Source organism: Salvelinus alpinus, chromosome 13 (genome assembly GCF_045679555.1).
Source record: "Salvelinus alpinus chromosome 13, SLU_Salpinus.1, whole genome shotgun sequence".
NCBI lineage: Eukaryota > Metazoa > Chordata > Actinopteri > Salmoniformes > Salmonidae > Salvelinus > Salvelinus alpinus.
In genome coordinates, this window is record NC_092098.1 from 19324971 (window position 1) to 19397059 (window position 72089).

Genomic DNA, 72089 nt, shown 5'->3' on the forward strand with positions numbered 1-72089 from the left:
TAAGCACATTTTTACTGCTGAACTTACCATAAGGTGAGGGTAGGTAACAACATCTCCACCCCGCTGATCCTCAACACTGGGGCCCCACAAGGGTGCGTTCTGAGCCCTCTCCTGTACTCCCTGTTCACCCACGACTGCGTGGCCATGCACGCCTCCAACTCAATCATCAAGTTTGCGGACGACACTACAGTGGTAGGCTTGATTACCAACAACGACGAGACGGCCTACAGGGAGGAGGTGAGGGCCCTCGGAGTGTGGTGTCAGGAAAATAACCTCACACTCAACGTCAACAAAACAAAGGAGATGATTGTGGACTTCAGGAAACAGCAGAGGGAGCTCCCCCCTATCCACATCGACGGGTCAGTAGTGGAGAAGGTGGAAAGTTTTAAGTTCCTCGGTGTACACATCACGGACAAACTGAATTGGTCCACCCACACAGACAGCGTTGTGAAGAAGGCGCAGCAGCGCCTCTTCAACCTCAGGAGGCTGAAGAAATTCGGCTTGTCACCAAAAGCACTCACAAACTTCTACAGATGCACAATCGAGAGCATCCTGTCGGGCTGTATCACCGCCTGGTACGGCAACTGCTCCGCACACAACCGTAAGGCTCTCCAGAGGGTAGTGAGGTCGGCAGAACGCATCACCCGGGGCAAACTACCTGCCCTCCAGGACACCTACACCACCCGATGTCACAGGAAGGCCATAAAGATCATCAAGGACAACAACCACCCAAGCCACTACCTGTTCACCCCGCTATCATCCAGAAGGCGAGGTCAGTACAGGTGCATCCAAGCAGGGACCGAGAGACTGAAAAACAGCTTCTATCTCAAGGCCATCAGACTGTTAAACAGCCACCACTAACATTTAGCGGCCGCTGCCAACAAACTGACTCAGCTCCAGCCACCTTAAAAATGGGAATTGATGGAAATTATGTAAAAATGTACCACCAGCCACTTTAAACAATGCCACCTAATATAATGTTTACATACCCTACATTACACATCTCTTATGTATATGTATATACTGTACTCTATATCATCTACTGCATCTTGCCATCTTATGTAATACATGGACCACTAGCCACTTTAAACTATGCCACTTTATGTTTACATACCCTACAGTACTCATCTCATAGGTATATACCGTACTCTATACCATCTACTGCACCTTGCCTATGTCGTCTGTACCATCACTCATTCATATATCTTTATGTACATATTCTTTATCCCTTTACACTTGCGTGTATAAGGTAGTAGTTGCGGAATTGTTAGGTTAGATTACTTGTTGTTATTACTGCATTGTCGGAACTAGAAGCACAAGCATTTCGCTACACTCGCATTAACATCTGCTAACCATGTGTATGTGACTAATAAATTTGATTTGATTTGATTTGATAAGGGGTTGATTACTTATTGACTCAAGACATTTCAGCTTTTCATTTTTTTTTAATAATAAAACATTATTCCACTTTTATATTATGGGATATTGTGTGTATAGGCCAGTGACAAAAAATATAAATGTAATGAATTTTGATACAGATTTAACACAGTAAAATAGGATGGTAAACACTCCCACTAGTACATCACAGTGAACTTTGAGTGATTTTAATTAAGGCATTCATTCATGCAGACATGTGACAATGTTTACCATCCAATTTTACTGTGTTAAAATTAAAATGATAGTCCATCAAATTGCACTGTAATATAAAGTAAACTAGTGTTTTTCCTATATTGTAGCTGGCATGTGGATTAGGGACAATGGATTAGTGATCTACTAGTGGCAAACGTGTGACCAATTGTTTAACATCCATTTTTACTGTTTTAAAATTGAATTATGTTCCCTCAAAGTTCACTGTAATATACTGTAAACTAGTGTTTTTCCAATGTTGAAGCTGTCCTAGTATGGGCATGTTATACTGAATATACTGAAAGGCAGGAGGAGGTGTGATATATGGCCAATATACCAAGGCCAAGGGCTGTTCTTATTCACGACGCAATGCGGAGTGCCTGGACGCAGCCCTTAGCCGTGGCATATTGACCACATATCACAAACCCCCAAGGTGCCTTATTGCTATTATAAACTGGTTGCCAACGTAATTAGATCAGTAAAAACAAATGTTTTGTCACACCCATGGTATACGGTCTGAAATACCATGGCTGTCAGCCAATCAGCATTCAGGGCTCGAACCACCCAGTTTATAATTTGCAATGTTAATGACAATGGATTAGTGATGTACGAGTGGCAGACGTGACAAAATGTTTACCATCCATTTTTACTGTTTTCGAATGTAATTTAAATCACTGAAAGTTCACTATAATATACAGTAAACTAGTGTTTTTCCAATGTTGTAGCTGGCATAATATGGGCATGTTATGCTTTGCATTAAAACGTACAATGGATTGGTGATCTACTAGTGGCAGACACAGGGATTGGAACCAAAATTATTTTCCAATCGTTTCGTTCTAAACAGAACCATTATTGTTTTTGTTCCATTCCACTGTTCCTGCAAAATAATGTTCTGAACCGGTTCGAAACCACAAAAAGTATCAGTTTATATTGTTCCTTTTTAAACCTCTGAAATACAGTGGGGAGAACAAGTATTTGATACACTGCCGATTTTGCAGGTTTTCCTACTTACAAAGCATGTAGAGGTCTGTAATTTTTATCATAGGTACACTTCAACTGTGAGAGACGGAATTTAAAACAAAAATCCAGAAAATCACATTGTATGATTTTTAAGTAATTAATTCGCATTTTATTGCATGACATAAGTATTTGATCACCTACCAACCAGTAAGAATTCCGGCTCTCACAGACCTGTTAGTTTTTCTTTAAGAAGCCCTCCTGTTCTCCACTCATTACCTGTATTAACTGCACCTGTTTGAACTCGTTACCTGTATAAAAGACACCTGTCCACCCACTCAATCAAACAGACTCCAACCTCTCCACAATGGCCAAGACCAGAGAGCTGTGTAAGGACATCAGGGATAAAATTGTAGACCTGCACAAGGCTGGGATGGGCTACAGGACAATAGGTAAGCAGCTTGGTAAGAAGGCAACAACTGTTGGCGCAATTATTAGAAAATGGAAGAAGTTCAAGATGACGGTCAATCACCCTCGGTCTGGGGCTCCATGCAAGATCTCACCTCGTGGGGCATCAATGATCATGAGGAAGGTGAGGGATCAGCCCAGAACTACACGGCAGGACCTGGTTAATGACCTGAAGAGAGCTGGGACCACAGTCTCAAAGAAAACCATTAGTAACACACTACGCCGTCATGGATTAAAATCCTGCAGCGCACGCAAGGTCCCCCTGCTCAAGCCAGCGCATGTCCAGGCCCGTCTGAAGTTTGCCAATGACCATCTGGATGATCCAGAGGAGGAATTGGAGAAGGTCATGTGGTCTGATGAGACAAAAATAGAGCTTTTTGGTCTAAACTCCACTCGCCGTGTTTGGAGGAAGAAGAAGGATTAGTACAACCCCAAGAACACCATCCTAACCGTGAAGCTTGGAGGTGGAAACATCATTCTTTGGGGATGCTTTTCTGCAAAGGGGACAGGATGACTGCACCATATTGAGGGGAGGATGGATGGGGCCATGCATCGCGAGATCTTGGCCAACAACCTCCTTCCCTCAGTAAGAGCATTGAAGATAGGTCGTGGCTGGGTCTTCCAGCATGACAACGACCCGAAACACACAGCCAGGGCAACTAAGGAGTGGCTCCGTAAGAAGCATCTCAAGGTCCTGGAGTGGCCTAGCCAGTCTCCAGACCTGAACCCAATAGAAAATCTTTGGAGGGAGCTGAAAGTCCGTATTGCCCAGCGACAGCCCCGAAACCTGAAGGATCTGGAGAAGGTCTGTATGGAGGAGTGGGCCAAAATCCCTGCTGCAGTGTGTGCAAACCTGGTCAAGAACTACAGGAAACGTATGATCTCTGTAATTGCAAACAAAGGTTTCTGTACCAAATATTAAGTTCTGCTTTTCTGATGTATCAAATACTTATGTCATGCAATAAAATGCGAATTAATTACTTAAAAATCATACAATGTGATTTTCTGGATTTTTGTTTTAAATTCTGTCTCTCACAGTTGAAGTGTACCTATGATAAAAATTACAGACCTCTACATGCTTTGTAAGTAGGAAAACCTGCAAAATCGGCAGTGTATCGAATACTTGTTCTCCCCACTGTATATTCTTTGACATTTAGCTCAATATTAAATTACTTCACCAATCAGTGCAGATAGAGCAGCTTGCTGTGGAGCGGGTAACCAATTTAATCTGTATAGGAAAGTCATTAGGAACAAATTCTATTTTGCAGTAACTGCAAAGAGAGAGAGAGTGAGAATGGGGGAAGCTTGAGTTGAAGTACTGGACATCTTGTTATGACATGCATTATTTGAATTAGGCCCCAAAAATTATACCTACGGAGGAGCGGCTTCTATGGAGGAACTTTTAATGTCTATGAACTTCCGAGTTGGTTTAACGTTGGACTAGAGAAAACGTTAGCTAGCTAGCGAGCTAACAGGAGAATTACACCAGATAACAGATTTTAGCTCGTCTGGTAGGCTCCCGTCACTGGTCAGATCGCGGCTGGGTTTCCCTTTGTAATCCGTAATAGTTTGCAAGCCCTGCCACATCCGACGAGCGTCAGAGCCGGTGTAGTAGGATTTGATCTTTGTCCTGTATTGACCAGGTCTAACCTTTAGTTCAGTGTGGATGTTGCCTGTAATCCATGGCTTCTGGTTGGGATACGTACGTATGGTCACTGTAGGGACAATGTCATCGATGCACTTATTAATGAAGCCGATGACTGATGTGGTAAACTCCTCAATGCCATCGGATGAATTCTGGAACATATTCCAGTCTGTGCTAGCAAAATGGTCCAGTAGCTTAGCATCTGATTCTTGAGCGCGTCACTGGTACTTCCTGATAGAGTTTTTGCTTGTAAGCAGGAATCAGGAAGATAGAGTTATGGTCAGATTTGCCAAATGGAGGGCGAGGGCAAGCTTTTTATGCGTCTCTGTGTGGAGTAAAAGTGATCTCGAGTTTTTTTTGCCTCTAGTTCACTGGTGACATGCTGGTAGAAATCAGGTTAAACAGATTTCAGTTTTCCTGCGTTAAAGTCACCGGCCATTAGGATTGCCACCTGTTGGTTATCATTTTCTTGTTTGCTAATGGCCCTATAACAGCTCTTTGAGTGCAGTCTTAGTGCCAGCATCGGTTTGTGGTGGTAAATAGACAGCTACAAATAATATAAACTCTCTTGGTAAATAGTGTGGTTGCAACTTATCATGAGGTATTCTAACTCAGGCGAGCAAAACCTCAAGACTTCCTAATATTAGAGATTGCGCACCAGTTGTTGTTAACAAAGAGACACACACCACCTCTGAGCTTCTCCCCGATGCAACCGTTCTGTCCTGCTGATATATAGGAAAACCATCTAAATTTACATTTACCATGTCCTTGTTCAGCCACGACTCTGAGAAACATAGGATATTACAGTTCTTCACATCACATCTAAAGGATAGTATCGAACCGAGCTCATGCAGTTTATTCTCCAGTGGTTGCACAGGTGACATGCCAATAGATCGAAGGGTAGAGGCGATTTATCCACTCTCCAACATAGTCTTTTCAGGTATCCCGCACACCGGCCTCTATAGGCCCGCCTCATCCATCCTTCTTCGAGTGTCAGGATTTGTGCCTGGTCCACAATAATCAATATGTCTCAGACTCATTGAATTAGAACTCTTTGTCCAAATGGAGGTCAGTGATAGCTGTAATGATGTTCAGAAGCTCTTTTCGGTCATAGGAAACGATGGCAAAAACATTATGTAGAAACAGGAAAAAGTCTTTGCACACTTCCAGTCAGATGCAAATGTTTTTAATTATAGCTGAGCTTTCGGTCAGTCGACCTTCATCAGAGCATATCTCCACAAACAATAGCGGGACAGATAAGGCCACACAGCGAGCCAGAGGTAATTGCAGACACCTGTGGTAATCTAAAGTACCCAAAAGGGCCACAAGGTGTCATAATATCAGATACAGGATAAAATAGAACATGTTATAGATGTATTTCTACTAGAACAAAAACACATGTACACAGGGAATGTGGTTACTATAATTAATCCAAACTCTCAAAGATAGCAATAAAGGTGAAAAACTACCAAAAAAAAGAAAGAAAAGGAAAACATATACAACACTATATACATATGCAGAACCAGGAGAAATCTAGAAAACAACCAGATAAAGGTAAACTGTCGGGGAAGTATCGGGCCACTAGGGCTGTCATGAATACAGGACACCCTAATAGCAGGGAGGGTGTGTGTGTGAAGCTAAGATGATGTAAAGATTATGTACAAAAAAGTTAAGATCAGCCCAATACAAAAACACAGAAACCAGGCCCTGATCGTGTGCAAGTTAGTAAATGTACACCCCTTACCAAGATGAACAGTCTACAGTCTATTATAATCAAATCATGTTGTGGGCCAATATTTCCATCCCACTTGAAATTCCCTTTAAAGGTAGTTTAGTAATTGGTAGCTTGGAAGACTATATTTTCAGAGTAGCTTCCCCAGTGCTAACCACTGCTCCTATAGGGTTAACCCACTTGTGGGAGATTGTAACCCTAGGCACGGGTTGTTACTTGTTCCACTACCTACCCTCTTCATTCAGGAGAGTGTGGCTGTGGCCACAAACGCCTTTCCAATGACACCATCCTACTTATGATACCAGTGCAGTGAACAAAGACTGTGCACTGCCTCTTTCGGGTATTGAACTTGTGTCTCTTAGACCACAGGCAGACTTGCGAACCACTGCTCCAATAGAGGTTAACCTTAGGTTGTTGCTAACGTTCGCTAATGTGACTAGAATGACGTTGTAAGTAACAATAAACTTTCCAGGACATAGACATGTCTTATATGTGTAACAGTATAACTTTACGTCCGTCCCCTCGCCCCGGGCGCGAACCAGGGACCCTCTGCACACATCAACAACTGACACCCACGAAGCATCGTTACCCATCGCTCCACAAAAGCCGCGGCCCTTGCAGAGCAAGGGGAACCAGTACTTCAAGGTCTCAAAGCGAGTGACGTCACCGATTGAAACGCTATTAGCGCACACCACCGCTAACTAGCTAGCCATTTCATATCGGTTACATATGGGCAGAAAGCTTAAATTCTTGTTAATCTAACTGAAGTGTCCAATTTACAGTAGCTATTTCAGTGAAAAAGACCATGCTATTGTTTGAGGAAAGTGCATAACAACAAAAACTTTTATCACGGCAACTGGTTTGATACATTCACCTTCAAATGTAGAAACTGGGTTCTACAGTTTGAACCCCTGCTGTGTCTGGCCCCACACCCACCCCGCCCGGCAATCTAGATGAATGAAGGTTATTATCTTTTCTGTAGGGAAGCTAATTATCCATAATTTATGACATTCCCGGGAGTTTGTAAACTTGTTTTTTTATTACCATATAATTTTTGTATGTTCTCTATAGTTATGTACTTGAAAATGTATCAATTGACCAATTCGGCACATTTGGGCAGAGATGATACAACATTTTGTGCAGTAATGCAAAGCTTCAATGGATCAGTCTGAAACTTTGCACATACACTGCTGCCATCTGGTGGCCAAAATCTAAATGGCCCCTAAACTCCTATGTGATTTAATGGCCTTTCTCTTGCATTTCAAAGATGATGGGGGAAAAAAATATAGAAAACGCATGTTTTTTTGTTTGTATTATCTTTTACCAGATCTAATGTATTATATTCTTCAATCTTAATTTCACATTTCCACAAACTTCAAAGTGTTAACTTTCAAATGGTATCAAGAATATGCATATCCTTGCTTCAGGTCCTGAGCTACAGGCAGTTAGATTTGGGTGTCATTTTAGTCGAAAATTTAAAAAAGGGTCCGATCCTTATTAACCCACTTAGGGGATATGGTAAGGATGACCCAAGGGTCTTTACAATACTAATGTGGCGCCCAGGCGTTGTGATTGTGAGATCATCTGCGCAACTCGAGTAGCCTACTATAAAAAGATGTCCAGGAAGCGGCCAAATTAACATTTGAACTCAAAATGACTGCAGCTCCGACCACACAGGACAGACTAGAACGCGCCCATTTTCAAATTTGCGCAGTCGCAATGATGAAAGCGTTCGTGAAACACCGCCATTATTGCGTAGCTAGTCTGACTATTGCATTGTGTTATCGACCTAAACAAAAATTACCTGCAATAATGAGGGAAATTGTGGAATTTTGTGGGAGTAAGCCCATATAGTGCGCGCCGTTTGCATAAGGTGCCTTTGACCAGCTCAAGATGTCCGCAGAGATGCTCAGGTAACAAACATATCGACCGTTCAGCTGCCTGAGCAAGCCACTGTAGCTAGTAGGGCAAGCCGTAGATCGCTAACCTTAACTAGCTAGCTTATTTGCTGCCTGCTAGCTTCCTAAAGTCCTAAAGTAGTCAGTCCTCACATTCAAGCTACTAGTCCGACTTCAACTTCTGACATTTACATAATTAGTACATACATCAAGAGAGACCTAGCTATGTTTGCCCAACGTTATTGTTTGGTATTTATGTAGCTAGGTAACAAGCTTTACTGCTAGCTAACTAGCTATACATTAGTTGAATGACGTACATTAACGTTAGCTAACGAGCTAGATAGCTAGATAATTGATTTGTCAATGATCTGAGCCCGGTTTCCCAAAAGCATCTTTAGGCTAAGTTCAACGTTAGGAAAATATGGTGTATTTAGTCTTAAGATACCTTTGGGAAAACAGTCCCTGGTATTTTTTAGGGTAGCTCTCGGGAAAAACCTTAGTGTTCAAATGCAATAATTTCAAAGATTTTACTAAGTTACAGTTCATATAAGGAAATCAGTATGCTGAGTTAAATTCATTAGGCCCTGGATTTCACATGACAGGGCAGGGTTGGAAGTCATGGGCTGGCGTGGTTGCATGTGGTCTGAGGTTGTGAGTCTGGGTGGATGTACTGCCAAATTCTCTAAAATTAAGTTGGAGGTGGCATATGGTAGAGAACTTAACATTAAATTCTCTAGCAACAGTTCTGTTGGACATTCCTGCAGTCAGCATGCTCCCTCAAAACTGCACATTTTAGAGTGCCCTTTTAGTCCCCAGCACAAGGTGCACCAGTGTATTGATCATGTTTAATCAGCTATTTGATATGCAACACCTGTCAGGTGGATGGATTATCTTGGCAAAGGAGAAATGCAATCTAGCAGGAATGTAAACTAATTTCTGCACAAAATTTGAACGAAATAAGCTGTGTGTATTGAACATTTCTGGGATCTTTTATTTCAGCAGATATAACATGGGACCAACACTTTACATTGCGTTTTTGTTCAGTATACAATTCCGACACTGTTTTAACGTTTAGAAAAGCCAATCATCGCTTGCAAAACGATTTTTGAAAATACACAGCCAGAAAGAAACTTTCGGGGGCCTCCCGGGTGGCGCAGTGGTCTAGGGCACTGCAGTGCTAGCTGCGCCACCAGAGTCTCTGGGTTCGTGCCCAGGCTCTGTCGCAGCCGGCTGCACAATTGGGCTAGCGTCGTCCGGGTTAGGGAGGGTTTGGCCGGTAGGGATATCCTTGTCTCATCGCGCTCCAGCGACTCCTGTGGCGGGCCGGGCACAGTGCGCGCTAACCAAGGGGGCCAGGTGCACGGTGTTTCCTCCGACACATTGGTGCGGCTGGCTTCCGGGTTGGAGGCGCGCTGTGTTAAGAAGCAGTGCGGCTTGGTTGGGTTCTGCTTCGGAGGACGCATGGCTTTCGACCTTCGTCTCCCGAGCCCGTACGGGAGTTGTAGCGATGAGACAAGATAGTAATTACTAGCGATTGGATACCACGAAAATTGGGGAGAAAAGGGGATAAAAAAATGTTAAAAAGGGGGAAAAAAGAAAAACTTTAAAATAAAACTATACACTTACCGTAGCAGATTTGTACAGATTATATGCTGTGTGCCTCCAGTTGGAAAACTACACTTCCTCCCCAGTTACTTACACACAGGTGTTCGAACAGATAGCTAATTGGCACAGGTGATCGCCTCTGTGTACCTTCTGTAAACAAGTGCTGTAACATGGACATTAGTCTGGTTAATCAGGCTGAATGATTAATAAAATAAAATTCAAACTTAACCGGTTGTGCATGCTCAGACATGTCACCCATTGAGCATGTTTGGGATGCTCTGGATCGAATAGTACGACAATGTGTTCCAGTTCCCGTCAATATCCAGCAACTTTGCACAGCCAGTGAAGAGGAGTGGGACAACATTCCACAATCAACAGCCTGATCAACTCTATGTGAAGGAGATGTCACTCTAATGAGGCAAATGGTGGTCACACCAGATACTGACTGGTTTTCTGATACACTCCCCTACCTTTGATTTTAAGGTATCTATTCCCAGTCATGTGAAAGCTGTAGATTAGGGCCTATTGAATTCATTTAAATTTAATATTTTCCTTATATGAACTGTAACTCAGTAAAATCATTGAAATTGTTGCATGTTGGTGCACCTTGTGCTGGGGACAATAAAAGGCCACTCTAAAATGTGGACTTCTGTCACACAACGCCACAGATGTCTCGTGTTTTGAGGGAGCATGCAATTGGAATGCTGACTGCAGGAATGTCCATCAGAGCTGTTGCCAGAGAATTGAATGTTAATTTCTCTACCATAAGCCTCCGTTGTTTTAGAGAATTTTACAGTACTTCCAACTGGCCTCAAAACTGCAGACTGTGTAACCATGCCAGCTCAGGACCTCCACATCCGGCTTCTTCACCTGCAGGATCGTCTGAGACCAGCCACCCGGACATTTGAATTAACTGAGGAATATTTCTGTCTTTTAATAAAGCCCTTTTGTGGGGAATAACTCATTCTGATTGGCTGGTCCTGGCTACCCAGTGGGTGGGCCCATGTCCTCCCAAGTCCACCCATGGCTGCGCCCCTGCCCAGTCATGTGAAATCCATAGATCAGTGCCTAATTTATTTATTTATTTAAATTGCCTGATTTCCTTATGAACTGTAACTCAGTAAAATCGTTAAGTATAAATGTGATTTCTGTCATTCTGAGCACCGTGGGTGGACACCCTAATGGGTTACACACCCAATGCGTAAATGTATGGTAAATTTCTCAAATGGCCGGTAAATTAAAATCTTCCTGGTCACGTTGTCCACTGCCACATTTTCCTACTGGTAATCCTGCTAAATGGAGATAAACAGTTAAAGTTGGAAGTTTACATACACTTAGGTTGGAGTCATTAAAACTTGTTTTTCAACCAATCCACAAATTTCTTGTTAACAAACCATAGTTCTGGCAAGTCGGTTAAGACATCTACTTTGTGCATGACAAGTAATTTTTCCAATAATTTTTTACAGACATTATTTCACTTATAATTCACTGTATCACAATTCCAGTGGGTCAGAAGTTTACATACACTAAGTTGACGGTGGCTTTAAACAGCTTGGAACATTACAGAAAATGATGTCATGGCTTTAGAAGCTTCTGATAGGCTAATTGACATAATTTGAGTCAATTGGAGGTGTACCTGTGGATGTATTTCAAGGCCTACCTTCAAACTCAGTGCCCCTTTGCTTGACATCATGAGAAAATCAAAAGAAATCAGCCAAGACTTCAGAAAAAAAATTGTAGACCTCCACAAGTCTGCTTCATCCTTGGGAGCAATTTCCAAATGCCTGAAGATACCACGTTCATCTGTACAAACAATAGTATGCAAATATAAACAGCATGGGACCACGCAGCCGTCACACTGATCAGGAAGGAGACGCGTTCTGTCTCCTAGAGATGAACGTAGTTTGGTGCGAAAAGGGTAAATCAATCCCAGAACAACAGCAAAGGACCTTGTGAAGATGGAGGAAATGGGTACAAGTATCTATATCCACAGTAAAATGTGTCCTATATCGACATAACCCGAAAGGCTTCTCAGCAAGGAAGAAGCCACTGCTCCAAAACCGCCATTAAAAAAGCCAGACTACGGTTTGCAACTGCACATGGGGACAAAGATTGTACTTTTTGGAGAAATGTCCTCTGGTCTGATGAAGCGCAAATAGAACTCTTTGGCCATAATGACCATATTTATGTTTTCAATGCCGATACCGATTATTGGAGGACAAAAAAATCCGATGCCGATTTTATTTAAAAAAATATATATATATTTTTAAATATATATCATACACACACACACACATTTTTGTAATAATTACAATTGCAACAATACTGAATGAACAATGAACACTTTAAAAAAAAACTTAATATAATACATAAATACACACACGCACACAGCTCTGAAGTGACAATGATACTGAAGAGTCTGCTTAGGAGACAAATACTCTCAACTGTTTGAATAAAAATAGAGTTTAAGTTACCTGTGATGAATGTTGAAAACAAAAACTTTAATTTCTATATGCAGGAAATCCTATTTTAATTAATTTAATGGGCATGGTAAGAATTGACAACCAAAGTGCGAGTCATAATTCCCATGACACCTAGCAAAATCTGAAAAGCGGTTCCTTCATTTATTCCATAGGATATTTTTTAGATTCACTTAAAATAAGGTCTGTGTTTCGTGTAGGCTTACATCACCGTGCCAATTTTATAACTGTGTAGATATCCATAGGACAAGGTAACTCTGATCAATATTGATTAAATATAAGCAAAGATTTAAAAAAAATATATAAAATTGTAGAGTGGATTTATGAAAATATGTTGACAAACGTTACCTTATCCTAGTGAGATTTACACGGGTATCAAAACGTCGAGGCGGTTTAAGCCTGCACGAAACACAGACCTTATTTGAAGTAGATCAAGACATTCTCTATGGAAGACATGAACTAAAATAATGACGGAACCCCTTTCAAATTCAGCCGCAAGTTATTACAGGAATTATAACGCGTCGACTATTTCTCTCTAAACCATATACCTTTGACTAATCCGGAAACTATCACCTCGAAAACAAAACGTTTATTCCGTTCCGTATTTTATCTAACGGGTGGCATCCATGAGTCTAAATATTCCTGTTACATTGCACAACCTTCAATGTTGTCATAATTACGTAAAGTTCTGGCAAATTAGTTCGCAAAGAGCCAGGCGGCCCAAACTGTTGCATATACCCTGACTCTGCGCGCAATGAACGCAAGAGAAATGACACAATTTCACCTGGTTAATATTGCCTGCTAACCTGGATTTCTTTTAGCTAAATATGCAGGTTTAAAAATATATACTTCTGTGTATTGATTTTAAAGGCATTGATGTTTATGGTTAAGTACACATTGGAGCAATGACAGTCATTGATTGATTGTTTTTTTATAAGATAAGTTTAATGCTAGCTAGCAACTTACCTTAGCTTACTGCATTCGCTAACAGGCAGGCTCCTCGTGGAGTGCAATGTAATCAATGCAAGATTGGATCCCCCAAGTTGACAAGGTTAAAAATCTGTCGTTAACGTTCCTAGGCCGTCATTGAAAATAAGAATGTGTTCTTAACTGACTTGCCTAGTTAAATAAAGATTAAATAAAGATGTGTAAAAATAAATTTAAAAAACGGCAAATCGGCGCCCAAAAATACAGATTTCCGATTGTTATGAAAACTTGAAATCGGCCACGATTAATCGGCAATTCCGATTAATCGGTCGACCTCTAGTGCGAACGGCCCAGTACATCACTGGGTGCCAAGCTTCCTGCCATCCAGGACCTATATAATAGGCGGTGTCAGAGGAAAGTCTAAAAATTGTCAGACTCCAGTCACTCGAGTTTCTGTGCTACCGCACGGCAAGCGGTACCGGAGCGCCAAGTCTAGGACCAAAAGACTCCTCAACAGCTTCTACCCCCAATCCATTAGACTGCTGAACAATTCATAAAAATCGTCACAGGGCAATTTACATGGACCCCCTCCTCTTTCTTCACTGCTGCTACTTTCTGTTTGTTTGTTTTACCTATGCATAGTCACTTTGCCCCCACCTACATGTACAGATTACCTCAACTAGCCTGCACATTGACTCGGTACTGGTGCCCCTTGTATATAGCCTCGTTATTCTTATTGTGTTACTTTATTACTTTTTATTTTAGTCTACTTGGTAAATATTTTCTTCTTGAACTGCACTGTTGGTTAAGGGCTTTTAAGTAAGAATTTCACGGTAAAGTCTACACTTGTTGTATTCGGCGCATGTGCCAAATAAGTATCATTTGACTTAAAATTGACCGCGGAAGCTCTAGCAGGGCAGAAATTTGACAAACTGACGGATTGGAAAGGTGGCATTCTATGACGGTGCCACGTTGAAAGTCGCTATGCTCCTCAGTGAGGCCAATCTACTGCCAATGTTTTGTCTATGGAGATTTGAATGGCTATGTGCTCAGCAACGGGTTTGGCTGAAATAGCCGACTCCACTAATTTGAAGGGGTGTCCAGATGCTTTTGTATATACAGTTTATTCGGAAAGTATTCAGACCCTTTGACTTTTTCCACATTTTATGTTATAGCCGTATTCTAAAATTGATTAAATAGCTTTTTCCACTCATCAATCTAAACACAATACCCCCATAATAACAAAGCAAAAATAGGTTTTTATCATTTTTGGAAATATATAGAAAATGAAATATTACATTTACATAAGTATTCAGACCGTTTACTCAGTACTTTGTTGAAGCGCCTTTGGCCACGATTACAGCCTCAAGTATTCTTGGGTATGACGCTACAAGCTCTATTTGGGGAGTTTCTCACATTATTCTCTCCAGATCCTCTCAAGCGCTGTCAGTTTAGATGGGGAGCGTCACTGCACAGCTATTTTCAGGTCTCTCCAGAGCTGTTTGATCGGGTTCATGTCCAGGCTCTGGCTGAGCCACTCAAGGACATTGAGACTTGTCCCGAAGCCACTCCTGCGTTGTCTTGGCTGTGTGCTTGATGTCGTTGTCCTGTTGGAAGGTGAACAGTTGCCCCAGTCTGAGGTCCTGAGCACTCTGGATTAGCTTTTCACCAAGGATCTCTCTGTACTTCGCGCCGTCCATCTTTCCCTCGATCCTGACTAGTCTCCCAGTCTCTGCCGCTGAAAAACATGATGCTGCCACTATGCTTCATTGTAGGGATGGTGCAAGTTTTCCTCCGGAATTCAGGCCACAGAGTTCAATCTTGGTTTCATCAGACCAGAGAATCTTGTTTCTCATGGTCTGAGAGTCTTTAAGTGCATTTTGGCAAACTCCAAGTGGGCGGTTATGTGCCTTGTACTGAGGAGTGGCTTCCGTCTGGCCAATTTACCATAAAGGCCTAATTGGTGGAGTGCTGCGGAGAGGGTTCTCCTTCTGGAAGTTTCTCCCATCTCCACAGAGGAACTCTGGAGCTCTTTCAGTGACCATTGGGTTCTTGGTCACCTCCCTAACCAAGGCCCTTCTCCCCCGATTGCTCAGTTTGGCCAGGTGGCCAGCTCTAGGAAGAGTATTGGTGGTTCCAAACTTCTTCCATTGAAGAATAATGGAGGCCACTGTTCTTCGGGATCTTCAATGCTGCAGAAATGTTTTGGTACACTTCCCCAGATCTGTGCCTCAACACAATCCTGTCTAGGGGTTCTACGGACAATTCCTTCGACCTCATGGCTTTCTTTTTGCTCTGACATGCACTGTCAACTGTGGGACCTTACATAAACAGTTGTGTGCCTTTCAAAATCATGTCCAATCAATTGAATTTACCACATGTGGACTCCAATCAAGCTGTAGAAACATCTCAAGGATGATCATTGGAAACAACATGATGCACCTGAGCTCAGTTTTGAGTCTCATAGCAAAGGGTCTGAATACTTATGTAAATAAGGTATTTATGTTTTGAATGAATAAATTGGCAAACATTTCTAAACCTGTTTTTGCTTTGTCTTTATGAGGTACTGTGTGTAGATTGTTTTTTGGTTTTTTAAGTCCATTTTAGGATAAGGCTGTAACATAACAAAATGGGGGAAAAGTCAAGGGGTCTTAATACTTTCCGAATGCACTGTATAGTGTATCTTATCAATAATGTTTTTACAGCTGGTGGAAAACTCGAAAGTAACCAGCTTCAAACAGCTGTAAAACATTTTTTGTTTTGTTATTTGTTAGATATTTCACAGCGATTTAGATGGTACAATGATTCTCTACACTATTCAGTGCTTGTCTACACACAAACTGAAATTTAGTAGACAATGTAGAATTTTAGCAACCAGGAAATGACAGAGCGAATTCCACTAGATAACGCATGCACAAAGTCAGAACAGCTTCCCATTTTGACAATAGTTGCTGTTCCGGCGGGAGAAATCAGTCGGCGAATATCACAGCTAATCACAACACGTGATTTAAGTAATCCTTTGAAACACTAGCGCAAGATATATTTGGACATATTCTGAAATTACAATGCCAAAAGGCAAACTAATTCTACTGTATGTGTTGCACCTTTAAAAAAAATGTTTCTCGCTGATATGAAATGTTTTCCTTATGTTTCCAAAATGCGTATTGCTTGCGGTTCGGTTAACGTTTAGAGAAAGTGTTGGAGCTCTTAACAAAATTCTTCCAGCAAGAAGATGCCTTCATCAATAGGCGCTTAAAGTAGTCAACGTCTATGAATGGGCTAGCATTAGGGTAAAATAGCTAGCTAGCCTATTGAATCGTGATAACTGTTTCTGAAGTAAAGGGACAGAGAAGGTCAAGGACAGATATGTTCACATCATACCAGTAGCTATGGCATATCCACATACTTTGGTTAGGAATTTAAACAAAGGTGTATAGCTTTCTAGAAAGAAACTCGTGAGGTATGCTGGATTTTTATTAATTTGGCTGTCATTCCTCTTAGCATTCCTCTTGGCACGAGCAAGCTCAATGTGTTGGTGACCAAACTGCATGGGTTCTTGGCTCATGCTCCAGAGGAAGATGACGACACACTGGTGACTGAAAGTCCTGAGGGTGAGAACTGTAATAAGTACACCTTTAACTCAGTAGGTATAGTGGTGTTGTCTGGCCATTATTGTCTGCTGATTTTAATTCACAGGTATAACGAACAAGGACTGTGTGGAGCCACACTCAACAGACCGAACCTCCATTGAGGTATTGACATGAAAAATATCAGTATTGGCTGTTCTAGACCAAAGAATATTTAGTATTGATGCAGATCTAGAAGATGTAGTTATTACATATTTCTTGTTGAATACAGACCTCAACAGACGCCTTGAAGCAGTCCAGATGTGGTTCCAGGAGGTGGGCTTTCTTCTAATATTTTGACATATGTGCTAGTTTATGTACATGTTGTTTATGGACAGGAAACTCATAAAAACATTTTGTCAGACTCCTATCCTCTAATGCAGAGGTTTTCAAACTTGTCAACTGGGACCCCAAGCCATTCCATATATTTGAACTATTCCTGAGTTAGCATGCCCAATTCAATTTGTCAAGTAATTACACACCCTTATTGAGGTCAATCAGGTGAGCTAGTTTAGGGCTCCAACAAAATTGTGAAATGTCTGGGGGTCACTGAGGAGGTTTGAAAAACCACTGCTCTAATCAATGTCACTTGTTGTATTACAGAAAACCTTCCGTTGTGATTAAACACAGTGGACTGGATGTATCTGGTGCTTCAAATGAAAGTGATGATGACTGCTTGATCGTCAATTCAAACGGTTATCCTGATGTAACAAGATTGCCTAAAGGTTTGTTTTTCTGCTACTTCTTTCAATAGTGTAAGGGGATATTAACCCTGGAAATGCATAATGTATGACTGGATTTATAAACAGAAAATGCCTTTGTTTCCATGCGTTTGTTTTTACATTTCTTATGCACAAAGGGACTGCACTGGTGAGGCCTGAGCCGGTAGAAAATGTCAGAGATGACTTCCGAGGTACAGAATTCCTTTGTGGAAAATCTGGTAATCTGAGGAGAGTTTTTTCCAGGAGACGTGGAGGTGAGCTTTCATGAATTAATATGAAAATGCATATCCTTTACCCTAAAATAGTGTGCCGCAGAATGACAATGAATTAATGTTTGTAATCAATCAAATCAAATTTCTACATGAGCAGATGTCACAAAGTGCTATACAGAAACCCAGCCTAAAACAGCAAGCAATGCAGATATAGAAGCACGGTGGCTAGGAAAAACTCCCTAGGAAGGCAGGAACCTAGGAAAAAACCTGGAGAGGAACCATGCTCTGAGGGGTGGCCAGTCCTCTTCTGGCTGTGCCGGGTGGAGATTATAAGAGTACATGGCCATTAAAGCCAGATTGTTCTTCAAGATGTTCATAGATGACCAGCAGGGTCAAATAATAATTGGTGGTTGTAGAGGGTGCAACAGGTCGGTACCTCAGGAGTAAATGTCAGTTGGCTTTTCATAGCCAAGCATTCAGAGGTTGAGAGGGCAAGAAAGTTGGGGGGAAAACAGTAGGTCTGGGACAAGGTAGCACCTCCTGTGAATAGGTCAGGGTTCCATAGCCTCAGGCAGAACAGTTGGAACTGGAGCTGCAGTACGACCAGGTGGACTGGGGACAGCAAGGAGTCATCAGTCCAGGTAGTCCTGAGCCATGGCCCTAGGGCTCAGGTCCTCCGGGAGGGGGAGAGAGAATTAGAGGGCACATACTTAAATTCACACAAGACACTAGATGATAAGACAGGAGAATTACACCAGATATAACCCTAGCCCCCCCCACCACCACCACATAGACTATTGCAGCATAGATACTGGAGGCTGAGACAGCGGGAAGTCGTCCGACAATACCCCCGGACAGGGCCAACCAGGCAGGATATAACCCCACCCACTTTGCCAAAACACAGCCCCACACCACTAGAGGGATATCAACAGACCACCGACTTACTACCCTGAGACAAGGCTGAGTATAGCCCACAAAGATCTCCTCCACCACACAAGCCTGAGGGGGTGCAAAACCCAGACAGGAAGATCACATCAGTGACTCAACCCAGTCAAGTGATGCACCTTTCCTAGGGACTGCATGGAAGAGCACTAGTAAGCTAGTGACTCAGCCCCCGTAATAGGGTCAGAGAATCCCAGTGGAGAGAAGGGCGCCGGCCAGGCAGAGACAGCAAGGGCAGTTAGATGCTCCAGTACCTTGCCGTTCACCTTCGGATCCCTGGGCCAGGTTAGCTTTGTAGGTTAGCAGTAAAACCTTTAAAATCAGCCCTTGCCTTAACAGGAAGTCAGTGTAGAGAGGAAGTTCTAGTCAAGATACTAGCAGTCGTGTTTAGCACTAACTGAGGTTTATTTAATGCTTTAGCCGGATAACCGGAGAGTAGAGCTTTGCAGTCATCTAATCTAGAAGTGACAAAAGCATGGATTAGCTTTTCTGCATAATTTTTAGACAAAAAGTTATATTTTTGCAATATTACGAAGATGGGCAAAAGCTGTCCTATAAATATTCTTGATATGTTCGTCAAAAGTGAGATCAGGGTCTAGAGCAGGGGTCGGGAACCTGTGGCTCTTTTGATGATTGCATCTGGCTCGCAGATAAAACAAAATATTCTCACTTTTTTTATTTTTTTAAATACATTTTATCCCCTTTTCTCCCCAATTTTCGTGGTATCCAATCGCTAGTAATTACTATCTTGTCTCATCGCTACAACTCCTTGTTTTAATCCATCCATCGATTTTTCACTGCTCATGTCCTGTTCAGGGCTGCAGGAGCAATTGTCCATTATTTTAATTAAATGATACTGGCCTACGTTGGCCGTTGCTAGGTAAAACAGGTAAACGCCTCCTTTCATGGAGTTTGCTCAAGAAAAAAATCTACCTATGGATAAACTTCTCTCAGTGTGTACTGATGGTGCTCCGTGTATGGTGGGGAATAAAAAAGGATTTGTGGCGCTTCTCCGTGAACATGAAAATAGACCCATCCTAAGTTTCCATTGCATTCTACACCAGGAGGCACTTTGTGCTCAGATGTGTGACAGGCAGTTTGGGGAAGTGATGTCGCTGGTCATTCGTGTGATCAACTTTATTGTTGCTCGAGCCTTAAATGATCGCCAGTTTAAAACACTGCTGGATGAAGTTGGAAATAACTATCCTGGTCTGCTTTTGCACAGCAATGTGCGTTGGTTGTGCGTTGGTTGTCAAGAGGGAATGTGCTTAGCCGTTTTGCGGCTTGCCTGAAAGAAATAAAATATATTATATGGCTCTCACTGAAATAAATTTCCAATTTTTTTGCTTTCATGGCTCTCTTAGTCAAAAAGGTTCCCGACCCCTGGTCTAGAGTAACGCTGAGGTCCTTCAGTTTTAATTGAGACGACTGTACAACCATCAAGATTAATTGTCAGATCCAACAGCAGATCTCTTTGTTTCTTGGGATCTAGAACAAGCATCTCTGTTTTGTCAGAGTTTTAAAGTAAAACATTTGCTGCCATCCACTTCCTTATGTCTAAAACACAGGCTTCCAGGGTAAGCAATTTTGGGGCTTCACCATGTTTGCTCGAAATGTGCAGCTGTGTATTGTCTGTATAGCAGTGACTGTTGACATTGTGTGCATCTCCAAGAGGTAGGGGGGTGTGTGTATACAGTTGAATTCGGAAGTTTACATATACCTTAGCCAAATACATTTAAACTCAGTTTCACAATTCCTGACATTTAATCCTAGTAAGAATTCCCTGTCTTATAGGTCAGTTAGGATCACCACTTTATTTTAAGAATGTGAAATGTCAGAATAATAGTAGAGGGAATGATTTATTTCAGCTTTTATTTCTTTCATCACATTCTCAGTGGGTCAGAAGTTTGCATACACTCAATTCGTATTTGGTAGCATTGCCTTTAAATTGTTTAACTTGGGTCAAATGTTTTGGGTAGCCTTCCACAAGCTTCCCACAATAAGTTGGGTGAATTTTGGCCCATTCCTCCTGACAGAGCTGGTGTAACTGAGTCAGGTTTGTAGACCTCCTGAAATAATCTGTCTGTAAACAATTGTTGGAAAAATTACTTGTGTCATGCACAAAGTAGATGTCCTAACCGACTTGTCAAAACTATAGTTTGTTTACAAGAAATTTGTGGAGTGGTTGAAAAACATATTTGAATGACTCCAACCTAAGCGTATGTAAACTTCCGACTTCAACTGTATGTTTGTGTGCGTGTATGTGGTCCTAAAACAGTACCTTGAGGAACACCGAAACGTACAATTGATTTGTCAGAGAACAAAACATTAATAGAGACTGATATCTTTTCGACAAATAAGATCTAAACCAGGCAAGAACTTGTCCGTGTAGACCAATTAGGGTTTTCAATCTCTCAAAAAGAATGTGGTGGTCGATGGTGTCAAAAGCAGCACTAAGGTCTAGGAGCACATGGACAGATGCAGTCTGACGCTATTAAAAGGTAATTTACCACCTTCACGAGTGCAGTCTCAGTGCTATGATGGGGTCGAAAACCAGACTTACGTGTTTTCAAGATGGCGTAGCAGTTGGGCGTCTTTTGTCTTGTCGTGTCCCGTGTATATATATTTTATCTTCGCGTATATTTTTCTTAACCCCAACTTCAACATACTCTCCTGCAACCCGCCTCACCCAATGTGGTATGGATCTGCTATTTTCTTTACTTCAGAACCGGAACCCCCAACAGAAGCTAGACAGCGAACTAGCTAGTAGTCAGCTAGCCACTGCTAGCGGTCATCAGCTAAACTTTAGCCCGGACAACTCCTGCCAGTCTGCACAACGCGATTCAACCCAGAGCGTATCGGACTTCTTACTCTGCATATCCCTGGATTCCTACTGCAAGCTCTGAACCTCTTCACCTGGATCATCGCCGCTAGCGATTGGCTTCTCCTGGCTAACGTCTCTGTCCCAAAGAATGCACCAATTAGCCTGGAGCTAGCCTATGCTAGGCACATTTCCTGGCTAGCTGAAGAGGTCCATCAGCCACTCCTTGGGCTACAATACCTATTTTGCCAATTGGCCTGGACCCCTTTTCTTGCTGATACGGAGCCCCGCCGATCCATCACGACTGGACTACCGACGTAATCTGCCCGAGGGTTTTTTTCAACTGGCTCCCCCATCGTGACGTCCCCTGAATGCCCATCTGCTAGCCTGCTAGCCGTGGCCCACTAGCTCTCTAGAGCACACCGGACTGTTAGCTGAAGAGGTCCAAAAGCCAAATTTCCTGGGCTACAATACCTATTTTGCCAATTGGCCAGGACCCTTTTACTACACGGAGCCCTGCTGATCCATCACGACTGATCTGCCGACGTAACCGCATGAAGGGGCTACAACTGACTTCTTCCGTTCCGACGTCCCTCTTAAGGCCCTTCTGCTAGCCCCAGCCCACTAGCTGTCTGAATCGGCGTGTCTCCAGCTCGCCCAGTTACTCACTGGACCCAATGATCACTCCGCTATGCATGCCTCTCCCTAATGTCAATATGCCTTGTTCATTGCTGTTTTGGTTAGTTATTATTGCCTTATTTCACTGTAGAGCCTCTAGCCCTGCTCAATACGCCTTAGCTAACCCTTTAGTTCCACCTCCCACACTTGCGGTGACCTCACCTGGTTTAAATTATGTTTCTAGAGACACTATCTCTCTCATCGTCACTCAGTGCCTAGGTTTACCTCCACTGTATTCACATCCTACCATACCCTTGTCTGTACATTATGCCTTGAATCTATTCTACCGTGCCCAGAAACCTGCTCCTTTTACTCTCTTCCGAACATAATAGACAACCAGTTCTTATAGCCTTTAGCCGTACCCTTATCCTATTCCTCCTTTGTTTCTCTGGTGATGTAGAGGTTAATCCAGGCCCTGCAGTGCCTAGCTCCACTCCCATTCCCCAGGCACTCTCATTTGTTGACTTCTGTAACCGTAAAAGCCTTGGTTTCATGCATGTTAACATTAGAAGCCTCCTCCCTAAGTTTGTTTTATTCACTGCTTTAGCACACTCTGCCAACCCGGATGTCCTAGCCGTGTCTGAATCCTGGCTTAGGAAGGCCACCAAAACCCTGAAATTTCCATCCCTAACTATAACATTTGCTGACAAGATAGAACTGCCAGAGTTCTGTCTTACTATCCAGGTCTGTGCCCAAACAATTTGAGCTTCTACTTTTAAAAATCAACCTTTCCAGAAACAAGTCTCTCACTGTTGCCGCTTGCTATAGACCCCTTCTGCCCCCAGCTGTGCCCTGGACACCATATGTGAGTTGATTGCCCCCCATCTATCTTCAGAGCTCATACTGTTAGGTGACCTAAACTGGGACATGCTTAAAACCCTGGCTGTCCTACAATCTAAGCTTGATGCCCTCAATCTCACACAAATTATCAATGAACCTACCAGGTACAACCCCAAATCCGTAAACATGGGCACCCTCATATATATATCATCCTACCAACCTGCCCTCCAAATACACCTCTGCTGTCTTCTACCAGGATCTCAGCGATCACTGCCTCATTGGCTGCGTCCATAATGGGTCTGCAGTCAAACGACCACCCCTCATCACTGTTAAACGCTCCCTAAAACACTTCAGTGAGCAGGCCTTTCTAATCGACCTGGCCCGGGTATCCTGGAAGGATATTGACCTCATTCCGTCAGTAGACGATGCCTGGTTATTCTTTAAAAGTGCTTTCCTCACCATCTTAAATAAGCATGCCCCATTTAAAAAATAAAATAATAATAATAATAATGAACCAGGAACAGATATAGCCCTTGGTTCACTCCAGACCTGACTGCCCTTCACCAGCACAAAAACATCCTGTGGCGTACTGCATTAGCATCGAATAGCCCCCGCAATATGCAACTTTTCAGGGAAGTTAGGAACCAATATACACAGGCAGTTAGGAAAGCAAAGGCTAGCTTTTTCAAACAGAAATTTGCATCCTGTAGCACAAACTCCAAAAGGTTCTGGGACACTGTAAAGTCCATGGAGAATAAGAGTACCTCCTCCCAGCTGCCCACTGCACTGAGGCTAGGAAACACTGTCACCACTGATAAATCTACGATAATTGAGAATTTCAACAAGCATTTTTCTATGGCTGGCCATGCTTTCCACCTGGCTACCCCTACCCCGGTCAACAGCCCTGCACCCCCCACAGCAACTTGCCCAAGCCTCCCCTATTTTCTCTTTAACCCAAATCCAGTCAGCTGATGTTCTGAAAGAGCTGCAAAATCTGGATCCCTACAAATCAGCTGGGCTAGACAATCTTGCCCCTCTCTTTCTAAAATGATCCGCTGAAATTGTTGCAACCCCTATCTATTAACTAGCCTATTCAACCTCTCTTTCGTATCGTCTGAGATCCCCAAAGATTGGAATGCTGCCGCGGTCATCCCCCTCTTTAAAGGGGAGACACTCTAGACCCAAACTGTTACCTATATCTATCCTACCCTTTCTAAGGGCTTCTAAAGCCAAGTTAACAAACAGATCACCGACCATTTCGAATCCCACCGTACCTTCTCCGCTATGCAATCTGGTTTCCGAGCTGGTCATGGGTGCACCTCAGCCACGCTCAAGGTCCTAAACGATATCATAACCGCCATTGATAAGAGACAATAATGTGCAGCTGCCCAAGGCTTTCGACTCTGTCAATCACAACATTCTTATCGGCAGACTCAACAGCCTTGGTTTCTCAAATGACTGCCTCGCCTGGTTCACCAACTACTTCTCAGAGTTCAGTGTGTCAAATCGGAGGGCCTGTTGTCCGAACCTTTGGCAGTCTCTATGGGGGTGCCACAGGGTTCAATTCTTAGGCTGACTCTTTTCTCTGTATACATCAATGATGTCGCTCTTGCTGGTGGTGATTCTCTGATCCACCTCTACACAGACGACACCATTTTGTATACTCCTGGTCCTTCTTTGTACACTGTGTTAACTAACCTCCAGACGAGCTTCAATGCCATACAACTCTCCTTCCGTGGCCTCCAACTGCTCTTAAATGCAAGTAAAACTAAATGCATGCTCTTCAACCAATCGCTACCCGCCCGCCCGACTAGCATCACTACTCTGGATGGTTCTGACTTAGAATATGTGGACAACTACAAATACCTAGGTGTTTGGTTAGACTGTAAACTCTCCGTCCAGATTCACATTAAGCATCTCCAATCCTAAATTAAATCTAGAATCGGCTTCCTATTTCGCAACACAGCATCCTTCACTCATGCTGCCAAACATACCCTCATAAAGCTGACTATCCTACCAATCCTTGACTTCGGCGATGTCATTTACAAAATAGCCTCCAACACTCAACTCAGACTACATCCAGTTTGCTATCACAGTGCCATCTGTGTTGTCACCAAAGCCCCATATACTACCCACCACTGCGACCTGTATGCTGTTTTTCGTAGCCAAACCCACTGGCTCCAGGTCATCTATAAGTATTTGCTAGGTTAAGCCCCGCCTTATCTCAGCTCACTGGTCACCATAGCAACACCCATCTGTAGCACGTGTTCCAGCAGGTATATCTCACTGGTCACCCCCAAAGCAACTCCTCCTTTGGCCGCCTTTCCTTCCAGTTCTCTGCTGCCAATGACTGGAACGAACTGCAAAAATCACAGAAGCTAGAGACTCATATCTCCCTCACTAACTTTAAGCACCAGCTGTCAGAGCAGCTCACAGATCACTGCATCTGTAAATAGCCCATCCAACTACCTCATCCCCCATACTGTTATTTATTTGATTTATTTTGCTCCTTTGCACCCCAGTATCTCTACTTGCACACTCATCTTCTGTACATCCATCACTCCAGTGTTTAATTGCCATTTTGTAATTATTTCGCCACTATGGCCTATTTATTACCTTACGTCCCTTATCCTACCTCCTTTGCACACACGCTGTATACACTTTTTCTAGTGTATTATTGACTGCACGTTTGTTTATTCCATGTTTAACTGTTGTTTTTGTCGCACTGCTTTGCTTTATCTTGGCCATGTCGCAGTTGTAAATGAGAACTTGTTCTCAACTAGCCTACCTGGTTAAATAAAGGTGAAATAATAATTCATTAGTTGTCTTCAGGAAGGCAGTGAGTTGCTGCCAACACCGTTCTCAATTTTTATTTTGAGGAATTGGAGATTCGATATAGGCTAATTATTTAATTTTTGTTTTCGTGTCAAGATTTAGCTTTTTCTAGAGAGGCTTTATTACTGCCACTTTAAGTGAGTTTGGTACACATCTGGAGGATAGGGTGCAATTTACTATGTTCAACATAGGAGGGCCAAGCACAGGAAGTAGCTCTTTTAGTAGTTTAGTTGGAATAGGGTCCAGTATGCAGCTTGCAGGTTTAGAGGCCATTACTATTTTCATGAATGTGCCAAGAGATGCAGGATTACAAAACTTGAGTATCTCCTTGATCCTAGGTCCTGGCAGTTCTGTGCAAACAACTGAGCATTGGAGAAATATGCAGATTCAAAGAGGAGTCCATAATTTGCTTTCTAATGATCATGATCTTTTCATGGAAGAAGTTCATGAATTCATCACTGCTGAAGTTGAAAGCCATCCTCTCTTGGGGAATGATGCTTTTTCTTAGCCAGCCTAAAACCCCAAAGAGCAAGCAATGCAGATTTAGAAGCATTGATTGATCGATTGTGTGTTTTGTAGGAGGTGAACACTTGGAGATTGTTAGCTGTACAGCCTGTGGCCAGCAAGTTAACCACTTCCAGAGGGACTCCTTCAATCAGCATCCGGTACTCAAAGTACTTATTTGCAAGGTGAGGTGATCCTGGGTCTGTCAAAGATTGGGACAATTATAGTGAACACAAATATAAGCTCAACATGCAACAATGTCAAATATTTTACTGTGTTACAGTTTATATAAAGAAATAAGTACATTTAAATAAATTCATTAAGACTTAATCTATGGATTTCACATGACTGGGAGTCCATATGTTGGTCAGAGATGCCTTAAAAGAAAACCAGTCAGTATCTGGTGTGACCACCATTTGCGTCATGCAGCGCGACACATCTCCTTCACGTAGAGTTTATCAGGCTGTTGATTTTGGCCTGTGGAATGTTGTCCTACTCCTCTTTAATAGCTGTGTGAAGTTCCTGGATATTGGCGTGAATTGGAACACGCTGTCAAACGTCAATCCAGAGCATCCCAAACATGCCCAATGTCTGGTGATTATGCAGGCCATGGAAGAACTGGGTCATTTTCAGCTTCCAGGAATCAGGAACAGATCCTTACGATTTGGTGCTGTGCATTATCATGCACAACAATGGCCCTCAGGATCTTGTCATGGTATCTCTGTGCATTTAAATTGCTGTCTATAAAATGCTATTGTTTGTTGTCCGTAGCTTATGCTGCCCATACCAAAACGCCACCACGGGGCACTCTGTTCACAACGTTGACATCAGCAAACCGCTCACCCACACAACGCCATACACGTGGTCTGTGGTTGTGAGCCAGTTGGACGTACTGCCAAATTCTCTAAAACAACATTGAAGGAGGCTTACGGTAGCGAAATTAACATTACATTCTCTGGCAAAATCTGTTGGACATTCCTGCACTCAGCTTGCCAATTGCACACTCCATCAACTTGAGACATCTGTGGCATTGTGTTGTGTGACAAAACTGCACATTTTAGAGTGGCTTTTTATTGTCCCTGACATAAGATGCACCTGTGTAATGATTAGGGCAGTCCCCGACAAAATCAAAAATCTTGGTTGACTGAAAGTCGTCTGTTCAATTGCTCAACATTTTTAAACATGTATTTTTCCGTATATAGACACACCATATATGTTTTAATAAAATCAACTATTTGCATTGAGCTTGTCTGATGCTTTAAGCGTACAGTTTGATGCCTAGAAGGCGCCAGAGATCTCAATAACCTTAACTTGACCCAACTATTCTCCTCACGCTCCTGCTGGCTTTCGCTCATTCTGCCATTACTCTCCTGAAGTTGCCGGTAATAGGCTACATGAGGAGTTGGCAACCTTTCTCATGTGGAATGCCAATTTATCTTAGCATTTCTACTCATCTGCGTGCCAGTTATGGTTTTCATATGCACATTTTAGTGAAACTGTTTAATTTATAATAATGTCTTCATATCTTAATCATTGTCATGTGGTTAATCAACATTCTATTTAAATCTAAATGAAAATGATACAAACATAAAAAGTTACTTCTATTGCCATTGCCAACTACTTAAAAATAGCCTACATAAAGCCAACAAATAAAAACATTGCGCCTGCAGGTAGAAAAAATCATCTTAGAAATCAGATTGGCTACATTCTGCCTGTTTGCAACAAACTTGAAACGTATCAACTATTAACTTGCGTCCAGCCAAAACTTGCTCTAGTGAACTTGCAACATTGTATAAAATATTCTGGGCCCTCAGTTTCCTGTGCCAGTGAGCTTGGGACAGACCCATTTGTAGGCTATTTGCGCAAAGGATAAGAAGCAGTGCTTGACTCGGGCAGGAGTTCACCTGAGCTGAGTACCAGCACCTCAAATGTTCTACTGCTTGAACTCCTGTTCCTCTTATAGAATATTAGCTCTAAAGTATTGTGGAGCTCCTGCACCAGCACCCAAAATGAGTACCAGAACCTATTTCAGTCCAAGTCCAGCTCTGACATTTCCACTGGATCAGAGCATGACATTTTTGCCTTTCACGCTGAGTGGTTATCGAAAGGGAGAGCACTGGAAAGATTTTCAAATACATTGAGGAATTAATGTAATTCTCAATGGAAAGAAAAACAGACTTTGTTTGCTGTTTGAGGTGAAGAAAACATTACTTTGAGGAGCTCCACAGGTCATTAGTGGTGGCGTGTTAAGCCAATCATAAATGTTCCCGTTTGGGGATCCGATTAGTATTTCTATGCCTGCATTTGTGCGCAGGCCATTTGTGCGCAGGCCATTTGTGCGCAGGCCATTTGTGCACAGGCCATTTGTGCACAGGCCATTTGTGCACAGGCCACTTCTATGTGTATGCGTCCTTACTCAATATTGACAGGGGTGCTCCAAACAAAAGACGATGACTAAATTGGCAGAACTCATAAATGGAATTAAATAAACCAAAAGTTGTTTCTCACAAGTATAGCATAGGTTGTGTACTTTGTAAATAATGTGTCCACTCCGACAATGAGAACAAGACTGGAATAATATTGAATGCATTAAAAGAAATGACCGTAACCAAAGTAACAAACTTTAGATTAGGAATTAACAGTAAATTTACTGGTGATATGTCATGGGGAATTGATATACACTAATAATCAAACGCAAACAATTCACACAATGAAGTTATGACACAATGAATGTGAGTTTTGGAGGGAGAGAAGTGCATTGTTCATCTGGGCGCATGGTCAATCACACGTCTGCATTGGCCATGCAGGATTTATGGTGATATGGCCTCCGCAGACGTCAGGGCATTCATACTTCTTGCGCTTTGCGGAGCAGGATGTGCCGCCCCCACCCACCGTCAACCCATCATGTCAATGGGGAGCTATACAGAGCCCTCTGCATTAAAACATTTGGGAGGCGCATGGCGATGTGGTACAGAGTTCGATTTGGCCTCTGCATGCCTCTGGAGGCTCCGCAATATGGAGCCGCCGACCACATTTTCGAATCGAGTATAAATTGGCTTTTAGTCCAAGACTCCAATGGATTAGTTCACTGAGATGGGCGCATATATACACTTGTTACTGCTCGACTAAAACAATCTCTGTCGACCAACAGCCTAACGACCAAACAATCGACCAGTCGACTAATTGGGATCAACCCTAGTAATGATCATGCTGTTTAATCAGCTTCTTCATATGCCACACCTGTCAGGTGGATGGATTATCTTTGCAAAGGAGAAATGGTCACTAAATGTAAACAAACATTATATGGAAATAAGCTTTTTGTGCATATGGAACATTTCTGGGATATTTTATTTCAGCTCATGAAACATGGGACCAACACTACATGTTGCATTTATATTTTTGTTCAGTGTGTGTGTGTGTCATTCTCCAACAATATTTTGTTAAGCTCAGCTACATTTTTGGAGGCTATGTCCTTATTGTCTTATTTTCTCAGTCTTGTTTCAAGTATTACTCAAGTGATGACATCAGCAAGGATTGTGATGGCATGGACGAACAGTGCAGGTACGACGGGGTGGTTCTTCTATACAACAAGATGCTGCAAGCAAATCCTGAAACGTTAAAAAACATACAGGTTGTTACGTTAATCATTACCTTAAACTATTATATTTGCTTCTTACAGATGGTGTGCAGAGGGGGGAAACCTGATCTGCTGCGACTTTTGCCCCAACGCCTTCTGTAAGAAATGCATTTTGCGTAATCTGGGGCGAAAGGAGCTGTCTGGCATCCTAGACGAGGAGAGTAAGTGGTACTGCTACGTATGCAGCCCAGAGCCTCTTCTGGACCTGGTCGTCGCCTGTGACAACGTCCTTGACAACCTGGGGAGTTTGTGGCAAGACCACCGCAAGAGGGGCAGAGGTGATGGCAAATCTGGACATTGTAACTCTCATCCCAGGCATTCTCAAAACATTCCCACGGGTCATTGGAAACATAGTGGCATAGATGGTCATGTGGTGTTCAACTACAACACCCTTCAAATTCCAGAAGAGATGGCCAAAAAGGCAAAAAACCTTGTGGACTCTACGAACACTGTAAACACAACTTTCGTGAAGTTCATTCAAGGTGGAATGGATTTTAAGCGACAATACTTGAAGACTTTCCAGTCAGTACTGAAGGGTCTAAAGAAGTCCCACACAGCTCTGGAAGAAGCCCTTTGGGAGGAGTTCAAAGAGATTGGTCTGCCAAATGATGGGGGAAACCCCACTTTTGATACTGATGCACCTCAACAAGCACAAGAGGGTTGTGTGGAAATGGACATTGTTGATAAAAATTGCCTGCATTTCTTAAAGAAAATTGCAGCTGAACATTTGGAAGATAATTATTCAGACTCTAAGGGCTTTACGGATGATGAAAGGCCTTCGTCCTCAAGTGAAATGAAAGGTGTCCTTGGCACAGAGATAATGCCCCGTCGAGGTAGAGGCAGGCCACGGAAAAACTCTAAACCCGGAGAAGATCCTTCCAACATGACAAAACAACTGGTGGTGCAACTTACACCTGTCCCTGTTGAAAAACAGCCACCCTCTGGCCCCCCAGAGTTGGAGGTGGAGTTGGAGGAGAAAAAGGAGTTGGAGGAAGAAATAAAAGAAAAAGTGGATGAACGTAAGGGAGACTGTGAATCTATTGAACCTGCAACAGAAGGGGAGTATGAATCTGCTGAGGAGGGAAACGAATCTCTGGTGCTGGAACTGGAAGATGAACCAGAGAATAGACGCTCACCTCGGGTAAAGACCACGCCCTTACGCAGGCCAGGTGAGGGCAAGACCAAGTCTACCCCCTCAGGCGCTGACAGTGAGGGTGACTCTGACCCTGACACCAGCCCCAATGTTGAAGTACCTCAAGGAGCTGATGAGGAAGGGCTTGGAAGAGGAATTGAAGACTCGGACTCCGATGAGGTCCCTGCTGTCCTTCAGCGGGCAGCCATGGCTCACAGTTCAGATGAAGCCAGGAGTGACGATGGAGACCTTCGGAGCGTGACCAAGAAATGCCTCTTCGGCCTGAAGAAGAACACTCCCCTCTCTCCAGAAAGAGTGGTCCGCAAACGCAAGGTGCAAGACCGCTCCTCTGACTCCGACTCCGACTCCTCCAGTGACAATCCAGACCTGCAGAAGGAGATCAAGACTATGAGCAGGCCCAGGGGGAGGCCTCGGAAGGTTAAGAGAGAGGATGAACCTACCCCCAGCAAGGATAGTCCACAACATAGGCCCCCGGGCAGACCTCGGAAGGTCAAGACAGAGAATGAATCCGCATTCAGCAAGGAGGGTTATACCCAGGTAACCAAGCCTAAAAGCACACCTCGGTCCCAGCAGGGAACAAAGCAGTTGCCATCCTCTTCCAGTCAAGAAGAGGGAGACCAGGATTCTGAGTCTAGCGATGACAGTGGTGACCAGAAGATTAAGCCTATCACTGAGGAGGTGGCCTTACTGGGGTCAGCAGCTTTCCACCAGTCGTCTGGTGAGTTGGTCTCTCACTTTCTCTGCACTTTTGAGGGAAACCACTGCATTCATGAGCTGTATTTCAACCCTATTCAGGTAGCCATGTAGATTTCCTCATTGGCAAATGTTGAACTGATTTTTTTATTTTTGTACTCTTACCCTGTAGGCGATGAAGAGCAGACCCGGTCTGGGCCTTCTTGGGAAGCAGAAGATGATGACGATCCAGAAAATAGGTATGGTTCCGAACAAACGGACTTAGCCTTTGTAACACACCCTAGGCGCGGGAGAAAGGCCACGCCACGGAACTCTAAGTCGGGTGCTAATAATGGTGACTCCTCCGTTGTCAAGACCCCTTCCCAATCAATCTCATCTCGTCCAACCCGCAGCTGCAGTAAACCAGCAGCTATCCCATACAATTTCTAGTGTAGAGCAGAGGTACCGTGTCAAGCACAGGGAGAAACCCCTCACACCTTGCTAAGGCTGTGTTATGAATGATAGGCTACTTATGCCACTGTTTTCATTTACCTTTTTCTTAAAACATTTTTGAAAATGTCATTTAAAGTTAAATGTGAGTTGTCTATTAGCAGAATGTGGCATCATTTGTCCATATCTGTGCATTTCAAGGTGATTAAGAGGGGAAAATGCTGGTTATCGTATTAGTTTGCACAAACGCCTGATGCACTTATTAAAACAGATTAAACAAATTATTTTATACCTCATAGTTTCTCATTGGTCAACAATACTGTAAGTCATCCTTATTTCTTCCAGATATAGTATTCTAGTTTTTACCAAAAATAACAGTATACTGTATATTAAGTATTTTAAGCCATGTTAAAGGTATCGATTGCATTATTTGTTAATAGTGTGATTATACTTTTCTTTTTAAATAAAAGTTAATGAACCACACCAGGGTACTGAATACACATCTGAACGTACCCTTAGACTTAATTTACAGGTATGGATATATTTATCTTTGACTATACTAGGGGTGAATTACATTCCTGTCACTGGGAATTGGTCATCATGGAGTTTGATGTCATTTCTGGACCCCAACCCTCATATTATACATCCCCTAATGGTCAGTTCATGATCAGGCATTCTTTAGGGGGACCGTATTGTACATGACTGCACCCTTCTGGCTGCTGGATGTTGCCCATTTCTCTAAGGCAGTGTAAAAGCATACACATTACTGCTAGTATTAGGTAATTGTGTTGGTGTATGGTTACTGTATGGAAGATTTTTTTTCTTGATATATTTGAAGTGCATGTGCAATATGCCAGTGGTGTAGTGGCTGTATTTAGCACTGCTATTCTGACACAGTTGAGTACTAATACGATGGGTTGACTATCCAATGATTCTCTGAACAGACTGGAAAACTCTATTCTGCTTGATTGAATCTTTAACATTTATATGATTTATTGCTTCTGACCAGGTTGAGGGCTTAGCCGAGAAAGAGGACTTGTGATGCTAAACAGCAGTATACCAAAGACACTGATTATAAGACCCTACTGTACTGTATTTGACATACTTTCTTTGTGCCTTTTTTCACCACAGGCACCTAGCTGAATTTCTTGTATGCTTTGTGATACTAATTGCATAATCATATTTAGAGTATTTTCATGTTTGTTTTGCATGCAAGGCCATATTTATTGGCCATTTACCTACATTTTAAATGATTTCAAAACTGCTAATTTAATGCAATTGCATTTTACTTTGGAGGAGCTCGATGCCTAAAGGCAACCGCTCTTCAAGCTGGTCCTGTAGAATGGTTGTAATGCATTTTATTCAACCACAACTTTGTCCTCTTGTGACCTCGGAGGTCAGCCTTACAACATTGCTGTGAGACGAGGAGGCATGTTGTCTTATGTAGTGAAGTGTCTTTTTTTTCTTTATTTTCTCCCCAGTTTAAACACTTGCGGTAAGGCCTCAGGCCCAGGCTGTTGCCGGCCGCTGCTGTTTGATACTGCCTCATATGAGGGGCCCTCATGTACACTTACTTCTCGCTGAGGCTTCATCCGAGGCTTCATTCAACTATTATTCTGCCAAAAGGATTGTTTCTTAAAAACATATTCTTGTGTAAGTAGATGCATGTATTTCACCGAATATTGAACTTCGTAAAAAGCCCAACAAAACCTTTTTTTTCTTTTTCTTTTTACCCATCACAAACTATTTCCTGCATACCACCTAAAAAATAAAGTGGTTGTAAGAACTTATTTTCAAATTGAAGTAATAATTATGCTGTCATTAGCTCTGAGGTGCTGTAGTGTTAGCCTTGTTAAAGGCCTGTTGTAGAGCATGCGTTAAACCAAGGATATGTTCTTACTTTTGTCATTGACTGAACTCTGTAAGAGAAACTATCCGTTGTAATAAATGAATACCCTTTATAATGTCTCGTATGTCTTCATTATTCTATATAGGACCAGCTTTGTTCATCTTGTGAGTTATACGTCTTAGATGTTTGTTATGGAGGGGAGGGGTTGATTCAAATGTGCTTACAAAGTCGTTAAGTTATCTGGCCTTTGACTCCTCAATGTGTTGCGTTTTTAAGATTAAATTAAGTGAAATGGTCTTTGACAGAGCATTTCAGCTGTCTATTTGGTCACATAACAGATATTTACATCAGTAAAGAAAGAAAAACATTCAACCACTTAATGCAATGGCTGTAAAACTGTATTGTCGGTTGTTTACAGGTCAGGGAATGCAAAGCGGTATTAGAATAGCTAGCATTGTTATCTTCATTAATTCTAGAAGAAATGTATCTTCTGGTGATATTGCTAAGTTTAAGGTGATATCCTGCGTTTTGATTGTAAGACAAGTTCCTTTAGAGAATAAACCTATTAAGCAGGGCTTGTTGGATTTGATGTGATGATCATTAAAATGATCCTCTGGTCCCTTTTCCCTCTCTTCCTTGCTTCTGAAAGAATCGCTAAGAAAATGCTCTTGGCCCAAATCAAAGCCAACTACTCATCGGGGGAGGATTTCTCTTCAGACGAGGAGTCATCACAGGATGATGAATCTGACAGGGAAGAGAAGGCGCAGGAAGATGGGAAAGATGAAAGCTCAGATGAGAATGGTAAGTGATCCCTCCTTTCCTCCACCGAAATTTCAATTTTTAGTTTTTTTTGTCATTAAGCTGAAATACTGTCCTGACATGACCTGTTTCTTATTAACTGGGCATTAAAGTAGGCCCATATTGTAATTGTGGTGATCTAAGACATCGCCATGTGTCACTGCTTATTAGTGTACAGGTTGAATTAACATTTGCTATAGGAATATGATGTCCTCCTGACATTATACCATGTTTCTGCTGCAGGGCAGACCTCCAGTTTGACCTCTGACTCTGGGTCCAGTAAAACTCGTCACAGACACTGTCTGCTACGCCACAAGCTCAGCCTTGACGATGGAAATCCAAGTGATCAGAAAACAGCTGAAGAAAATGGGAACGAGCAGAAAGTCAAGAAGTCTAGAAGAACCGAAGGTGTGTGTGGGATGGGTTCTGTGGAACGACTATGATTAGATACCATCAGTGCCCTAGACTAGTTTTGGAGTTGGTCCAATTACTTTGAACTTGTTTTTTGCTTTCTTCCATTGCCTCAGGTGAGACATTGGAGAGCCAGAGTAGTGATGATAGCCTATCAGAGCAGGAAGAGTCTGGTATGAGTGAAGAGCTGAGCCAATCTGAGAATGAGGGCAATGAACAGAAGCCCAAAAGGTAAGAAGACTAATTTGTTTTGTCAATGCTGCTAACCTGGAAGGAAACCATGTTTTCTGTCATCGTTACATGTAATTGTGGTTGCATTCTTTTTATTAGTGAAATATCTTTGCTCTTTTGTCTCCTTAGCTCATCTACCTCTAGAGTCGAGAGAGAATCAGTCCGTAGTTATCTACAGAAGAAGCAGCAACCCTCATATATTGTGCTGTCTGACTCCAGCGTCGATAAGGTAATAACGAGTGGATGTCACCATCTCATTTTACCTTTGCATTGTCAGTCGCCCTTTTATATTCTTCTTAATAACTTCATGATGTGCAACTATTTGATTTCTGAGAGGTATGATCATCATTCTGCTATTCTTGTTCACTGTTTGTGTATCAGGTGCTAAATGTTAAATTGTATGTTTTTCTTTTACTGGTAAAAGCGTTGTTGTGCTGGTGACCTCCGGATCTGTCTATCTAAACAGAGTGAAGATGACGAGAAGGACGGAGAGGAAGGTGACAACAAAGGTACACCTAAGGGCCGCAAGAAGATCCGCAGAATCATCATAGATGAGCACCTCCGCTCAGAGACCCAGAGAGCCCTGAAGGAGGAGGAGGATAGATGCAGACGCCTTGCAGAAAGAGAGCAGAGGGAGGACTTCAGAGAGGTACACTACACACAGCTGACCCTCTCCATGCACACTCACTGTAGAAACCATGCTCTCTCAGAAATGTCATACTGTTAGTCTATTTTATTTGAATACGTTATATATTATATCTATATATGGTTTATATGATCAGTTTTGGTCTAATGGTGGTTTCCTCGCAGGTGATTGTTATTGACGATGAGGTGTCTCAAGTGGCCTGTCCAATCACCACTAAGCTGGTCTTGGATCAGGATGAGGGGACCAGGGAGCCACTCATTCAGGTGCACAGGAACCTGGTGACCAGGCTCAAGCCTCACCAGGTGGATGGTAAGTCTTGGTTTTTATTTGTTGTACAAGTCCAATACATACAATAATTAACATAGATTGGCAAATACAGCAGTGTCCCTTCGATTTGCTGTATTTCTTCCTTTTGATAGGTGTGCAGTTTATCTGGGACTGTTGTTGTGAGTCATTGAAGAAGGCCAATTCCACCCCTGGATCAGGTTGCTTACTGGCCCACTGCATGGGCCTAGGGAAGACACTGCAGGTAAGAGGAAGGGAAGAGAGAACAAAATGAGTGTTTAGGATTTTATATGGATCCCCATTAGCTGTTGCAAAAGCAGTAGCTACTCTTCCTAGGGTCCAAAAATAATAATAAAACATGATGTAATACAGAATAATAATAGACATGAACAGCTCAAGAACAGTGCAACGTACCAGTCGTTTGGACACACCTACTCATTCAAGGGTTTTTCTTTATTTAAAAAAAAAAATGTTACATTGTAGAACAATAGTGAAGACATCAAAACTATGAAATAACACATGGAATCACGTAGTAACCAAAAAAGTGTTAAACAAATCAAAATATATTTTAGATTCTTCAAAGTAGCTACCCTTTGCCTTGATGACAGCTTTGCACACTCTTGGCATTCTCTTAACCAGCTTCACCTGGAATGCTTTTCCAACACTCTTGAAGGAGTTCCCACATATGCTAAGCACTTGTTGGCTGCTTTTCCTTCACTCTGTGGTCTAACTCATCCCAAACCATCTCATTTGGGTTGAGGTCGGGTGATTGTGGAGACCAGGTAATCTGATGCAGCACTCCATCACTCTCCTCCTTGGTCAAATAGCCCATATATAGCCTGGAGGTGTGTTCGGTCATTGTCCTGTTGAAAAACGAATGATGGTCCCACTAAGCGCCAACCAGATGGGATGGTGTATTTCTGCAGAATGCTGTGGTGGCTATGCTGGTTAAGTGTGCCTTGAATTCTAAATAAACCACGGACAGTGTCACCAGCAAAGCACCATCACACCTCCTCCATGCTACACTCTGCGTCTCACAAAGACGCGGTGGTTGGAACCCAAAATTTCAAATTTGGACAGATTTCCACCGGTCTAATGTCCATTGTGTTTCTTGGCCCAAGCAAGTCTCTTCTTCTTATTGGTGTCCTTTAGTCGTGGTTTCTTTGCAGCAATTTGACCATGAAGGCCTGATTCATGCAGTCCTCTGAACAGTTGATGTGTCTGTTACTTGAGCTCTGAAGCATTTATTTGGGCTGCAATTTCTGAGGCTAGAAACTCTAATGAACTTATCCTGATGATGAGCCAGTTTCATCATAGCGCTTGATGGTTTTTGCGACTGCACTTGAAGAAACGTTCAAAGTTCTTGATATTCCGGATTGACTGACCTTCATGTCTTAAAGTAACGGACTGTCGTTTCTCTTTACTTATTTGCGCTGTTCTTGCCATAATATGGACTTGTTCTTTTACCAAATAGGGCTATCTTCTGTATACCACCCGTACCTTGTCACAGCACAACTGATTGGCTCAAACGCATTAGGAAGGAAAGAAATTCCACAAATTAACTTTTAACAAGGCACACATGTTAATTGAAATGCATTCCAGGTGACTACCTCGTGAAGCTAGTTGAGAGAATGCCAAGAGTGTGCAATGCTGTCATCAAGACAAAGGGTGGCTACTTTGAAGATTCTCAATATAAAATATATTGGTTATTTCATATATTTTTGGTTACTACATGATTCCATGTGTTATTTCATAGTTTTGATGTCTACACTATTATTCTATTCAAAATGATGAAAAACCCTTGAATGAGGTTGTCCAAACTTTTGATATACAGGTTATTTAGGTATGTGTGCTGTGAGATGTTTAAAAAAAAAAATATATATATATATTTAGCTGTTTGCTTTGGTAATTTGAGACGGAAGGGTGTTCCATGTAACTATGGCTCTGTACAATACTGTGCGTTGCCTTAAATTTGTTTTGGACTTGGGGATTGTGAAGAGATCCTTGGTGGCATGTCTGGCAGGGTATCTATGTCTGTCAGAGCTGTGACAGACGTGTTGTCGTATGCATGTGTCATTAACAAAACAGTATATTTTGTTAATGATACTAGTCTTGCTAAAATATTTTTCTCATTTAGGTGGTGACATTCCTCCACACAATGCTGCAGTCAAAGTGCCTGAACTTCAGGACTGCCTTGGTGGTGTGTCCACTCAACACTATCCTTAACTGGGTCAACGAGTTTGACAAGTGGCAAGTTAACATGGGAGCTGACAAAGTCAAGGTAGTTGGAGATTAGATGTTTTTCTTTGAAGGTAAATACATGCAGAGGTTATTCATATACAATGTAGTATCAAGAAATAGCAATGGCATCTTTTTGTAGGCACTAACTCCGCCATGTGAACTCCGCCAACTCCGCCATGTGAAAATAAATTGTGTTTTTGGATAAACACCGATAATAGGGCTTCAGAGATTTTAGACGTTTTGTTCTATGAGATCAGCTAATGTCACTTTTTGTGAATTTTGAGCACATAAAAAAAGCACATAACTGTGTCATAATTCATGAAGGACATGTTGACTGACTGTTATCTCATAGAACAAAACGTATAAGATCTCCTAAGCTTGTGTTGACCTCAGACCTTGTTTTCGGCGTTTATCCCAAAACCCTGTTCTTTCCCCGTTAATTGTTGCCATAGGAATGGCTGAATGAACCAGAGGTAACTAATTTCCGGGTTTTTGGACTACAAGCTGGCGAGCTCTATATTCAAAGTATTTAATGTTTCTTTCATCTCCCTGTCTCGACCTCTTCATTTCTCTCACCATTTTTCTCTCGGTCTCTATACACTAACATCGTAGGTGACAGAGTTGGCAACATTGAAGCGACCTCAGGAGCGTTATATTGCGCTGCAGAAATGGCAGAAGGATGGTGGTGTTATGATCATGGGCTATGAGATGTACCGCAACCTCACACTAGGCCTCAAAGTCACCCACAGACAATTCAAAAAGACCTTTAACAGCACACTGGTCGATCCAGGTACATCCTCTACTAAATCTATGCATGTAGTGTTGAGCGGTATGCACCATTTAATTTGTTTGTTTGAAACTCTAATACACTCCACTACTTTTGTTGTACTCCAGGTCCAGACTTTGTGATCTGTGATGAGGGGCACATCCTTAAGAACGAGGCGTCCAACATCTCCAAAGCTATGAGTGCCATTAAGACCAAACGGAGAGTGGTGCTGACAGGCACGCCACTGCAGAACAACCTCAATGAGTGTAAGGAGGCCTGCTTCAGTCTATGACTACCTTTCCATTTAAAACTGTACTCTGACCAGTATCCCAACATTTGGCCAAGTTAATTCATATTTCAGTTTTAATATATCTCAAAACTTTTAGGAGAACATAATTTGCATGATCATTTCCTTGTTAATGTTCAAGTCTAGTCATATATATGTTGGTTCTTTCAGACCACTGCATGGTGAACTTCATCAAGGAGAACCTTCTGGGCTCAATCAAGGAGTTCCGGAATCGGTTTATCAACCCCATTCAGAATGGCCAGTGTGCAGACTCCACCCCCAGAGATGTCCGCATCATGAAGAATCGCGCCCATGTCCTTCATGCAATGTTGGCGGGATGTGTACAGGTGAGATGGCTCAATTACTAGGCGTGTATGGCACTTTCATTTGTAGTTTATCAGAACCACTGACTACTTTTTGCAAGTATTTGTTATTCTTTGTCAGTCTCCAGTGGATACGCTTAGTGTGTTTTTCCTTTCTCAGAGGAGAGACTACTCAGCCTTGACCAAGTTCCTGCCCCCTAAACATGAGTATGTTATGGCGGTTAGGGTGACCCCCCTCCAGTACAGACTGTATCGCTACTACCTGGACAACTTCACTGGTAAGAACCTCCAGCCAGTTAGCTCAGAAAGCTCTGTAATTAAATGTGTATGATATTTAGAGACATTTTGGCTTTTACTGAGAATATAGGGGAAAAAAGCTGTGTGTGTCTGTAGGAGCAAGATCCGTAGTTGAGGGAGCCAGGGGCAAGACTGGAACCAGCCTCTTTAAGGACTTCCAGATACTCAGCCGAATCTGGACGCATCCCTGGTGTCTGCAGCTCAACTATATCAGTAAAGAAAATAAGGTGAATACCCATCAGATGCAGATTTGACCAAAAATACTATTTTCTCATCACCAGACAGATCCTGATGCATCAGTCAAACTGTCACCAACTGAGATTCTCTTTGTTTTCAGGGCCATTTTGATGGAAAGCACCAGGGGAAAGCTGAGAGGTGTGTAAGCATGAATATTCAGGCTACCCCTTGTCACAGATCTCTAAAGTAGGCTTGCACGGTATCCATATTGTCATACCTTCATACCTAACTTGGCCCATACCGGTATATTCCGTAATACCAGCACTGAACACAAGGGGTGCTATTTTCAAACCCCACTGGGCCTCTGTAATCCGGAGGTTAGCAATGCTAACAAGTAAATGTGAAGTCCCATAGAGAATGCTAACTAAATGCTAATGAGTGCATTGCTAACATTTTATACAGTCTCTGACCTAAACTACTTGTAGGACAGACATCCCTGCTCATAAAGATATACAAGTAACTCAAAAATACTACTCACAGTTTGCTGCACGCACAAAATAAATATTAGACAGCGAGGCTTTTGTTCCAGGAGGGGATTCTCTGCTGTTACCAAGTGAAGCTTGATATTGAACAAAGCTAACCACTTATCTAAATAGCTAACTAGCTACTAAATTAGCAAAACTGCAGAGCATTAGAACATTTGACAGTTAACTCATTTGTTATAAGATACCTAGCTGGAAAACATTTAGTTATGACTTCCATACTGTAACTAGATCACATGCTTCACAACAGTAAGTGACTCAAGGCTACAGTCTCTTGACTGGGAACTACTATGTGACTGGGAACTACTGGTAAGCTTGATGATGAAAAATGATGTGACAGGTGAAATGAACACAGTTTCTTTATCTCCTAATGTATTGCGCAAGTTGGCTGCAGGTAAAACTTAAACCGTTTCAATGGTATCGACAGTATTGGAAAAACCATCCCGTGGCTATTTCCAAATAGCCCAGTATACGGTATATATGGTATACTGCTAAAGCCTACTCTTAAGCAGTCCACAAAGTTAATGCGTGTATGTACGCTTGGGTGGAGTCCGATTTTTTATTTCACTTTTGATTTTTTTTAGCAATGCACACCTTTTGGTAACATAATACCTCGCCTGTCCATTCGTTTCTAGACTCCCAAAAAGCAAACTTCACAAGAAGGCAATAGCAGAGGTTTTCTTTTTGTCTGCCCGTTTGTGGTAAAGGAAAAGAAGAATCACATTGAAAACATCACCACTGCAAGCTAATTTGAATGAAAACCAACTGCATATTTAAATAATACCTACATGTAATGAAAGTTTAGTTTTTTAAATTTTATTTAACCTTTATTTAACTAGGCAAGTCCGTTAAGAACAAATTCTTATTTACAATGAAGGCCTAGGAACAGTGGGTTAACTGCCTTGTTCAGAGGCAGAACGACACATTTTTACCTTGTCAGCTCGGGCATTCGATCCAGCAACCTTTCGGTTACTGGCCCAACGCTCTAACCACTAGGCTACCTGCTGTTTTACATTTACTTAGTTTTGTGCCTTCCAGTAGACTACATCTTGCTAGCTACACTACATGACCAATAGTATGTGGACATCTGCTCGTCAAATCTCATTCCAAAATCATGGGCATTAATATGACGTTGGTCCCCCTTTGCTGCTATATCAGCTTCCACTCTTCTGTGAAGGCTTTCCACTAAATCTTGGCACATTGCTGCGGGGACTTGCTTCCATTCAGCCACAAGAGCATTAGTGAGGTCGTGCACTGATGTGGGCCATTAGGCCTGGCTCGCAGTCTCTGTTCCATTTCACCCCAAAGGTGTTTGATGGGGTTGAGGTCCGGGCTCAGTGCAGGCCAGTCCAGTTCTTCCACACCGATCGTGACAAACCATTTCTGTATGGACTTCACTTTGTGCACGGGGGCTTTGTCATGCTGAAATAGGAAAGGATCTTCCCAAAACAGTTGCCACTAAGTTGGAAGCATAGAATTGTCTAGAATGTCACTATGCTGTAGCGTTAAGATTTTCCTTCACTGGAACGAAGGGGCCTAGACTGAACCATAAAAAAACAGCCCCAGACTATTATTCCTCCACCAAACGTTACAGTTGGCACTATACATTGGGGCAGGTAGCGTTCTTCTGGCATCTGTCAAACCCAGATTCATCCATCGGGCTGCCAGATTGTGACGCGTGATTCATCACTCCAGAGAATGCATTTTCACTGCCCCAGAGTCGAATGGCGGGGACCTTTACACCACTCCAGGTGACGCTTGGCATTGCGTATGGTGATCTTAGGTTTGTGTGTGGCTGTTCGCCCATGGAAACCCATTTCATGAAGCTCCCAATGAACAGTTCTTGTGCTGACGTTCTTTGAGGCCGTTTAGAACTCGGTAGTGAGTGTTGCAACCAAGGACAGATGATTTTTATACGCTACACGCCTACACGCTTCAGCACTCGGCAGTCCCATTCTGTGCGCTTGTGTGGCCTATCATCTTGCGGTGAGCCGTTGTTGCTCCTAGACGTTTCCACTTCACAATAACAGCCCTTAGAGCTGCCCCGGTCAACTGTATCAGGGCAGAAATTTGACGAACTGACTTGTTGGAAAGGTGCCACGTTGAAAGTTCCTGAGCTCTTCAGTAAGGCCATTCTACTGCCTATGTTTGTCTATGGAGATTACATGGCTGTGTGCTCGATTTTATACACCTGTCATCAATGGGTGTGGCTGTAATAGCCAAATCCACAAATTTGAAGGGGTGTCATATATATATATATATATATATATATATATATATATATATATATATAAATAAATAAATAAAAAATTACTCTCTCTCTCTCACACACACACACACATATCTGGCTAAAAACAGCAAGAAAGCTAGCCTTTTAGCTTCCCACATCTCCATCATGTGAAATAATCTGATTTATAAATAATATGCCCTGGCATATACTTGCCAGTGTAATTTATACCAGTTTGATATGCTGCTTGAATGTATTCGCTCCCTTATCAGATAAGCATAGAATGTGCCTATTTACTCCATGAGGAACAATTACATGGCTACAACTGTTTTCACTTTCAAAATGGCCTACAATCACGTAGGTATTACTTCTAAACAAAATACATTTTGCAGGTGTTTCTAATAAGGCTACATCATTTGAACTGTCGCTGAGATTATATTTGGTTATCGTTGCAAAATAGACTGCTTATTTATTTTTGATGCATAGCCTATAGATCAACTCAGGAACTAAGCAAGTTGGTTCAGCCTCATCTACACAACACTGCCACCATCGCAAAGTAAGGAATAATACATTGCGTTTCGAAATTTGCGTTGCACAAATGTGCGTAGCAAGCAACATAGGCGCCAGGACTTCATACTGCAAGGAGCTGTTCATTTTGTGACAAAAAACAGCATTCACGTACAGCGTTGCTTAGCGTTTGCGTTAACTGCGTAACGTCTGCCGAGCTCTTTAATTACTATGACAGTGTGATGCTTACAGTGTGATGCTTATCTATCACCATCAAAAGGTAATCTCATGCAAATAATAGATTGTTGCCTTTCATCCTTTCCTTTGTCCCACTCAGTAAAGAGAAGGAGAACAAGGGAAAATTGCGTAATGCTGATGAAAAAAGCAATGATGTGGAAGTGATCATGGTGTGGAACAGCTCATCAAAGAGTGTCAATGTGGAAGGAGACCAGCGAGCAGGTCCACTGGTTACAGTGGTAGATGGTAGTAGTCTCTCTTAAATTAAGGAAATTACTTTGCCATGTATTTTACATTAGCTTCTTGTGTTACAATTGAACATTTTAAATGATTTACAATTAAGTCATTAATATAAGGTGAACATATTCATGAGGTCAATGGTGATATTGTATGCTTTGTGTTCAGCGGTGAAAGCGTCCACCAGTTTCAGGCCTGACAGTCCAGCTGCTGACTGGTACAAGGATATGCTAAGTGATTCAGACGCCACCATCCTGGGACACTCAGGGAAGATGGTGCTGCTGTTTGAGATTCTCCGAATGGCAGAGGAACTGGACGACAAACTGTAAGTGTGCTTGAGAAATGCATTCAGGCACCGGGGGGTATTTAAAAAGAAGGATCGAGTTAGCCAGAGGTTTATAGAGCAGATTTGTTGAATTAACCTTTTCTTCGTCAATTTTTGTTTGTATATTCACAGGTTGGTGTTCAGTCAATCCTTGATCTCATTAGACATGATTGAAGATTTCTTGGACCTCGCTAACAAAGCCAAAGACAACGGACAATCATCCCTATACAAAGGTACGGTTCCCATTGGCTGTTCACATATTCAAGCATATGTTATAGTGTTACAAAACAATTGTTTTCTTCAGATTGTCTATAATTGTTATAATTTGTTTCCTTTTCCAAACTGTAGGTGATGGCAGCTGGATCAGAAACATTGACTATTACCGTATTGATGGGTCCACCAGTGCCACATCCAGGAAGAAATGGGCTGAAGAGTTCAATGATGCCACCAATGAGCGGTACGTCTCTGACTGCTGTACTATTCTACATCTCAAATTTCACTGTGCCAAACCTCAACACAGTATGTAGCATATCACTTAGTATTGTATTATTATTCATGACAAAGCATCAGTAATTGTAGACAGTGTGATTTCTTGAGATGGTCTGTTTAAGATTCTACTCACACTCACTCCTTTGATTTCATTTCTAACCAATTTACTTTCAGAGGTCGTCTGTTTCTCATCTCGACAAGAGCTGGGTCCCTTGGGATCAACCTGGTAGCAGCTAACAGGGTCATAATTTTTGACGCTTCGTGGAACCCCTCCTATGACATCCAGAGCATCTTCAGGGTGTACCGTTTTGGCCAGCTGAAGGCAGTGTTTGTCTACCGCTTCTTGGCACAGGTAATGACATCTCGTATGCACCCCATCTTCTGTAATATGATTGTGGGACACATTTTGTGTTTTTTACATATACAGTCACATCCAAAATTGTTGATAAGATTAGCAAAAAAGACTATTAAATAAATACAAATACGAGCTATATTGTATGCACAAAAAAAAAATCTAAATAGCTTACATTCTGTTAATAAAAATAAAAAAAGATAAATTATTGGCACCCCTAATGATTCTTATAAATATAATCAAACAATGTGATCTGCATTAACATTCTACTATTTAAAGTTAAAGGCCAGGCACCACACCCTAATAGAGGATTTTTTTTCTCCTTAATCATATCACAGTCAACTTTTACCAGTTGAATGAAGATACGCATAATATTTGGTTCACTGGATTAAGTCGGCGTAACTATTTAGGTAAAATGGTCCTGAAACATTCATGCACACGTGAAGGGGAACCAATTGTATTGATTCAAGTTATTAGAAAAAATGAAAATCACAAATTTTTTTGAGTTACGAGGTTTGCATCCGACATTGACTATTTGCATATCCCGCAAATCCATTTTTCAGGACACTGGATTAAGTCTGCGTAAAAATTGTAGTTTAATTTTGTTAAGACACTCCGGTACGTAAAATGCATTTTTGGCAAATTTTTCTAAACAAAATGTTACCTAGAATAACAAATTGAGAACATATCAACAATAACCTCTGGGAAAGTCTCAAATATTTCCAAGGATAACCACACAATCTGGTGAATGTAGATTCTTCTGAAACTGAGGAAAATTAGTTGGCATGTGGGAAGAGTCTGACTTTCAGTAAATGGCAGTTAAAGACAAGTACACTGAATTTAGATGACCAAACATCTATTTAGACCCAATCACCATCTCTTCAAAGTAAGTTACTACATATAGTCCAGTTTGTTACATTCTCTAAAATAAAATATACATTTTCATGAAGATTTTGACATTTTTATGTTTACTTTTTGAAAATACTCATATTTATGGGACAAAATACCAACAAATCTAAAAATTGATAGGTACTGTAGATGCAAAAATTTCATTTCAGTCTGTGGTGCCTTGCGTCAAGGAACTGTATTGTGGCCTTTCATGGCTTCCTGTTTCACTGGGTATAAAAATGTGGTAACATGCATGTTGTTAGGTTCTGAACAAACAGAGTAAAAACTGAAACGGACGACTCGATAAAGCTCAAACCAAGTTTATTCACCCACTGGTTCATGCAGCTGCAAAGACGAAGCATGATTACACAAGCACATTTATTTATTACCTCCTCCTTGGCGGGGGTCAACTTCTACACCTCTAGACAGCCAATACATATCTGTTGCTAGGAAGGAACTTAATTGGTTCCTCTCACTGGTGTAGTCATGGCCCTGCCTGATGCTAGAACCTTTGTGGGCGTTGGCGTGTATTCGGAAAGTATTCAGACCACTTGACTTTTTCCACATTTTGTTACGTTAGTCTCAATTGTTTTGCAAATGTAATAAAAAAAATAAAAATGAAATTTCACATAGGAATTCAGACCCTTTACTCAGTAATTTGTTGAAGCACCTTTGCCAGCGATTACATCCTCGAGTCTTCTTGGGTATGACGCTACAAGCTTGGCACACCTGTATTTGGGGAGTTTCTCCCACTCAACTGCAATCCTCTCAAGCTCTGTCAGGTTAGATGGGGAGCGTCGCTGCGCAAGCTATTTTCAGGTTTCTACAGAGAATTTCGATCAGGTTCATGACCCGGCTCGGGCTGGGTCACTAAGGACATTCAGAGATGCGGAGAGATCACTCACTATTAGGGCAAAACATTTTGAAGGTTAAAACCACTGGTACAGTGGTTAACTTTCCTGGTAGAGGACCCACGTGTATCTTGTCCCCACGCACAGTGAGGAAGATGGTTCCGGAGGCACAGAAAAGTCCAAGGGCCACAGTTGGAGAGCTGAGAACTTGGTTGCATCTTGGGCTCACCATGTCTCCAAATCTACAATTACATCCACCTCCATGTCAATAGGCAATTTGGAAGAGTTGTCATAAAAAAGCTCTTTGAGGGCAACCAACAAATGTGAACGCTCAGTTAGCTGAACGGCCTTGTTTTGGAACCAGGTGCTATGGTCAGATGAGATAATATTAGAGCTCATACATACTGTAAAATATGGTGGTGGATCTTTGATCTTATGGGGCTGTTTTATTTCCACTGGTCCTGAGGCACTTGTTGTGGCGCCCGCATGCTTCCCAGACGGAACAGTTCGTGCATATATTATGACGACATTTTGTGACGTTTTTGTTAGTTTTGGACTTCGGCAAGTGTTCTTTCGGTTGTTCGAGCACACATTGTTTTTCTCTAGGCAAGCTGAAGTCCGTAGCCGAAGTCTACGCCCCCTCGTCGGCGATTGGTCAACAGTAGGTGTTGTGAAGGCTTCAGGGCGCCCAAGAAAGTACAGCAAGCGCCAGGACCGTCTCCTAAAGTTGATTCCGCTGCGGGATCGGTGCACCACCAGTACAGAGCTTGCTCAGGAATGGCAGCAGGCAGGTGTAAGTGCATCTGCACGCACAGTGAGGCGAAGACTTTTGGAGGATGGCCTGGTGTCAAGAAGGGCAGCAAAGAAGCCACTTCTCTCCAGGAAAAACATCAGGGACAGACTGATATTCTGCAAAAGGTACAGGGATTGGTCTGCTGAGGACTGGGGTAAAGTCATTTTCTCTGACGAATCCCCTTTCCGATTGTTTGGGGCATCCGGAAAAAAGCTTGTCTGGAGAAGACAAGGTGAGCGCTACCATCAGTCCTGTGTCATGCCAACAGTAAAGCATCCTGAGACCATTCATGTGTGGGGTTGCTTCTCAGCCAAGGGAGTGGCTCACTCACAATTTTGCCTAAGAACACAGCCATAAATAAAGAATGGTACCAACACATCCTCCGAGAGCAACTTCTCCCAACCATCCAGGAACAGTTTGGTGATGAACAATGCCTTTTCCAGCGTGATGGAGCACCTTGCCATAAGGCAAAAGTGATAACTAAGTGCTTTTTGTCATTTTTTGCACTTGAGAAATATTGCACCAAACATCCTAATCGGATGCAAAATTGTGCGGCTAAGATCTCTTCTGCTTAAACATCAAAATTAATGACAGATTTCTTGAGAGATTAATTTGTGGGAGTGTATACTGGCTATGGCATCTCAAGATGGACAAACAGTACTATTACCTGCTGCTTTTTTCTTGTTTTTCATGCAAAGGTTTTTTAAGGGAATATGTGACCACACTCGTTTGGTTCGGCTAGCTGAGGTCTGCTAGGCGCCAGCCGAATTGATGCATGCTGACGCCTTTAAGATCCACGGCATCATGACATGAACTCTACCAAGTATCAGGACATTTTAGCCAAAAACCTGGTTGCCTCTGCCAGGAGGCTGACACTGGGCCGCAAGTGGATCATCCAGCAAGACGATGACCCTAAGCACACACAAAATTCCACAAAGTAATGGTTAATTGATCACAAAATCAACATTTTGCATTGGCCATCTCAAACCTGTGGTTTGAATTGAAGAGGGCAGCCCATAAGCGCAGACCGAAGGTTATCAAGAATCTGGAAGGATTCTGTATGGAGGATGGTCTAAGATCCCTCCCAATGTGTTCTTCAATCTCATAAAACGTTATAGAAAAAGGTTAAGTGCTGTTATCCTCACAATAGGAGGGTGCACAAAGTATTGAAAATAGGGGTGGCAATAATTTTTACACTTTTTTTATTACTTGTTAAAGAAATGTTTTTCTCAGCAATTGTATTAGTACAATATCGCTCAGTATTTGTATAATTCATATATATATATTGTTTTGCTCATCTTTATCAAGGGTGACAATTTTGGATGTGACTGTAATTCTGTAATCACTGATATTAAATTGCTGTTTCTTTCCAGGGTACCATGGAGGAGAAGATCTACGACCGGCAGGTGGCCAAGCAATCTCTATCGTTCCGGGTGGTGGACCAGCAGCAGATACAGAGACACTTCACTCTGTTTGAACTGACAGAGCTTTACATGTTTGGGCCAGACCTGCTGGATGACCCCAACTCTGAGAAGAAGAGCAAGAGGATCACACCCCTGCTGCCCAAGGTGACCAAAGCTACAAATTAAACACACAAGACCATTAAATTCTCAATTGACCCTTTGCTAAACCCCGCCTCCCTTGGTTAATGTCGCTACCTCTGACAACATTTTCCCGGGAAGCTCAATTCCCCATTCAAGAAATCACCTCGCAATATTCTCAAAATGTGCTTCTAATACACAATGAAATTTAACAGACTACCCCCTGCTCATCAGGAGACATTGTGTATGTTATGGTGAACTGTCATGGAAATTGCTTCACGGGAACCTGGTGAAATTATGCTTGTAGTGTAGCTAGCCACTGAATAGCTCTGAATTCACCATCAGCATATGCAGTCAAAGCTACAATTGAAGTCGGAAGTTTACATACACCTTAGCCAAATACATTTAAACTCAGTTTCTCACAATTCCTGACATTTAATCATGGTCATTTAATCACTCTCTGAGGTCATTAAAGATCCCATGGCACTTATCGTAAGAGTAGGGGTGTTAACCCCGGTGTCCTGGCTAAATTCCCAATCTGGCCCTCAACCATCACGGTCACCTAATAATCCCCAGTTTACAATTGGCTCATTCATCCCCCTCCTCTCCCCTGTAACTATTCCCCAGGTCGTTGCTGCAAATGAGAACGTGTTCTCAGTCAACTTACCTGGTAAAATAACGGTTAAATAAAATAAAAAAAATAAAAAATAAAATTGTAAAAATTCCCTGTCTTAGGTCAGTTAGGATCACCACTTTATTTTAAGAATGTGAAATGTCAGAAATATAGTAGAGTGATTTATTTCAGGTTTTATTTCTTTCATCACATTCCCAGTGGGTCAGAAGTTTACACACACTCAATTAGTATTTGGTAGCATTGCCTTTAAATTGTTTAACTTGGGTCAAATGTTTCGGGTAGCCTTCCACAAGCTTCCCACAATAAGTTGGGTGAATTTTGGCCCATTCCTCTTGACAGAGCTGGTGTAACTGAGTCAGGTTTGTAGGCCTCCTTGCTCGCATATGCTTTTTCAGTTCTGCCCACACATTTTCTATAGGATTGAGGTCAGGGCTTTGTGATGGCCACTCCAATACCTTGACTTTGTTGTCCTTAAGCCATTTTGCCACAACTTTGGAAGTCTGCTTGTGGTCATTGTCCATTTGGAATACCCATTTGCGACCAAGCTTTAACTTCCTGACTGATGTCTTGAGATGTTGCTTCAATATATCCACATAATTTTCCTCCCTCGTGATGCCATCTATTTAGTGAAGTGCACCAGTCCCTGCTGCAGCAAAGCACCCCCAAAACATTATGCTTCCACCCCTGTTCGTCACAGTTGGGATGGTGTTTCTCCAAAAAGTACGATCTTTGTCCCCATGTGCAGTTGCAAACCGTAGTCTGGCTTTTTTTATGGTGGTTTTGGAGCAGTGGCTTCTTCCTTGCTGAGAAGCCTTTCAGGTTATGTCGATATAGGACTTGTTTTCATGTGGATATAGATACTTTTGTACCTGTTTCCTCCAGCATCTTCACACGGTCCTTTGCTGTTGTTCTGGGATTGGTTTACCCTTTTCGCACCAAAGTACGTTCATCTCTAGGAGACAGAACGCGTCTCCTTCCTGATCAGTGTGACGGCTGCGTGGTCCCATGGTGTTTATACTTGCGTACTATTGTTTGTACAGATGAACGTGGTACCTTCAGGCTTTTGGAAATTGCTCCCAAGGATGAACCAGACTTGTGGAAATCTACAGTTTTTTTTCTGAGGTCTTGGCTGATTTCTTTTGATTTTCAAATGATGTCAAGCAAAGAGGCACTGAGTTTGAAGGTAGGCCTTGAAATACATCCACAGGTACACCTCCAATTGACTCAAATTATGTCAATTAGCCTATCAGAAGCTTCTAGAGCCATGACATCATTTTCTGGAATGTTCCAAGCTGTTTAAAGGCACAGTCAACTTAGTGTATGTAAACTTCTGACCCACTGGAATTGTGATTAAGTGAAATAATCTGTCTGTAAAAAATTATTGGAAAAATTACTTGTCATGCACAAAGCAAAGATGTCCTAACCGACTTGCCAGAACTATATTTTGTTAACAAGAAATGTGTGGAGTGGTTGAAAAACAAGTTTTATTGACTCCAACCTAAGTATGTAAACTTCCGACTTCAACTGTATATACACTTTTGGAGCTAACTAGTGCTCTCAAATCGTATCCTGATGTCGATAGCAATGTTATGAATACCACTCATAACTTAGCTTGCTAACAAGGTGTATTAAGTGGCTAGCTAGCTAGCGTTAGAAACGTTTGGTAGTCAATGAGACTGAGAGCTAGCCAACCTGCTGAGCTATCAAACAATGTAACACAAGTATAATTCCGGATTTGAAAAATACTTCAACAGGCTCTGCATTTCAGAAATCACAGTAGCAAGTACTCCTGGTAAATTGTTCAATTATTTAGCCATAAAAAGTAAATAAATAAAAACTGGTTTTGCCATAGCCCTCATTGGCTTTCATGCGATTTAAACATGAGCTTATCTGAGGTGTTGGACACAACGACAGTTTCTGTCCATTGGAGCGCTGTGATTGGTTGACCAAAATTCTAGGGCTTGGCGAAGGGTGAATTAGTATTTTTACTTCAACAGTAGAGTAGGGATTGACATTGTGTGTCTGTTTCCCAGGACATGGTCCTGGCAGAGCTGCTGCAGATCTGTAAGGAGCAGATTGTCCGCTACCATGAACATGAGTCCCTGCTAGACCACAAAGAGGAGGAGGAGCTCAGTGAGGCCGACCGCAAAGCTGCCTGGGCTGAGTACGAGGCAGAGGTAAAGAGGAACTACTACACACATTCTCTGACAAAACAGCTAAATATGTTTTCATAGACCGTGGTGAGCAGCCTCTAGTAATCTCACCCTCTCCTGCTCTCGCCTATAAACACTGAGAAATTATGGTTTTGAATCAATTCAACGTCCTTACTTGAATTCTCGTCTATCAAGAAGTAAAGTAGTAATGATATATGCATTATGTGTAAAAACAGGTGTATGTTTATCTCTCCTCTACAAAGGGTGCATTCTTCTTGAACAAGGCAGCACACACCAGCACCAACGTTCCCAGCCCCTCCACCTCTCGTATGGCCAACAGTCTGTCATCCCTGTACAAGAAGACTAATGAGCAGCTGAAGGTATTAGCCATGTCTCCCCACCAGACCTGTGTGGAAATCAGTTGCTTTTCTCTAAAGTTTATGTTTGAGATTATCTCTCAATAGATAGATGCCTCTCACATCAACATTTTAATGCGTCTCTCTCCTGAATGACAGAACATGATTAATGCCAGCCGTGACAAGGTCAGCGAGGCCATCAAGTCCCTGCATTCCTTAAAGAACCTCTCTGTGGATGACTATGTGTTGCGTTTGGTTAGTCCCTCGTATTATATTACGTTAATATGATAATAATCTTTGTGTAGAAAAAAAAATGTGATGTGCATTACGACGACATGTGACTTGTTTTTACAGTGGCACGATAACCCAAGTCTAGATGAGAAGCAGGTGAAAGTCCTGGCCCAGACCTGGAAAACCAGCAATGACAAGGAGCGGGAGCGAAGACTGGCCTTATATCATGACCTTCTCTCAAAACAACAATCAGTAAGCTTCAATTGTCAACAACAACATTGTTCTAATTTTCTTTCTGCTTTTGATATTCCTTTGTAACTACTTAACCCTGCATCTTTCCCTTACTCCCCTCGACAGCTTACAATGTGCATCCAGACCATTTTGACCAGTAGAAAAATTGAAGTGACACAGACTGCCACTGTCACCAATCAGACACCAGCCTTGACAGACTCCGTTAAGAAACCCATGCAGTGAGACAGGAGAGACGTCTCTAGCCTCAGTCCCGTTCCACTAGAGGACACTCTAGTCTAACCGCAGTAACTATAGAGGGTACTTAATCCCCCCCAAAGGGGTGATAGATGAAACATTTCGGTTAAGGATTTCCTTTATTTTACATTGAAAATGAATGTATGTGGCGGCAGGTAGCCTAGTGGTTAGAGCGTTGGGCCAATAACTGAAAGGTTGCTGGTTCGAATCCCCTTCATTAATGGCTGATCCCTAGCTGTGAACCCACTCTCCAAGGGTGTCTTATGGGGAGTGGGATATGCAAAAAAATCACTATGTACATGTGTGAAATAGGACCCACCCTATTATTATTATGCTCTATAGCAGGGGTATTAAACCCTTACCCTACAAAGTCCAGAGCCTGCTGGTTTTCTATTCTACCTGATAATTAATTGCACGCACCTGGTGCGCCAGGTTCTAAATCAGTCCCTGATTAGACGAAACAATAAAAACAAGCAGTGGAACTGGCTTTGAGGTCCAAAGTTGAGTTTGAGGATTCTTTCGCAAAGATATTATGTTAAAGGGGCAGTGCAGTAAAAAAATTGATTGAAATTGTGAAAATTATGATAATGCCCTTTTAGTTTAAGAGCTTTTTGAAAGAAAACGCCTGGAATTTCAGTCTGTTCAGGTGGGATTGAGTTTTTGGTCCACATGACAACACAATCTGATCTGATTATTCTGCCAATAACCAATCTTCTTTGCATATGTATTCTCCTACTTTAAAAGGGTAAGCGGGGTAGGCTCCAGAGTGTAGACGATCCTATCCGTCAATAAGGGCTGTGTATGTAAATATATTTATATTTGTATCAACACACCCACACGATCAGACTGAACATTTCAATGGCAAAATGAGTCTCAGGGAAATAAATTATACAAAATATATTTGGGCGTTATTTTCATGATAAACACAGTGATTTATTCCATTTAAAAACTGCATGGGGGCTTTAAATAAATATTCTGCCTTGGAAAAGGTTTTCCTATGTGATTAATGGTATAATTGTCTGTTTCTCTGATGCTATAATAAAAATCTGTTCATTCGTTTTGTTTTAAAGGTTGTGTGGTTTTTGTTATGGTGAATTTTTTGCCTTGGTTATTACAATTTATTTTATGGTTACAGTCAGAAATTACCAGGCATATACTTTAAAATAAGATTGTAACAATGATTGGTAATTTTTGGTACTACATTTTAAGTAGTTCCAAAAATACTAAATTTGCTATTTTTTTGGACTAAAGGTCGCTAGTAGAGGTACTGAATCACTTAAACAACACATCCTCTTTAATACATCCTCTCTCGGCAAACAACAGATTTGGATTATAAAAATTGTTTCTGTTATAGAGTTGTAGAGGTATTTTTCATGAGAATAAGTGTTTAAGTGTTTTTTTTACTTTAGTGTAGAGCGGAGGCTAAATGGATATGTTTATTTACACAAATACATGTGCCACAATGGAGCACTTTGGCAGTTTACAATAACTAAAACTGAATTGCAGTGCATCTTACATAAGAACATTAAAAGAAACTCAATTAAAACTACCCCATCTAGTGTCTGTTTAAAAGCCTAAATAAGGATTGTTTTGTTTTTTAGCATTGTGTTCCATCTGATCTCCAGTAGTTGCTCGTCCTGCCTTTTCCTTACTCCTGGTTGCTTATCCCTTGTAGGTGGCAGCCAGCTGGAGAATTTGTTTGAACCCTGCAGCTTAAGAGGGCATTTCAGACAAAGCTCATCTGTAGGGTTTGGCAGGCCACCGAGTATGTTGAATAGTCAGAACCTAGGATGAACTTGAGGGCCCTCTGGACTCTTAAGGTCTGGCAGCACATACACTTACACGCACCAACTTATTAATGGACTGCTGAATCGTTTTTCCTCTCGCTTTGTTTGCTCTTTTCCATATGTTTATCTCTAAGCTACCCAGAAAGGGCTAAAAATAGCCCATATTAATATATGTTGCCTTAGAAATAAGGTTCATAAAATAAATAACTTGCTAACATCAGATTACATTCATATATTAGCCATTTCTGACACTCACTTATATCATTCCTTTGATACAGCAGTAGCAATACGAAGATATATAACATATTTTCGACCAGGAAGTCCTGATTCACGCAGTCTCCTTTGAACAGTTGATGTTGAGATGTGTCTGTTACTTAAACTCTGTAAAGCATTTATTTGGGCTTCTGAGGTGCAGTTACCTCTAATGAACTTATCCTCTGCAGTAGAGGTAACTCTGGGTCTTCCTTTCCTTTGGCGGTCCTCATGAGAGCCAGGTTCATCATAGCGCTTTATGGTTTTTACGACTGCACTTGAAACTTTCAAAGTTTTTCCGGATTGGCTGACCTTCATGTCTTAAAGTAATGATGGACTGTCGTTTCGCTTTGCTTATTTGAGCTGTTTTTGCCATAATATGGACTTGGTCTTTTAGCAAATAAGGCTATCTTCTGTATACCACCCATACCTTGTCACAACACAAACGCATTAAGAAGGAAAGAAGTTCCACAAATTAACAAGGCACACATGTTAATTGAAATGCATTCCAGGTGACAACTTCATGAAGCTGGTTGAGAAAATGCCAAGGGTGTGCAAAGCTGTCATCAAGGCAAAGGGTGACTAATTTTAAGAATATAAAATATATTTGGATTTGTTTAAAACTTTTTGGGTTACTACATGATTCCATGTGTTATTTAATAGTTTTGATGTCTTCACTTTATTCGACAATGTAGAAAATAGTACTGTATAAATAAAGAAAAACCCTTGAATCAATAGGTGTGTCCAAACTTTTAACTGGTACTTCAGACGAGTCCCAAGACCCTTGTGGGGGTCGTAGCAAAAACGGAGAACACCATCGTCTTCATGAGTGTCTCATCTTTCCATAGAGAGGTCATAATAGTTTTGTAGGCCAAACCGCTTAGACGATACAGACGGGATGTCTTATGGTATGATAAACACCACTTTAGGTCTGTCACCTTTCACCGCAGATGCAGAAGTGTGACATTGGCGGATGTGGTGGTTTGAGATGCATCCAATGCAAAAAACACATCTCCAGCTTACACTGACAGATTTTTATGGGGCTATTTTATTATTATGCTAATTTTATTTTTAAAGGGGGGGGGGGGACATCGACTTTGGAATTTCCAAATTGTTTGCATAGTCAACTTACACACAGCACTGACACACACACACTTAACCCACCAGACATGCCCCCAGGGGTCTTTTCAGAGTCCCCAGGTCTAGAACAAATTCAAAGAAACGTACAGTATTTTACAGAGCCATGAGTGCATGGAACTCCCTTCCATCTCATACAGCGCAAGTGAACAGCAAACCTGCTTTAAAAAAACGAATAAAGCAACACCTCACGGCACCACGCCTCTCCCCCATGTGACCTACTTGTGTGTATGTACTGACATGTATGTGGAACTGATAGATGCACACATACGCACACTACATGTTTTTAAATGTATGTAAAGTATTTTGTCTAATGTATTTTTCATTATATGTCGGACCCCAGTCAGACTAGCTGTTGCCATTTGCGTCATCTAATGGGGATCCTAATAAATCAAATCACTGGGTAAAAACTGGTTGAATCAACCCACTTTGCACACACTGGTTAAATCAATGTTTCCACATCCTTTCAGCAAAATTACTTTGAAGCAATGTGGAATAGACATGGAATTGACGTATGCGCCCAGTAGGAACGTCATTTGAACCCCAAAAATCAATGTGATGACGTTAAATCTACCTGGGAAACTAATTGGATTTGCAAAAAGTCATCAACTTTAATGACCTGATGATTTTGTTGTTGAATTCACGTTTGTTGTTACCCTACCACTGGTTGGCTATTGAATGAGCAACGGATAAATGGTAGCCTAATATTTGTTGTGTAGCAGGAATAAATCAGTCATGTCAGAAAACTGGCGCACGGAAGTTTTAGAGTATTTTTTTGTGCCGCACGCACCTTGGATAAATGAGGCCCCAGGACATTTTAGCCAAAAACCTGGTTGCCTCTGCCAGGAGGATGAAACTTGGCCAAAAATAGATCTTCCAGCAAGACAATAACCCCAAGCACACATCAAAATCCACAAAGAAATGGTGAATTGACCACAAAATCAAAGTTTTGCAATGGCCATCTCAGTTTCCGGACAGGAACCCCATTGTAAACCTGTAGTTTGTATTGAAGAGGGCAGTCCATAACCGCAGACGAAGGATATCAAGGATCTGGAAAGATTCTGTACAGATGAATGGTCTAAGATCCCTCCCAATGTGTTCTCCAACTCATAAAACATTTTAGAAAAAGGCTCGCAAGGGGAGGGTGCTGGAGTAGGGGATCAAATAATTTAGAACAACTTTTTAAAAATGTTTTTATTTGTATTACTTGTTAAACTAAATCTCTTTCTCTGAGCAATTGTATAAGTACTTTTATTTGTTGTTACATACAATATACAGTTGAAGTCGGAAGTTTACATACACCTAGGTTGGAGTCAATAAAACTCGTTTTTGTCACGAATACCACCGAAGGTGGCTCCCCTTCCTGTTCGTGTGGCGCTCGGCGGTCGTCGTCACCGGTCTACTAGCTGCCACCGATCCCTTTTTCCTTTTCGTTTGTTTTTGTCTAATTGTTTTCACCTGTTCCTTGTTGAGGTTTTGGGATGGGTGTTATTTAAGTTCGTTTAGCCCGCTGGTGTTTGTGCGGGCTTGTTGTTATTTTTGACGTATGTGGTGTTTGTGTTCTTTTGGGTTTTCGCTGTCCGTTTTTTTTTTTTTAGTAACTATGGTTTTGGGGTTTGTTGCACCTGTGTTTTGGGCTTCACCCATGATTTTAATTGGTTACTAGCCGAAAGGACATTAAAGCGTTTTTCCCGTCTACCTTCTGCTCTCTGCGTCTGACTCCACACCCATCACTCTCCAGACGTTACAGTTTTTCAACCACTCCACAAATTTCTTGTTAACAAACTATAGTTTTGGCAAGTCGGTTAGGACATCTACTTTGTGCATGAAACAAGTAATTTTTCAACAAATGTTTACAGACAGATTATTTAATTTATAATTCACTGTATCACAATTTCAGTGGGTCAGAAGTTTACATACACTAAGTTGACTGTGGCTTTAAACAGCTTGGAACATTCCAGAAAATGATGTCATGGCTTTAGAAGCTTCTGATAGTCTAATTGACATAATTTGAGTCAATTGGAGGTGTACCTGTGGATGTATTTCAAGGCCTACCTTCAAACTCAGTGCCTCTTTGCTTGACATCATGGGAAATCAACAGAAATCAGCCAAAACCTTAGAAAAAAAACTGTAGACCTCCACAAGTCTGGTTCATCCTTGGGAGCAATTTCCAAACGCCTGAAGGTACCACGTTCATCTGTACAAACAATAGTATGCAAGTATAAACACCAAGGGACCACGCAGCCGTCACACAGCTCAGGAAGGAGACGCGTTCTGTCTCCTAGAGATGAATGTACTTTGGTGCGAAAAGGGTAAACCAATCCCAGAACAACAGCAAAGGATCTTGTGAAGATGCTGGAGGAAACGGGTACAAAAGTATCTATATCCACAGTAAAATGTGTCCTATATCGACATAACCTGAAAGGCTTCTCAGCAAGGAAGAAGCCACTGCTCCAAAACCGCCATAAAAAAGCCAGACTACAGTTTGCAACTGCACATGGGGACAAAGATCGTACTTTTTGGAGAAATGTCCTCTGGTCTGATGAAATGTTTGCCCATAATCACCATCGTTATGTTTAGAGGAAAAAGGGGGAGGCTTGCAAGCCGAAGAACACCATCCCAACTGTGATGCACGGGGGTGGCAGCATCATGTTGTGGGGGTGCTTTGCTGCAGGAGGGACTGGTGCACTTCACTAAATAGATGGCATCATGAGGGAGGAAAATGATGTGGATATATTGAAGCAACATCTCAAGACATCAGTCAGGAAGTTAAAGCTTGGTCGCAAATGGGTCTTCCAAATGGACAATGACCCCAAGCATACTTCCAAAGTTGTGGCAAAATGGCTTAAGGACAACAAAGTCAAGGTATTGGAGTGGCCATCACAAAGCCCTGACCTCAATCCTATAGAAAATTTGTAACCAGAACTGAAAAAGCATGTGCGAGCAAGGAGGCCTACAAACCTGGCTCAGTTACACCAGCTCTGTCAAGAGGAATGGGCCAAAATTCACCCAACTTATTGTGGGAAGCTTGTGGATGGCTACATGAAACGTTTGACCCAAGTTAAACAATTTGAAGGCAATGATACCAAATACTAATTGAGTGTGTGTAAACTTCTGACCCACTGGGAATGTGATGAAAGAAATAAAAGCGTAAATAAATCATTCTCTCTGCTATTATTCTGACATTTCACATTCTTAAAATGAAGTGGTGATCCTAACTGACCTAAGACAGGGAATTTTTACTCCGATTAAATGTCAGGAATTGTATTTGGAGTTTAAATGTATTTGGCTAAGGTGTATGGAAACATCCAACTTCAACTGTATCTCAATATTTGTATTATTTATTTTATACAGTCTATTTTGTTTTATTTTTTGCACCTTACATGAATTAAATTAAGTATATTATTTTTGCATCTCGGCCTCTTTGGGCTATTCCTTTTCATTATCCCTTTTCATTATCCCTTTTCATTATCCCTTTTTATTGCCCCTTTTCATTATCCCTTTTTATTATCCCTTTTCATTATCCCTTTTCACTATCCCTTTTTATTATTCCTTTACATTATCCCTTTTTATTATCCCTTTTTATTATTCCTTTTTATGATCCCTTTTCATTATCCCTTTGTATTATTCCTTTTCATTATCCCTTTTAATTATTCCTTTTCATGGTTTGAGTGCAAGTACCTTTTGAACTCTATTTTTCTCCTACGCACCACCCACCTTTTCTTTTTAGCCTGAGCGCAAACCATCAGACTGGCTTTCTACCAGTGGTGTAAAGTACTTAAGTAAAAATACTAGTTCTACTTAAGTAGTTTTTAGGGTACAGTATCTGTACTCTACTTTACTATTTATATTTTTGGCAACTTTTACTTTTACTTCACTACATTCTTAAAGAAAATTATGTACTTTTTACTCCATACATTTTCCCTGACACCCAAAAGTATTCGTTACATTTTAAATGCTTAGCAGGACAGGAAAATGTCTAATTTACACACTTATCAAGAGACCATCCCTGGTCATCCCTACTGCCTCTGATATGGCGGACTCACTAAACACATGCTTGGTTTGTAAATGACGTCTGAGTGTTGGAGCGTGCTCCTGGCTATCTGTAAATTTAAAAAACTAGAAAATGTGGCTGTCTGCTTTGCTTAATATAAGGATTTATTTATTATTTATACTCTTACTTTTGATACTTAAGTATATTTAAACCAAATATTTTTAGACTTTTACTCAAGTAGTATTTTACTGGGTGACTTTCACTTTTACTTGAGCTATTTTCTATTAAGGTATCTTTACTTTATGTACTGTATGACAATTGGGTACTTTTTCCACCACTGCTTCATAGTCCTTTTTTCTCATCTTTATCAAGAGATCCATTAATTGTGGACCTCATTGCAGCTCAGTATTTGTATAATTTATTTTATACAGTCTTTTTCTGGTCATCTTTATCAAGGGGTCCAATAAATCTGGACCCCACTGTATTTAAAGGGTAAGTGAGAAAAAGGGTAAACAATAAATGCGCACGAATTGGCGGGAGTCAGTTCGTAGTGGAGAGAGACCTTCCTCCAGCATGTCTTCCCCACACAATGACAACTGTATATTCATTCCATTTATAAACAGTCTCAACCATATATCAAATGTTATCTGAACTTCTACAAAGCCACAGCCTTGTCATAAAAACATAATTGAACAAAAAGTTGCATAGCAGTTGAATAGCCTCAGTGAACTGTTAACAATAGGAAATTAGGTACATTTGGACTTGGAGAGCAGCAGTGGTAGAATTGTGAGACAGCAGAGGAAGTCACGGCCTGAGTGAACACTGAAGGCATTGTAGAGGTAAAGTGATTGCACTCATTTCTCTTTGGCTTCCTCTAAACATAGCTCAAACACACATCTCTCAGTGGACACGGCCATCAGAAGACTGATTCAACAGGGTTCACTGGACTGATGACAAGTATGCAACAGTATTGGACCACAGAGAGAGGTACTGTCAACTTTCTCATGTTTATTTTTGTTCTACTAGAAATTGAACATGGTAGCCACGGAAACCAAAACAGCGGAGAAGTTGAGCCTCACACTTAGTTGTAGTGGAAATTGACCTACTATGCTGTTTACTTTCTTCATCTACATTATATCGATGAGTCTACCTGTAATAACATGAGAAAAATCCTTCCTGTAAAGTGGCTCTGGCTATTTTTGTTAGATTTTTACATGGATTAAAATGACCCATTAGTAAACCTCTTTTTCTATCACTGATACTGTTGGTCAGTTTTGTAAAGTAACCAGAACATCTGATAGTAAAGTGAATATGTATGCCCTTTATTTATGCCTCTCTAGTGGCTGTAAAAATGTATACAGGCAGCATCGGAAGAGGAGAGGACCATAATTAAATGCCTCAATATAATGTAGTGTTAGTTTTCACTTTTCAGTCTCTCTATGCTGTCTTTTTACCTTCCAGCACACACAGTACATTTTCCATACCTTTGTCTCCCTTCCTTTATTCAAAGGTCTAACTGGAGGCACAGACAATATGAGTCTGGAGTCAGGGATGAGTAATCTGACATGTGATTGTCCCATCGACAGCTTCAAGCGCAGTGTGTTTCCTGCTACGTACCTGCTCATCTTCTTCCTGGGCCTAATAGCCAACAGCGCCTCCCTCTGGGTCTTTCTGAGCATGTACAGGAGGAGGAGGAGCATCACCATGGTCAACCTGTACATGGTGAACCTGCTGATGTCTGACCTCATGCTGGTGTGCTCTCTGCCTCTCAGATCAGCATACTACCTGCTGGACTCCCATTGGCCGTTTGGGGACCTCACCTGCCGCCTGGTCTCCTACGTATTCTATATCAACATGTATGGCTCTGTCTACTTTCTGCTGGCCCTGAGTGTCCTCCGTTACCTAGCCGTATCACACCCCTACACCTTCATGAGTCTGGAGGGTGGATCCTGTGGTTGGGGAGGGTGTCTACTCATCTGGATCTTTGTGTCCCTGGCCTCTACACCCCTACTGAGTATTGGGACTATCCAGGAGGGGGAAGAGCAGACCCGCTGTCTGGAGCTGGGCAGCAGCTTGGGCACCATCATCCTTCTGAACCGTGCTGCCCTGGTGGTGGGCTTTGCCTTGCCCTTCACTGTCATCTCTGTCTGCTACATGTGTGTGCTGCTCAGCCTGAGGCAGTGTAGGGCTGGGGTGGAGGGGATGAGGAAGCCCTCTACAAGAAAGTCTTGTGCCCTTGTCATCCTCGGTCTCTGCATCTTCCTGATCTGCTTCCTGCCCTATCATGTGGTGCGAACCCTCTTCCTGGCAGCAGAGCGGAATGCTCAACTAAATGGCTGTGAGGATTCTTGCAGCTACCTCCAGGGGATTCGGAAGGCTGCCGTGGTAACGCTCTGTCTTGCAGCGGGTAACAGCTGCCTGGACCCGTTCCTTTTCTTCTTTGTGGGAGAAAACTTCAGAGATTTCTGCACAAAAAATTGTGGGAGGCAGAGTAGAGTTATTAACAACACAGAGAGACCAAGGATTCAAGAGCTGCAGCCCATAGAATTAACAGTCAATTTATAATAAACTTGACACTTCAAGCTTATCAAAAATGTTGCATTCACTTTCACGTTCAAATAAAATGTACACCTAGTCTATGGATGGATGATTTGTAGTTATAAAATTCCTGTAGAGCCAAATTGTTTGTGGATTTATAATTATGGGACCATTGAAAATAGGTTTATGATGAGACTAGGCCTGGGTCTTCTTCAAAAATGGTGGCTTTTTAACCAGCAGACTTTTTTAAATGATTGAACTTGTTTTTTTTGTTAAAACCCCTTAACATTATAAATCAACATATATTACAGCTTAATGTATTTTGATATTTTTACTACATTAAATAAAAAATGAATAAATAAATGCCTGCCTGCTGAAAATCTTTGCCAGTGCGTGTGTAGGCAACCTGCCCCTCCGAAGCATGGTCTAGTACAGTGGTTCCCAGCCTTTTTCATTTACTGTACCACCAACGAAATTTTGCTCTGCCTGGAGTACCCCTGAAGTACCCCCTAATGTGCATTTTACCAGTAAGCCTATAGTCTCATGAGTCTTCTCAAGTACCCCCTGTGGATAGGCCAAGTGCGCCCAGGGGCCCTAGTACCCCTGGTTGGGAACAACTGGTCAAGTAGTGTGATTCAGAAATTAGGGAGAGAGATTTTTTATTAGAGAAGAATGGATTAACCTTTTCAATGCTAGTTAAGGAAACCATAGTTATCACGTTTCACATTGGATTTATTAACTACAAAAAGGTAAGAAGTGTTTTTATTTTAATTCTGGTGCTGCTCTGCACACACATGCTTGTTAGCTAGCTGGTCCAACATTAAGCTAACTCTATGAAGTTCAAAGACATTCAAAGTTATTTCATAGAAGCCTGTAGGTATAATTCTGTGAGCCTAATTCAGATAATGCATGTCATAACAACAAGATGCCCAACGCTTCAACCCAAGCCTCCTCTACCCTCTCTCTGTCTCTCCCAACCCGCAAAATGTCACTCGCATCTCGCACCCTACACTTGTCTGTCTAATTCATGTTAATAGCTTGCCCGCTCCATAGCAAGCTGCTCTATCTGGACTGATTGGTGAAGTAATTTAATGTTGAGCTCAATGTAATTTTTTTTATTGATTTCAGAGATTTAAAAAGGAAGAGTTAGCAACGATATAAACCGTTACTTTTTTGGGGTTCAAACCGGTTCAGAACTTTATTCTGCTGGTCGGAACAGTGGAACAGAATAAAAAAATATATATTTTCACAACGAAATGATTGGAAAATAACATAGGTTCCAACCCATGAACACCAGTGACACATCTCAAGGCCTCGCATGAAATGATAAAATGAATCATCAAATTGCTAACATTTGAAGAGAAAGTGCAGACTCTCCACGTGGTTTTCAAAACAGCCCCACCAACCTGGACTAACATAGTAAATGTAAATCCATTGACACTCCAATTAGTCTGGTATGTTCGTTTCGTCAGTGGTGGAAAAAGTACTCAATTGTCATGCTTGAGTAAAAGTAAAAATACCTTAATAGAAAATATACCCTGCCTAGTGGTACTGTTCCGTTGAGTTTTAGCATATGAGAAGAAAATAAGCGACTTTTTAGCTTCAGCTAACCATCCTAAAATCTCATTAGAAATTAGGTGTACACAAGCACCATTGTGAGAAGTGATAATCTTCTATTTGTAATAATAATCATAATATGTGATGAGTATGACTATTAGGCGTAGGCAACAGATCTTGATGAGATGTCATTTAAAGCGATTGGAGCGCCCTTCGTGGTACTGAAAGGACAGCTCCAGGATCGTGCAATGATGCGAGAGAAGTTCAATGGAACTGTAGGTTGTCCCAGTAGTCATAGGCCTGCATCTGTTTGCATTTGTTTTATTGGATAATTATATGGAGAGTTGAACAAATTGCTGTCTTTAATACTGAACAAAATATAAACGCAATAAGTAAAGTGTTGGTCCCATGTTTCATGAGCTGAAATAAAAGATCCTAGAAATGTTCCATACGCACAAAAAGCGTATTACTCCTAAAATGTGTTTACATACCTGTTAGTGAGCACTTATCCTTTGCCAAGATAATCCATCCACCTGACAGGTGTGGCATATTAATAAGCCAGTTAAACAGCATGTTCATTACACAGGTGCACCTATGGCACTGTGCTGGGGACAATAAAAGGACACTCCAAAATGTGTAGTTTTGCCACATAACACAATGCCACAGATGTCTCAAGTTTTGAAGGAGTGTGCAATTGGCATGCTGACTGCAGGAATGTCCACCAGAGCTGTTGCCAGATAATTTTATGTTAATTTCTCTACCATAAGTCACCTCCAACATTGTTTTAGAGAATTTGGCAGTACGTCCAACCAGCCTCACAACCGTAGATCACGTGTAACCACGCCAGCCCAGGACCTCCACATCCGGCTTCTTCACCTGCGGGATCGTCTGAGACATGTCACGCCAACAAGTGATGAAACTGTGGGTTTACACAACCAAAGAATTTCTGCACAAACTGTCAGAAACCGTCTCAAGGAAGCTCATCTGCCTCCTCACCAGGGTTTTGACCTGACTGCAGTTCGGCGTCGTAACCGACTTCAGTAGGCAAATGCTCACCTTCGATGGTCACTGGCACGCTGGAGAAGTGTGCTCTTCACGGATTAATCACAGTTTCAACTGTACCGGGCAGATGGCAGACAGCGTGTATGGCGTTGTGTGGGCGAGCGGTTTGCTGATGTCAAGGTTGTGAACAGAGTGCCCCATGGTGGCAGTGAGGTTATGGTATGGGCAGGCATAAGCTACGAACACAACTGCATTTTATCGAGATACCGTGTCGAGATCCTGAGGCCCATTGTTGTGTCATTCATCTGCCTCCATCACCTCATGTTTCAGCATGATAATGCATGGCCCCATGTCACAAGGATCTGTACACAATTAATGGAAGCTGAAAAAGTCCCCGTTTTTCCATGGCCTGCATACTCACCAGACATGTCACCCATTGAGCAGTTTGGGATGCTCTGGATTGATGTGTACAACAGCATGTTCCAGTTCCGACCAACATCCGGAAAACTATTGAAGAGGAGTGGGACAACATTCCACAGGCCACAATCAACCGCCTGATCAACTCTATGCGAAGGAGATGTGTGGCGCGGCATAGTGCAAATGGTGGTCACACCAGATACTGACTGGTTTTCTGATCCACGCCCCTACCTTATTTTTAAAGGTATCTGTGACCAACAGATGCATATCTGTATTCCCAGTCATGTGAAATCCATAGATTAGGGCCTAATGAATTCATTTAAATTCACTGATTTCTTTATATGAACTGTAACTCAGTAAAATCTTTGAAATTGTTGCATGTTGCATTTATATTTGGGGGGGGCTGTGTCCATGGGGGGAAGTAGTGGGGGGAGTAGCGGAGGGAATGTACATAGGGGGAGTAGCAGGGGGTAGGGGGGAGCAGGTAGCTGACTAGCGGTGGCTATTCAGCAGCCTGATGGTCTGAGGGTAGAAACCTTTGGCCAGTCTTTCAGTTTTTGCCATGATGCTTATGTAGTGCCCGCATCTGAGTAATTGAAGCAGGGAGCACATGGCATGTCTTGGGTTGGACAGGCCAAATTTCTTCAGCATCCTGAGGTTGAAGAGTCGCTGTCGTGCCTTCTTCACTACGGCATCCGTGTGAAGATGAGTAGGCCGAGGAATTTGAAGTTATTGACCGTCTCCACGGCGGACCCATTGATGAGGATGGGGGAGTGTCCAGCCTGGTTCCACAATCAGCTCCTTTGTTTTGCTAACATTGAGGGAGAGGTTGTTTACCTGGCACCACGCCGTCAGAGTGCCTATCTCCTCCCTGTAGGCTGTCTCGTCGTTGTTGGTGGTCAGGCCTACTACTGTTGTGTCGTCAGCGAACTTGATGACGGAGTTGCGACTGTGTGAGGCCACTTAGTCATGGGTATACACAGGATACAGGAGGGGACTCTGGACAGACCCTTGTGGGGCCCCGTGTTGAGGATCAGTGTCGAGGAGGTAATGTTGCCTACCTTCACCACCTGGGGGCGGCCCGTCAGGAAGTCCAGGACCCAGTTGCAAAAGGGAAGAGTTCAGAACCAGGGCTGTGAGCTTTGTAATGAGCTTATAGGGCACTATGGTATTGAAGGCTGAGCTGTAGTCAATGAACAGCATCCTAACATATGCATTCCTTTTGTCCAGGTGGGTGAGGTCAGTGTGCATTGCAATGGCGATTGCGTAGTTCGTGGATCTGTCAGGGCGGTAGGCAAATTGGAGGGTCGAGTGTGTCAGGGAGGGAGGAGGTGATATGGTCTTTGATTAGCCTCTCGAAGCACTTCATGATGACGGAAGTGAGTGCTACTGGTCGGTAGTCATTCAGTTCAGTTACTTTCCTTTTCTTGGACACAGGGATGATAGTGGACATCTTGAAGCAGGTGTGTATAGAGGCCTGAGCTAGGGAGATATTGAAAATGTCAGAGAACACAACAGCCAGCTGGTCTGCACATGCTCTGAAGGCATGGCTAGAGATGTCATCTGGGCCGGCAGCCTTGCGAGGGTTACAGGTTTGAATGACTTACAGTCCTCAGCGGAGACTGTGAGTGTGTAGCCCACGTTGTCATCAGGGGCTCTCCTCGGCAACTCAGGGTCATTGTGCCCTAACCCAAACCCTAACCCTAACCCTAACCCTAACGCTAACCCTAACCCTAACCCTAACCCTAACCCTAACCCTAACCCTCATCTGGTAGGGTGGCATTGTTGACAGTGATGTCGCTGGCTTTCTTTTTGTAATCCATGATCGTTAGGAGCCCCTGGCACATTCGCCTTGTGTCCTACCCGCTGAATTGCTCCTCCACTTTGTCTCTGTACTTATGTTTTGTCCATTTTTGCCTAAAATGGCATACCCAAACTGCCTGTAGCGCAAGACCTGAAGCAAGGATATGCATATTCTTGATACCATATGAAAGGAAACACTTTGAAATTTGTGGAAATGTGAAATTAATGTAGGAGAATACAACACGTTAGATCTGCTAAAAGATAATAACTTTTTTTAATAATCTTTGGCCACTAGATGGCAGCAGTGTACGTGCAAAGTTTTAGACTGATTCAATGAACCGTTGTATTTCTGTTCAAAATGTTGACCAAATGCCCAAATGTGCCTAATTGGTTTATTAATACATTTTCAAGTTCATAACTGTGCACTGTCCTCAAACAATAGCATGGTATTATTTCACTGTAATAGCTATTGTAAATTGGACAGTGCAGTTAGATTAACAATAATTTAAGCTTTCTGCCCATATCAGATATGTCTATGTCCTGGGAAAAGTTCTTGTTACTTACAACCTCATGCTAATAACATTAGCCTACGTTAGCTCAACCGTCCCGCGTAGTGGACACTGATCCTGTAGAGGTTAACAAAACTATTGTCCTCGGTCTCCTTGCCCTGTTTATAAGTAGCATCTCTCTCTTTCAGTTTCCTACAAGGCTGCTATTAATCCACGGTTTTTGATTCGGGTACGTTTTGAAAGATACTTTCGGTATCAAGTCATATGCGTTTTTTTAATGAATCCGATGACTGAGTCGACGTATTCATTGACATTTTCTCTAGAGGCAACCCGGAACATATTCCAGTCCATGTGATCAAAAGAGAATTAGAGTATGAATTCTGATTGGTCAGACCAATACTGTATAGACCTGATCACCAGAACTTCCCACCTGAGTCTTTGTTTGTAGGCAGGGAGAAGCAAGATGGAGTCATGGTCGGATTTTCTGAAAGGAGGACGGGAGAGGGCCTTATACCTGTGTCGAAAAGGCATGTAGCAGTGGTCAAGAAAATAATTTTGATGTGTTGGCAATATTTTTGGAGCACGGTTCTCAAATTACTTTTGTTGAAGTCCCCCGCAACAATGAATGCTGCCTCCGGGAATACAGTCTCCAGTTTGTTCAGGGTCCAATGAAGATCTTTGAGAGCCTTTGTGGTGTCGGTTTGGGGCAGGATGTACACAGCCATGGCGATAATCCCGGTGAACTTTCTCGGAAGGTAAAAAGGACAACATTTTATGACCAAGTATTCCAAGTCGGCAGAGCAGAAACTGGCAAGTTACTGTATGTTTCTCCTGTCACACCATGTGTTGTTGGTCATGAAGCAAAGCCCCCCACCCTTGCTCTTGCCAGAAAGAGCCCACTTCCTATCCGCTTGAAAATCTGTAAAACCCGCTGGTTGTATAAAATCCATCTGGATGTCGGAGGAATGCCAAGTCTCAGAAGAACAGAGAATGTTGCAGGATCTACTGTCCCTCTGGAAGGAGATTCTCGCTCTGAGTTCCTCAAGTTTGTTGATTAATGATTGAACATTGGCGAGTAGTATACTCGGTAGTGGAGAATGGGTCGCCCCGGCATCTTAATCTCACTAAGACCCCGCCACATCTGCTTCTCCATCTGCGTCTTTGCTTCCTACTCTCCGGTAGGACTCCTAAGCAGCTCGGCTCCTTGTCGAAGAAGCTAGCCCATTGTTCTGCTGTCTCAGGGAATTCGGGGAGGTCGGGTGGACGGTGAGTACCCAGCGATTTGTATTCCAAAAGTTCTACTCGGGTGTGTGTAGTAATGCACAAAACAAACTGATTAAGAAAATTTGAGAAAAACACTAGAAAAAACACTAGAAAAAATAGAAACCTGCAATGTTTTATCGGAGCTCAAGGTGAGGTCCCTCTGTCGGCGCCATCTTAACTCATAGATCTGTTCCCATTCTTAAGTTTCGTTTTTGCATCTTTTGTACATCAGCTTCAAAATGTTGAAAATATTATATTTGTGGTTATTGAAAATATATTTCACAGCTGTTTAGATGGTACAATGATTCTCTACATTATACTTGCTTGTTTTGTCACATAAACTGAAATTAGGCAAACTATTAGAATTTTAGCAATCAGGAAACGGTGGAGACATTTCTGCATATTGCATCTTTAAACACTTTTATATATAAGCACCATTGTTATGCTGGTGAAGGAGGACCCAAAAGCGACTTAATAGAAACAGAGTCTTTATTCCAGTCTTAAACAAAACACGATACTCCTGGATATTATCTTAGGTAAATCCAAAACAGGAAAACTGAAATCCTCTCGTCAGTAGAGAGGAACGACTGGAGACGCGACCACAGACTGCAGGTCGCTTCGGGAAGGCACAGGCCGTAGCTGACATAGACACCTGCTCACACGCAGCATCTGAAGAAGGCAAAAACACGACAGGGCGGAACAAGGACACAGAACAGCAAACATCAAACAAGGATCCGACAAGGACAGAAGCGGAAAACAGAGGGAGAAATAGGGACTCTAATCAGAGGGCAAAATAGGGGACAGGTGTGAAAGAGTAAATGAGGTAGTTAGGAGAATGAGGAACAGCTGGGAGCAGGAACGGAACGATAGAGAGAGAGAGAGCGAAAGAGGGAGAGAGAGGGATAGAAAGAGGGAAAGAACCTAATAAGACCAGCAGAGGGAAACGAATAGAAGGGAAGCACAGGGACAAGACATGATAATCAATGACAAAACATGACAGTACCCCCCCACTCACCGAGCGCCTCCTGGCGCACTCGAGGAGGAACCCTGGCGGCAACGGAGGAAATCATCAATCAACGAACGGTCCAGCACGTCCCGAGATGGAACCCAACTCCTCTCCTCAGGACCGTAACCCTCCCAATCCACTAAGTACTGGTGACCACGTCCCCGAGAACGCATGTCCATGATCTTCCGTACCTTGTAAATAGGTGCGCCCTCGACAAGGACGGGGGGGGGGGAGGGAAGACGAACGGGGGCGCGAAGAAAAGGCTTGACACAGGAGACATGGAAGACAGGGTGGACGCGACGAAGATGTCGCGGAAGAAGCAGTCGCACAGCGACAGGATTGACGACCTGAGAGACACGGAACGGACCAATGAACCGCGGAGTCAACTTGCGAGAAGCTGTCGTAAGGGGAAGGTTACGAGTGGAAAGCCACACTCTCTGACCGCGACAATACCTAGGACTCTTAATCCTACGTTTATTGGCGGCTCTCCCAGTCTTCCCCGCAGACGAAGGCAGACCGGTAATAAAGTCTAAGGCGATGTGAGACCATGGTCGAGAAGGAATGGGAAGCGGTCTGAGACGACCGGCAGGAGGAGAGTTACCTGACTTAGTCTGCGCGCAGTCCGAACAAGCAGCCACGAAACGGCGCGTGTCACGCTCCTGAGTAGGCCACCAAAACCGCTGGCGAATAGAAGCAAGCGTACCCCGAACGCCGGGGTGGCCAGCTAACTTGGCAGAGTGAGCCCACTGAAGAACAGCCAGACGAGTAGAGACAGGAACGAAAAGAAGGTTACTAGGACAAGCGCGCGGCGACGCAGTGTGAGTGAGAGCTTGCTTTACCTGTCTCTCAATTCCCCATACAGTCAACCCGACAACACGCCCTTCAGGGAGAATCCCCTCGGGGTCGGTAGAAGCCACAGAAGAACTAAAGAGACGGGATAAGGCATCAGGCTTGGTGTTCTTATTTCCCGGGCGATAAGAAATCACGAACTCGAAACGAGTGAAAAACAACGCCCAACGAGCTTGACGTGCATTAAGTCGTTTGGCAGAACGGATGTACTCAAGGTTCTTATGGTCAGTCCAAACGACAAAAGGAACGGTCGCCCCCTCCAACCACTGTCGCCATTCGCCTAGGGCTAAGCGGATGGCGAGCAGTTCGCGGTTACCCACATCATAGTTGCGTTCCGATGGCGACAAGCGATGAGAAAAATAAGCGCAAGGATGGACCTTATCGTCTGAATGGAAGCGCTGGGACAGAATGGCTCCCACGCCCACCTCTGAAGCGTCAACCTCGAC

The 72089-nt window shown here is 42.3% G+C and overlaps 2 protein-coding genes across 3 annotated transcripts; both read left to right on the forward strand.

Annotated features, from left to right (window-relative positions):
• Positions 1 to 8123: 8123 nt before the first annotated feature.
• On the forward strand, positions 8124 to 54587 carry LOC139537277 (transcriptional regulator ATRX-like). Of its 2 annotated transcripts, XM_071338403.1 has the most exons (35): positions 8124 to 8341; positions 16840 to 16949; positions 17035 to 17090; positions 17197 to 17240; positions 17568 to 17689; positions 17824 to 17940; positions 26534 to 26643; positions 29952 to 30019; positions 30138 to 31966; positions 32114 to 32180; positions 34869 to 35020; positions 35261 to 35425; positions 35545 to 35659; positions 35789 to 35888; positions 36126 to 36308; positions 36470 to 36614; positions 36725 to 36834; positions 38728 to 38871; positions 39444 to 39621; positions 39726 to 39863; positions 40055 to 40230; positions 40367 to 40484; positions 40600 to 40730; positions 40841 to 40878; positions 44294 to 44439; positions 44599 to 44755; positions 44888 to 44988; positions 45104 to 45212; positions 45419 to 45596; positions 49502 to 49696; positions 52337 to 52480; positions 52720 to 52836; positions 52972 to 53067; positions 53167 to 53295; positions 53401 to 54587. In XM_071338403.1, exons 1-35 carry the CDS (start codon positions 8322 to 8324, stop codon positions 53515 to 53517), a joined length of 5925 nt encoding a protein of 1974 aa, XP_071194504.1. In that variant the 5' UTR covers positions 8124 to 8321; the 3' UTR covers positions 53518 to 54587. The 2 variants fall into 2 exon arrangements, with proteins under 2 accessions (XP_071194504.1, XP_071194505.1); XM_071338404.1 differs by lacking the exon at positions 26534 to 26643.
• Positions 54588 to 61566: 6979 nt separating this feature from the next.
• On the forward strand, positions 61567 to 63600 carry LOC139536669 (cysteinyl leukotriene receptor 2-like). Its single transcript, XM_071337291.1, has 2 exons — positions 61567 to 61686; positions 62210 to 63600. Exons 1-2 carry the CDS (start codon positions 61650 to 61652, stop codon positions 63262 to 63264), a joined length of 1092 nt encoding a protein of 363 aa, XP_071193392.1. The 5' UTR covers positions 61567 to 61649; the 3' UTR covers positions 63265 to 63600.
• Positions 63601 to 72089: the final 8489 nt, after the last annotated feature.

Coding starts and splice junctions, on each gene's coding strand:
- LOC139537277 (XM_071338403.1), top strand. CDS start 8,322: ATGTCCGCAGAGATGCTCAG. Junction 26,644..29,951: donor TCAAAGTACTTATTTGCAAG/GTGAGGTGATCC, acceptor TTATTTTCTCAG/TCTTGTTTCAAGTATTACTC. Junction 40,485..40,599: donor CTACCTGGACAACTTCACTG/GTAAGAACCTCC, acceptor GTGTGTCTGTAG/GAGCAAGATCCGTAGTTGAG.
- LOC139536669 (XM_071337291.1), top strand. CDS start 61,650: ATGACAAGTATGCAACAGTATTGGACCACAGAGAGAG. Junction 61,687..62,209: donor GTATTGGACCACAGAGAGAG/GTACTGTCAACT, acceptor CTTTATTCAAAG/GTCTAACTGGAGGCACAGAC.